This window comes from Lissotriton vulgaris, chromosome 3_1 (genome assembly GCF_964263255.1).
Source record: "Lissotriton vulgaris chromosome 3_1, aLisVul1.2, whole genome shotgun sequence".
NCBI classification, from domain to species: domain Eukaryota; kingdom Metazoa; phylum Chordata; class Amphibia; order Caudata; family Salamandridae; genus Lissotriton; species Lissotriton vulgaris.
In genome coordinates, this window is record NC_141689.1 from 133,779,451 (window position 1) to 133,851,539 (window position 72,089).

General features: G+C 44.7%; 1 protein-coding gene across 1 annotated transcript; it reads left to right on the forward strand.

The window, feature by feature from the left end:
- The first annotated feature begins 21,543 nt into the window (after positions 1–21,543).
- On the forward strand, positions 21,544–50,148 carry LOC147726084 (uncharacterized). Its single transcript, XM_086960200.1, has 2 exons — positions 21,544–21,663; positions 47,340–50,148. The coding sequence occupies exons 1-2, from the start codon at positions 21,579–21,581 to the stop codon at positions 49,400–49,402; spliced, it is 2,148 nt and encodes a 715-aa protein (XP_086816326.1). The 5' UTR covers positions 21,544–21,578; the 3' UTR covers positions 49,403–50,148.
- The last annotated feature ends 21,941 nt before the right edge of the window (positions 50,149–72,089 follow it).

A 72,089-nucleotide genomic window follows, 5' to 3' on the forward strand; every position in this document is an offset into this window, starting at 1 on the left:
TGACTCGAAGTCTATCGCCTGCTAAGCAAGCACGAGTCAAAGCCACAATTTCAGCTACCTGTGCGGAGTGTACTCCTTCCAGGCAAGCGGCTTCTATAACTCTGGTAATCGTGCATACTGCATAAGCTGCTCTCAGCTGACCGACATCGTTTCTTACACATGAACCATCAACGAAGAAAATTTCGTCTGGGTCTGTCAATGGCTCATCTACGATATCAGGTCTCGGTTTGGTACATAGTTCAGTCACATCGAGGCAGTCATGTTCTGTACAATTTTCGTCGTCCACTTCATTCGGAAGTGGCATCAAGGTTGCAGGATTCAAGACAGAGCATCTCTTTAGGGTCACATTCTCGGCAGCCAGTATGACCTGCTCGTAGCGTGTGAGCCTGCTATTCGTCAGATGCTGAGTCTTCGTCCTAGTCATTAACAGTTCTACAGAATGTGGTACATACACTTCTAACTGATGACCCATAACTACGCTTTCAGATCTTTCAATGCTGACACCCGTTGCAGCTACGGATTTGAGACATCCGGGCAACGCTGCGGCTACTGGATCTAATGTAGCCGAGAAATACGCCACTGGCCTGCGCGCATCTCCATGGACCTGTGCTAATACCGCTAAAGCGCATCCCTCTCTCTCGCAGCAGTAAAGCAAAAAAGGTTTCTTATAATCTGGCATTCCTAAGGCCGGGGCGCGACATAAGTCCTCCCTCAGCTGCAAAAACGCCATCAAACAATCTTTGTCCCATGGTACCGGATCACTTACTCCTTTGTGCGTCAGTTGTAATAACGGTTTTGCCTTCAGCGAAAAGTTTGCTATCCACTGTCGACAATAACCAACCATGCCTAGAAACATCCTGACTTCTCTTTGTGTTGTAGGCGCGTTCATTTTCATAATCGCCTCTATTCTATCTGGAGACACCTTCCGCTTTCCTTTTTCAATCCTATGGCCCAAGTATTGCACCTCAGTCTTACAATATTGCAATTTACTTGGAGACACCTTGTGTCCGTTCTCGGCCAAGTGATTTAACAAGGTGATGGTGTCTTCTTTGCAAGCTTCCTCAGTTTCTGACGCAACAAGGAGGTCGTCTATGTACTGGACCAAAACTGAATTCTTGGGCAGTACTAGACTCTCGAGATTTCGTTTCAATAACTGGTTAAAGATCGATGGGCTTTCTGTATACCCCTGAGGGATACGACACCATGTTAAGACGCGATCTTCCAGCTTGAAAGCGAAAAGATATTGGCTCTCCTCATCTAACGGTATCGAAAAGAACGCCTGGCACAAATCTATCACGGTAAACCATTCAGCTTGGAACGGTATCTGAAACAATATGACTGATGGATTCGGTACCACTGGACAACATGAGACAACAATGTTATTAATCTTTCGAAGATCTTGCACTATTCTGTATTTTCCACTAGGTTTCTGCAAACCCATGATCGGGGAGTTACATGGACTGCCCACGATCTCCTTCAATATTCCCTGCTTAATCATAGATTCGATCACAGGCTTGATCCCTGCAATCGTCTCTGGCGTTAGCTTATACTGTGGTGTTCTTGGATACTCAGCATGGGGTCTTACCAAGATTTTTACCGGTTCCACTCCTTTGATCAATCCTATTTCTTCCCCAGTAAAATCCCATACCTCAGCTGAGACTTTCTCTCTCAAGTCTTGCGGAAGTTCCTCCACTGTTAAGGTAGGATAAAGTTCCACACATTCCCTTGAATTTACAACCTTGAAATCAGCGTCCTCATCATTGGTCTGCACTTCTACTCCCTCAGGTGTGCAATGTATCGTGCAATTCAGTTTGCACAGCAAATCTCTCCCTAATAAGCACACAGGACTCGAATCACAGATCACAAACTGATGTTCGTCACTGTAATTCCCTATCCTTACCGACACTGGTTCGGTCAAGGGATTCGTCATCCTTTTGTTCGCAACTCCTACCACCTGAACCGTTTCTCCTGACATTGGCAGACCCGGGACTACCGCCGATCTCAACGTGGATCGAGTGGCCCCTGTATCCACCAAAAAGGTTGTAGGACATCCCGCTATTTCAGCCTCTACGTATGGTCCTCTCTGATCTACCTCCAAGGCGGCTCCTAGAGTACAATCTTCCTCCCTACTCGTCCGCTGCCCTGTAAGAGGATCGACGTAGTAGCATTCCTCTCCTCCTACAAACAATGGCATCTGTCTGTAGGTCTTCCCTCCGTTTGAGATGCGAGGTGGTTGAGGAAACGGGGCTCGAGGAGTTTGAGTCCCCCCTTTGACAAACCTGCCCTTCGGGACTGTGGCTCCCTTAACCACGTTGTTCTGAACCTCTTCCTCCTCCTGCTCTAATTCCCCTGACTCAACATTGTAAGGACACTCGCGTCGCCAGTGTCCCACCTCATTACACTGATGGCATCTCGTCGTCTTTTTCAGTGTCGCAATATCCATTCTCGGTCTCGGTCTTTCTTCCTCATCTCTGCTCTGATTATTCTGTTTCTTTGCCTGCGTTCCTGTTCCCTGCTGCCGCGGTTTATCCTTTCCAGCAGCTTGCATTTGCACTAGCATTAACTTTTCTTTAAGCTTCTTTGCCTTCGAGTCTATCTCGTCACTACAATACCTTGCGTATCTCAGAATCTCGTCTAAAGGTTTGCTCTGCCAACAGATCAGATGCTGTTGGATCATTAGGCATATTTCTGGTCTTAATCCGAGGACAAACTTCGAAACAAACTGTCCTATGTCCTTGGGATCCATTACATCTAACCCGCTGTATTGCTTGAATGCTTTCAGCAATCTTTCGTAAAACTCATGCACTGTCTCTTTCGGCTCTTGGGTAGTCCGATCTATCTTTACCCAGTCTATGTCTTGTACCGGCACTTTCTCTTTTAGCCATGTTATTACTCTCTCGTACTTTTCCATGACTCTATCAGATGGACCATTCGTCCGGGTATCTCTTGATGGCTCAGAGGTGGGCCATTCAACACTACGCTTGCACGCCGTCCACAAGTCTCCGGGTACTACGATATCGAACAGTGTGTTCAGATCGATCCACAGTACCTTCGAGATCTTCACGAATCTCTCTACCTGCTTATACCACTCGACAGGATTATCCCTAAGCTTTGGGAAGGAATTGGTGAATGCCGCCAAATCCCCCCTACTCCAGGGCACATGAACGTAGCTTCCATTCGCGATTTCTCGCAAAGGGAAAGCTTCCATTCGCATCAAGCCTGTGTCCTGGGAGCCCTCCAGTACACTCCGTCTAACGGAGCCCTTCCTGGACCATCTTTCCTCCCATCTATCTAGATCTCTCCATATTCTGATACTTACGATCAATTCCCTTATGTGTACTTTCAGCGCGATCGTTCTGCGATCATCCAAATCCTGATCCGTGCAAGTTAGCCTGTGGTTACTCTGTAAAGCCTTAGTTCGTGACAGGTCTACCATGTACCTGTTTGCTAAATTAGATAAGTTCTCATGAACTGACCTCGCTCTTCGAGTAATATCTTTGGATAGAAACAGTATCTCATCTGGTGTATATGAGTTTAATCTCTCTAGTTGCACTGTACCATCAATCAATTCATCCAGATCTGCCTTCAAACTCATCACGTCAAGCCGTTTTGCTTTTATTTCAGCTTTCAGCATTTCAGTTCTGTGTTCCTCTCTCATATCCCTCTCACCTCCACTATGCGCCCTACGCCTGAGCACAGGTGAGTTATGAGGAGTCTTCCTTCCATCTTTTCGTTCCCACCCTTCTAGATCCCAAGCCTTTCCATCGTCCCGTGGGGTGTGGTGGAATAAGGCTCCTTCCCCCAACCCTACGTTCCGATTTTTCGGTTCGGTTTCTCCAGATGTGAGATAGGATCCACCGCTCAGTTCTAACCCATTATAACTTGCTTGTTTTCTGGTGTCACTTAACAAAATGAAAGGCCCTCGCCGATCTTCCGTGTTCCCGTGATCTCTTTCATGATCACCGGATGCATGGCGAGATGTTTCGCGACTCCCTGAATTCTCATGACTCCTTCCACTGTCCCCGGATGTATGTCGAGACGCTTCGCGACTCTCCATATTTCCGTGACTCCAATGTCTCGCATTCTCACCTGGGGCATGGTGTGTGCACCTGAAGGTATTCCGGTACTCCTGTGTCATATGTTCCCCTTCACTGAAGGTGACACGAGGCACTTCGCCACACCCTGCACTTCTGTCTTCGCACATTAGCCTATTGCTGTTCTCAGTAGGATAAGTATCTCTTCTGCCCTCTTGGCTTCCTCCCTCCCACTCGGGGCTGCTTTCGCCAGCTCCACAATGAGAGAGAATCCTGCTATCCTGCTCTCTCCACTCGGATCCCGTTTCTAAACTTTTGTTCCGAGCCTCTTCGGCCGCATCCCATTCTCTCAGGTATTCTCTTAATTCCTTATGGGTTTTCGGTTTTGGTCCCCTTAAGTCCATTGGTCCTCTTCGACCTCCCTGTTCTACCCTGGGACCTGTTGCGGAATCAAATGGGGTACTCCGACTTATTGGTGCCCGTATCTGCCTGTGGGGATTCATTGTGGCATTCCTATTCTCCTCTTCTGCTCTTTCATTGTCCCATCGTGCCTGTTCCTCCTGCTGGACCCCTTCCGGGTTGTAGATTGACACAATAGGGCCTATGGTGACCGGGACCTGCAAAGCGTCCGGCATTTGGTATGACCTAGCGCATTGCGTCTCCGGCACCTTCTGGACCACAAATCTTCCCACTACTCTCTGTTCAGGACTAGCTTGGGGTATTTCTACGGTCTTAGTAGCGTCCCACTCTGATACCGGGATCGACTTATACTCTCCCCACCTAGTTCCGTCTACTTGCGGTAATATGGGACTCGCAAGTTCACCGCTATATGGAGGTGGTCTATCTGTTAACAACCTTTCTATTAGATCCTCCTCCGACTCACTTTCCTCATCTTCCTGTTCTAGAGGTTTCCTTTCTCCCGTAGCCTCTATCATGGTGAACAGTTTGTCCGCTTCTATCTTTTGTACCCTCCATTTCTTAGCTTCATCGTCCCATTTAGCATCCTGCACTGCTTTTACCGATCTTCTCACTCTTTCTTGTCGCCTCTTTACGCCCCTTTCGTGTGCTGTTCTAAACCACACACCAAGAGCTTCAAACTGTGTTGGCCTCGGTAGAGGTCTCATTGAAAGCATTGTCGCCTTCAGTTGGTTCAACACTTCTAATTTAAACGTTCCAAATCTTGGAAACGCTAGTTCTTTTTGCCCTTCTGTTAGCCTATGCCACTCGGAAATCCACAGTATTGAATGTAAGCCTACATTTACTGCCATGTGATATGCTGGTGTGCCTTCTGGTGGAGCTTCTTCTCCGGCATATAAATTTCTCCTTTTCTTTTTAAAGATTTTCCCTAAACCCTTAAAACACTTCATTTTGTTAACGTACGATATTTCTTACTTATTTGCGTCTAGATAACAACCGCCAATCCCTGTGCGACTCTCGCTAATCAGCCTATCCCAGCACGGTTCTACACCAACCGACCAATCTCAGCGCGGCTCTACGCTGACGTCACTTCTCTCTTCAGCAGCTTCTCTCGTTTCTTAACTCGTCTCACGATTACACATGCGTTTTCATTCATACATTGAAAAATGACTACTTCCGTCCAAGCGATCACTTTTCTCTGACTGTACGACCACAGTCTACTGTAATTGCTACCTCAACTGGCACAGTGTCTTTCCTCTTACGGTCGGACACTTGCCTTAACTGATAGGTTACTTACACGCAGTAAACGTACGACCAGCGTCCGCTACTCATGCACTCACACATACGCTCCCCCTATCATCGGTCTGTCGGGAAATCAATGGTACCTCATGACCCCCTTTCAATGGTAGTCAAATTACTCTGGGTGTTCGATACACCCGAACCACTTAAGTCCTCTGGACATAAGATTTCATCCAGTTGCGCGCGCTCACAACTTTCCCTCAATCACACTACAGGCATTCAACTCCGCTTGACATTATAACACAGGAACAACATAAAACACTGCAATCTTACAACGCATGACCCTTATACTCACTCTCGACCGACTCTGCTGCTTTTCTCTCGACGCACCATCAGCACCGTCTTCGGCTGCAATTCTTCTTCTGGTCGACGATGACTAGGGACCTTGGGGTAAACTAACCTGGCCTAGGTCGTCTTCCTCAAGAAGATAACCATCAAATTCTGCTACCAACTGCGGGGAACGGGATTGTGATATCAATTTATGATTATGATAAATTCAATAAAGAATCCCATTCATCTGTTTGGATCGTTGCTATCTGTCATTGAGGAAAAGACAACCCCCGCATTTGTTAGACAAACCCCATTAACTGACGCCACTCTGAAGAACCACTTACAACTGATGAAGTTTCAAAAGTTTATATAAAGATTAATTTGAATACGATATAATCCACTCAGGATAAAATCTCAAAAGAATACAAAATACAAATCAATTAATATATCAGTCGCTTTAAGCCTCTGTATGAAGTGATTCCTTCTGCGTCATCTGCAGTAAGATAAAAACAATAATCAAGTTAATCTGTCCCTACTCTATACTATGTGACAATCCTACTTCGCAAGTTTCTTCCCTAAAAAGGTGTCAGCAGTTTGACTTCCAAAGAAGTTCAAACTCTCTTAGCCTCTAAAGGAAATCTTTAGTTTCAGAAGCAGTACCCTATCTGCCTACCCATCCGCTCTCTAAGGGTCCTCGGCCTACTGCTCCCTTGCGCTCTGATGTCTCAGCGCATCTGCTCAAGGCATCTACCCTTGCCTTTGCTCTGAGCAATTCGCCCTTCTCTGATTGCCCTCTCCTGCTTGCCAATTGCTACCTCCTCCCCGGGGTGCTGTCCCTAAAATACACAATCACCGTGTGGGTGGAACGCCCCTTGACGCCCACCACGGACTTTCCCCGATGATGTCAACTTCCTGCTTCTTCCATTGGTCCACTCCTCGCGTCGTCCGTTAAGTCGACCCTTTTCCTTTGGATGTCATCTTCATCATTTCATCGTCGACATTTATCGATTCTTTCAGATCATGTAACATATGAATTTAGACAAGGCCTTAACTCTATGTCTCTTAACTTGACCCTGCTAGGTCCTGTGAATGGTCTTGTCAAAACATAGTCCACATTCAAAGTGTCTCTCCTCACGTTCGAGCAATAAGCTCCGTCCGGCATTGTCACCTTAAATCTAACAAGTGCTAGACTTCTCGGCTCTCACGTCCACATCAAGCTATCTACGACCTTTACAAGCCCTCTAAATTACATTCATGTGGCTATGCTCCTTCGAACTCTTGACCAGTTAGGTTATAAACACAAATGACCTAAACTCTTCCAGCATTTCTACAAAAGCCCTCTACACAGTATAACCTTTGGCATACATTTATATATTCGTACTTTAGCAAAAGCCCTAGTTATACCTAAATACATTCTACATCAAATACATATACTACATAGAATACAACTGTATAGAATATAACCTATACATTTTCCTTGGTTACATCTTTATGTGAATTCTCTTATACATTTATCCACGTTTCTCCACGTTTACGTCTTTCCACTTTATATTTCCTCGCCGCTTCTCCCAATGTAAAGTTACACATGTTAAAGTTACACACGTACACGAATTCTACTGTGCACGCTCTACATTTCATAAGCATTTCTACACATTTCTATACATTTACCCTTCATGTATACGGGTCTTCTAAATCTAATGCATTTTAATGTATGAATACATTTACATTTCCTATACCATGTTATCACATTCCTTGGCCTTTATGCTATAGTCGCCAACTTTACATTACGATATGCGTTTCATTCCTACGTTTATAACATATACGTCTAGATATGGCTACTATATACTTGGCATTCAAATTGCGCTCTCTCAAACGTCATCTCTCTTGTGACAACTCAAGATACCAAGGACTGTCACAGAGTCAGCGCTCCTGACCAAATAGTGGAATCAATGCAATGTTTTAAATATTTCTTGCAGTTTTAAATAATGCAAACTCACAATTATGGTAATGGTGACCTTAACACAAGCACCAGATACACTGCACTTTATTTGTTTTATATTTTACCTGCAAAAAACAAAGCTTTTTTTTGTATTTAATATAAGAGCTGTGAGAGTGAACTGCTGGAATTATAACTCAAGTCAATGATATTCATTTAGTGCTCCAGCTTATCACTGGTGTCACCAGAACGCTCTGTGTAGTCTGGGGGCGGGGTTCACCCAGCTAGGAACACCTACCAGTCCATAGTTGTGACTCGTCCAAATCGGTCTTCTTTGCCATCAACTCCTCAGTCAAAGGTTAATGTTTGCAAATGATTCTTGGTAAAAAAAGACCTATTGAGAGCCACACAAGTTACCCGAACCTGGAAGACTTGAGTTGTCTCGTTTTACAAAATGTTTAAACGTGTTAGGTTTACCTGGGCGCCTGCTTAATTAATCCACTGCTACCCAAAAATGACACAAAAGTCTCTAAAATGCTATGTGAAGTGATCCGCAATAGGGAACGCTTTGATATTAGGGGCTATGCTCAGCTGAGCTAGGCCCCAAAATCCACAGCTATCCACTTTGCAGAGAAAGGGTGAGTTTTGACTTGAAAAATATGATGTATGTATTTTGCATTATGGGCCATATTTTAATGCCCACCCCCACAAGTGAGGTGCTATTTTTATATAGATACTTGGGGTAATATTAGTGGCATGAGGTGTGTAACTACAGTCAGATTCCAGAACTTTCCATCACAGAGGAAAATTATTTTTATTAGTCAAAGTTTGAAGTTTGTAATGAATTCTGGGTTAAACAACACAGTATTAGCCATGCAAGTCATCCAGCTTTGGATTCTTTAAGGTGTTTAGTTGTAAAGAATGTGCAGTGTTTACGTAGATGCCAGCTGATGTAAGAGGCCAAAATCCACAGCACACATATTGTGAAAAAGGGTTTGTTTTTAGTGGAATCATTAGGGATCCACATAGTGGTTTGCCCTGTTTCCTGTCGGGGGCTCTAGGCTTACCCACACAAGTAAGGTAGCATTTTTATTTGAAGCATAGAATAGTAGAACATTTGTCATTACCAGTTGGATTTCATTGCATTTGTTTCTAGCAGTTGTAAGTATATAAAAAAAGAAGACATTTTGAAAAATACCCTCTAAATCATATGGTACTATTTGTACTCACTAGCGGATGTAATGGTATATTGCTCATTTTCAATATTTATTTGTATAAATAGTTAGTTTATTTGGGAAAAACTTGAGGGTTAAACATGTATTTGCCCTTGTTTAATTTGAAACACCATAACATGTTTTACCTCAGTAAAAAGTTCCCAGTAATGATTTGAATCTGCAGTCATCTACTTCTAATGTCCAGCCATTATTACCCAGCCAAACGGCTTCTTTCAACCATTACCCAAGAAGGCCAACTGATATTTACACCTGATGCTGAAAGATTGGCCCTGCTTCTGTGTGGTGAGCCAATACATTGTAGTACTTGGTCTGTTCACTGCCAGTCCTTCAGCAGTTGTGTGGCTGAATTGCAGTGGAGTGAGGCATCTAGCTTTGAATCACTCAGGTTACAATGCTTTGATCAAATACACAAGAGCATGTGCAGTGTATCTGTTTACAGCATACCTGATCCATGTGATACAACTTCACAGAATCATGAGTTGTGGGTCTCACGTCTCTGTGATGTGAGATAACATGCTCAGCAGCTTCAAGATTGACAGGCAGTCCCAGGGATTACAGGGTTGATGTCTTACATGCCCTGGGGCTTCTTTAAAATATGAAGCTATTTTTCACCTCAGTGTGTGGTCCCTGAGGACCACTGAGTAGTGCAGGCTAATAATAGTGCTGCACCAGACCTCAGTCTGCTAAATGTATCCACTGGGCAGCTCATACACAATAGCCTATATGCGTCCTAAAAACTTCCTGGCTTCCTGAATTTTTTGACTATAACATTCAGAAAGCCCTGGCACTGTGTTAAAAGAAATGTGGATGGTAATTCAGCTTTTCAATTACCATCCATGTGACTCAAAATATCAGGAGGGCAAAGCCTCAAAGCACAGCACCAGCAGACACAACTGAAGGTCACACTTCACCTCTAATTGACTGAGCTGATCAGCCACATATCAATGTAACAGAGGATACAAGCAGACAGGGTGTTGGCTGAGACAAGGCACTTCATGGCACTGTCAACGCCCAGACTAAAATGGTCAGCTCTGTGAGCCCTTAACTTGTGTGCCACTCATAGTCATGGCAGTAATGAGGGAATTTCACGGCACTTAGTCCTCAAGGAGTAAGAGGATGTGTTGTAGGTTCTCCATGTAGAAACTATGGGGGACATTCTGATGGCATTCAGACTGAATCTGGCAACTCATCGGATGCGGTCCAACCGCCATCTGCTGCTGCGGTCTTTCTGACTCATTACAATGTTGCAGACAAAAGTACAGTCCTACGCTGTCCAATGGGCTCAAAGGGCCCGTCGTACCATCAGAGGGTCAGTAATCCCTACAATAGGGGTAGTGCTTGCTCAGGCACTGCCTTAGGGATTACAATGTTTCTTCCCGCCTGCCCTTTCAAGGCGGTTTGCCAGCCATGAAAAAGCAGGTGGATAGTGACTTTGGGGACCATAAGTGGGCACCCCATACCCTCTGGCCCTCTGCTATGGACCTGGGGAGGCAGGTATGGGGCCTGCCGAATCATCCCTGCACCTTGTGGCCACACAAAACACATTGATTTGGCACATTTTCAGGTTTACCATATGTGGTAGACCTCGGAATGTCAAAACTGGCATGCATTCCCAGAGAAGACTCAGCAAGGAGAAATATGTGTTTTTCTCCTGGTATGTTCCTCATGAGATTGTTTTTGTTCAGGAAGTTGCCCTTCTTGAACAAAAAACAATCCTTTCTCCAACACAGGCACCCTGGGGTCATGCGTAGGCACTAAGGAGTACATTGGGCACCAGCACTATGAAAAGACAGGTTTACGGCAAATTCCTGCCCTTTACCTGTTGTCTTACTGGGCTGCGCTACTTGTAATTTTAATATATATGCTCTAAATCGGTTGTGAATCTTCCTTTATGAAGTGTTCCACGGTCAGTGACTAGGACTGTGCTATACTAATACCACTAATCGATGCATTTGAATACATTGCACTTATTTCCATCACTTTTCTTCAAAGAAACCTAAAGAATAGAGCCATGCTAGTTCTGCAATTGTATTGTGAACTGCAACACCATTCACATCATTTATATGATAACTTGCCCCTGTGCACTGAAATACATTGGAATGACGTGTCGCAAAGCAAAAATAAGAATGGGCGAACACCGCAGCAACATCAACTGCAAAAAGATGACGACTAAAATGTCAACCCACTATATTGAATCCGGACACACAGCATCTGACCTCAACTGGGTTATCCTTGAAACTTTAGAGACAGTGGACACCAATGCTGCCACTATCCTCTTTGAAAAAGAACAGCGTTGGGTACATAGATTAAAAACAGATACCCAAGGTCTGAACGATAACGTCCCTTGGCTGAGTTTCAGCAAATAAATGGGCATTCTACTATCCTCTCTACCTCCTCTACCGTGCCTAGTACATAAGTGGCCTAAAACATACCAGCATGAGTAATACTGAATGCAGATATTTAAAGATGACTTTTGATTTATTGATAATACCGACATCTATTCAGACTAGCTGTCACTTAGCCTACCTCACAATACAGTCTGTATTCCACCCACGAAGTCGCAATGTAGGATTACTGTGCTCATAATGCTAATATCCCTTTAATTCATTTTTACAGGACAATTCACAATTGACAAGTCACTCGGTGTATTATTTTTTTAAACATATTTTTTTAAACATAATTAATTGCACTCCGAGAAACCACGCCAAGTCTGTTTTCATACACCGAAAAAACTACAAGAACATAGTCTTTCTTCGTCTTTATCGAATACGGATCACTGAAATAATATCGAGCCCATTAATATCGACTTGCAAAAATATCGATGAGAAAATATCGAGGGACAAAATATCGAGTTTCTATCTTTATACAGGTAAGTACAAAAATATTGACTCTAAAATATCGACTGTAAATAATATAGACTGTCACAATATGGTTTTTTTATATGTCTTTAAATTAAGTTAAAACTAATATAATAATAAATATATTTAATATAAACTTAGTTAAAATGATTAAATAAATGTAATATTAATAAATAATTAATGTAAATTACAAAAAAATATAACAAAAATAATAAATATATATATATAAATACATATTATTAACTAAACATATATAATATTTTTACCGTAGCATAGCAAAATGGTTAAAAAAATTTGTAACAACTATAGTGAATTCAACAGTAGAAAAACGCTGGATAGCGTAGGGGTAAAAATTACTATTCCCACTCCAGTGGGTGCAACAGTAGGGAAAACGTTGGATAGCATAGGGGTAAAAATTACTATTCATACTCCAGTGGGTGCAACAGTAGGGAAATCAATGGATAGCGTAGGGGTAAAAATTACTATTCCCACTCCAGTGAGTGTAACAGTAGGGAAAGCACTGGATAGCGTAGAGGTAAAAATTACTATTCCCACTCCAAAGAGTGTAACAGTAGGGAAAACATTGGATAGCGGAGGGGTTAAAATTACTATTCCCACTCCAGTGAGTGTAACAGTAGGGAAAGTGCTGGATAGCGTAGAGGTAAAAATTACTATTCCCACTCCAAAGAGTGCAACAGTAGGGAAAACATTGGATAGCGTAAGGGTTAAAATTACTATTCCCACTCCAGTGGGTGCAACAGTAGGGAAAGCGTTGGATAGCGTAGGGGTAAAAATTAATATTCCCACTTTAGTGGGTGCAACAGTAGGAAAAGCGTTGGATAGCGTAGGGGTTAAAATTACTATTCCCACTCCAGTGGGTGCAACAGTAGAGAAAGCGCTGGATAGTGTAGGGGTTAAAATGACTATTAATTAACAATTAACTATTTTAATTAATTTACATAATTAATTAATTTTTATTAAATTACTTCCCACTCTATCCCCCTATAAACTCACAACCCACTACAGAAAATAATTTACTAAATATTAATTATTTATCAATTAAATATTTATAATTAATTACCAATTAAATTTTAATTAATTACCAATTAATAATTACTTAACATTTATTATTAATTAACATAATTAAATAATTATTATTAAATTACTTCCCACCCTATCCCCCTATAAACCCACAACTCACTACAGAAAATAATTTACTAAATATTAATTATTTATCATTAAAATATTTAGAATTAATTACCAATTATGTTTGAATTAATTACCTATTAATAATGATTTAACAATTATTATAAATTTACATAATTAATTAATTATAATAAAATTACTTCCCACCCTATTCCTCTATAAACCCACAACGCGCTACAGTAAATAATGTACTAAAAATGATTTATTAATTAATTATTATTTTTTACCAAGTATATTCTAATTATTTAACAACTAATAATTAATTAACAATTATTATTAATTTACATAATTAATTAATTATAATTAAATTACTTCCCACCCTATTCCCCTATAAACCCACAACCCGCTACAGATTTATATTACACAATTATTAATAACTATTAATAACTACCTTATTTTCGATTTTTTTTTGTCTATTTTCAATCTAGTCGATATTATGTCTAGTCTATATTTTTGAATCGATATTTTGGCTATTAATATCGATATTACTCGATATTTTTGTAGTCTATATTATGTCTGGTCGATATTTTGGCTAGTCTATATTTTTTACTCGATATTTTGTCCAAACGATATTTTTGAATCGATATTATGTCTGTTTACCATCGAATGCACGGCACAAGATCCTCTTAAAAAAAAACCCGGAAGCCAACCAGAATGACTTCCGGTTGGCTGAAGGCAGCGAAAGCACAAGCTGTTAGCTACGGTAGCGAGGCAAATTGGTATGGAATCATTCCGAATTCGAAGCCGGCAAACAGCAAGTATTTTCTGACTTGGTATTTAAACCTGCCTATTTTCTAACAACCATCCGCACCCTAGCGCCTCCCAACTGATGCCGCAATGCGCTATTTAACATGAGGTATGCTCCTATACGAAGTGAGCTTCTTTAGCTCGAATCACCAAAGCTAAAGCCCTAACCATGTAAACACCACGAGCGCCAGTTAATCCGCCTCCCAAACCCCCCCCCAACCACCCCACCATTTTAGAGCTCCAAATGCAATACAAGTGGCCATCATTATTCCACATATGACACCGGACCATAGCTTAATCAATATAGGTTATAAGAGAGGTGGCTTCACGCATGCTCACCTTGCATGTCTATATTAAAACACTTATAATCATTTTGTCCCAACTTTGAAGTGAGAATTTAGAACCACAAACATTATCAATGAATTAAATATGAGAAATGACACCATGCACGCTCACCCTGCATGTCTATGTTTAAACACCATCATATAGATAAACAATCTCATATCCACTTATAAAGTGCGAGAAACGCCTGGCACGTTGAGAGAGAGATACCACACGGTAGTGAATTAAGTACACAGTTTGACTAGTCCATTTTGACACACCCAAGAATGTAGAGGCATGAGGATGAAAGGTGCGTAGCCTCAGCAACAGTGTATATAAAAAAGTATTGCCATTTTTTAGTTGTTTTACCAGAAAAAGTATTTCTGGCTTAGTAAAATTGTACATATCTGTTTCCCTTTCATGTTCCCCCTTCCCCCTTGTCAATATGTCAGGTTTTTTTGCGTATTTTTATCTTTACAGGTACCAAGTGACCCCGCACCAAGGAACAGGTTAATAATATTCCTTTCCTTACACACTTCCACTCACCGGTCCTGATGAATGCCCACAGACCGCCTCGCGGCTACTAGGGCAGAAACATGTCGACCTCTCCCCCCATTTTTTTGCACTGAATAATTGCGTTTGGACTTCCTAAAATCAATCCAATAAACGCACTTACCTTTTATATTAGAGCTCATTGAAGCTACCCGAATCCAGACCAATTAAAATAAGCAATCTGGCTGTACGGGTATTTTAACTATATACCTCACCTTTCTCACTCACCACCACTTCCACAATCACTATTGTCACAACCCAAGAAAGAACCTCCTGGTGGAGGGTGCATTTTACAAAAAAATAACCCAATGATTATGCACTTACGTGTACTTTAAAAAGCTGGTACCCAGTATATACCGCCACGAGATCAGAACAATAGAACAACGAAAAGACACGTGCATGAGGGTTGACATTTGGGAGACACCCTGTACATCCTGCACCCTTGGGTTCTGCAGGACTAGTGATCCTTTCCATTTTTGATTGTTAGTAGAAAAAACATGTGTACCATGCATGTCCCAAAGTGGGTAACTGCTTTTGTCAGAGAAATCCTTTTAGTCCTTGCAGTGTATAGATTAAAGTCCTATTATTGAACAATGAGCTATTTATTGTCATCAAAGTACTGCATGGAATATGTGAGAGAGTTATGATTTCTTTCTCCAGTCTTTCATTATTCAAATGCTAGAAAAAAGTGTTAATTTTTGGTAGAAATAAATTCTTATAGTAAAGAGAACGGCCAACCATAAAGATAAGTTTCAAAAGCTTAGTTTGTGCTTCTCCAGTCCAAGCACCATTAAACTATACTTCCTACCAGTATGGGTGGCATGTGACTCCTGCACCTTCTAGTCCTCTGTCTTATGCAACATTTCCTATACCCTGATTTAGGCACACATGATAAACTGTCTCTGTGTATTGTGTGTGTGATGTAAAGTGCTCTGACACCCTACTCCGTATGAGAGGGGCAATAAAACAAATGAAACGCATGCTAGAGATAGTGGTCATGGAGACTCAAGGAACACTGTTAAAGGGTGGTACTGAGGAAATCCGTGGCAGAGGTGGTCATTGGGGGCTCCAAAAACCATGGTCCCACCGGGCATCACCTGCGCAAAAGAAATATAGAAATACATTATTATGCTCTTTTTTTAGGTGTTCTGTAGTAGTAGCTGTCAACTCTCTAATTACTTCCTAATCTCTTACTTTTTTGGCAATTAATGTAAATGTTGAGAGGACTTTATTTTATAATACCTATTTATAAAGTAAATGTGTTGCTGTTTTTTCCTTTGTTAAGAATCTTGTTATTTGTTATGTGACCCTCAGCTGGAGTTCCTCATAATAATAAAATGTTTGTTCCTTGTATGAAATGCAATATATATTAATGGTGTTAGACAAATCAGAGTATGTTTTAGAGCTGTAATGTCACAAATCATAATCATGCTTAAACATATTAAAACTTTCAATGTCACTTCCGGTCTTCCAGATGTTTATGTTTGTCCTGGGCACCTGAACCTTCAGTGACAAATTTACTGCATGAGCCCGGGTACCTGCATCGGCAGCATTGAGTGCTTCGTTTAGAAAGTGCAATTTTATTGAGGTGGTCAAATATGATTTAATGCACAGACAGGGCTCTGCTATGCTTAATTCAATGTGTGAGACCCATTTTGGATTTGTTCATATTTGAATCGCCTCTTACTCCCACAGTTAGGTCTGAGTTGCACATGACAGGACTAACCTTATTAAAACCAACAATTCTACTCACAAATATTTGCCAAGATACCTCACTGTCTGCTGGCGTGTTGCAGGTGATCGATGGCTTTGGTTCTGTGGGAACAGTTTTCCCTGCCAGACCTTCCCCCTAATCTGCATTGCAGGTTCTATATCTACAGAGAGCTCTAGTGCTCCAGCATCACTCACTGAGTGTGAGAGATCCCTCCTGAGCTGACAGAAGATAGCAGCAGGCATAGGGGAGACCTGACCCCATCACTCACTGAGTGTGGGAAATCCCTCTTCAGCTCAAGGAAGAGAGTAGCAGGCAGAGGTGAGTAATCCAACAAAAGGTGAGCAGAATGATGTAGAAAGGGTCATTCCCTTTGCAACTTTGTGAATCTCTGCAAAATGTTTGTTTGTATTAGAAATCTACAGCAACAGGAGAAATGTGTTTGCAACACATGTTCTGAAAGAAACGTACATTGCAAAATTTTCTTTGATGTAGAAAACAACTCCTGCAAGAACTGTTTAAGGAACTTGTAGACATATACACCTAGAGGAGGAATTCCTCCATCATTAGTGGTCCCATTAGCTTACCATCATAACCTCCCCTGATATTTCCACCATGGGCCACTAGGAGATCTGACTGGTCTTCCTCAGGAGGGTTCCACCTTCAGCCCATTCATCTCTTAGTGAGCTGCTCAGATTCTGGCATCCAACACACCTATCTACATGGACCATGGAACCCTCTCCAACTTCATCGTCCCACAGCCCCACAAAGGGCTACAGGATACTTCCCTCCATGATTGTCAATATGAGTTGATTGGTACTGTGGCGCCTGCACACTATTGTCTTCTAGGCACCCTGCCACTCTGAACGGAGACACTCTGCTAATATCTCGAGTACCGCTCTTCTGAGAAAGGCCTTGCACTGTACCGATGTCTACATGGCATTCAAATGTTACTGTCTAAATGTCACTCACATTTTAGTGTCTGCATGGTATGGTAAGGGTCAGCGGTCCATTGCACTTCAGTTTCACTATGGCTCATTAGTGCTGCCCTCTTCTGACATGTCAGTGTGCTCCTCCAATCCTCAGTCGTTCCACTAAGGCGCATTAGTATTGCCCTCTTCTAACATGTCACTGCACTCCTCCATTGCACTGTGGTTCCACTAAGGAACATTAGTACTGCCCTCTTCTAACATGTCACTGCACTATTCCTTTGCACTGTGGTTCCACTAAGGCGCATTAGCATTGCCCTCTTCTAACATGTCAGTGCACTCCTCCATTGCACTGCGGTTCCACTAAGGAGCATTAGTGCTGCCCTCTTCAAACATGTCAGTGCACTCCTGCAATGCAGTGCAGTTTCACTGAGGTGCATTAGTAATATCTTCTTCTAATATGTCAGTGCACTCCTGCAATGCACTGCGGTTCCCTTGAAACACATTAGTACTGCCCTCTTCTAACATGTCAGTGCACTCCTGCAATGCACTGCAGTTCCACTAAGGCGCTTTAGTACTGCCCTCATTTGACTTGTCAATGCACTCTTCTATTGCATTGCGGTTCCACTAAGGCACAGTAATACTGCCCACTTCTAACATGTCAGTGCACTCCTCCATTGCAATGAGGCTCCACTGAGGCACATTAGTACTGCCCTTTTCTAATATGTCAGTGCACTCCTGCAATGCAATGCAGTTCCACTAAGGTGCATTAGTACAGCACTCTGCTGACATGTCAGTGCACTCCTCCATTGCACGGCGGTTTCACTAAGGCACATTAGTACTGCCCTCTTTTAACATGTCAGTACACTCCTGCATTGCACTGTGGTTCTACTAAGGCGAATAGTACTACCCTGTTCTATATATCAGTGCACGCCTCCATTGCAATGAGGTTCCACTAAGGTGCATTAGTACAACCCTGTTCCCTAATATGTTAGTGCACTCCTGCAATGCACGAGGTTCCACTAAGGTGCATTAGTACTGCACTCTGCTGAAATGTCAGTGCAATTCTCCACTGCACTGCGGTTTCACAAAGGCACATTAGTACTGCTCTCTTCTAACATGTCAGTGCACTCCTGTATTGCACTGTGGTTCTACTAAGGCGCATTAGTACGGGAAACATCCTTTACGACTCAACTTTTACAATGCTGTGCCTTTACAACGCGGTATTTACAACGAATACCATTACAACGCATTGAGCTGGGGGGCGCTCTAGGATAGGGAATAAGTTTAATTTACTATCCAACACCTTCCCTAGTGTCCACGGGGACTGGAGTTGGAATAGTAAATTAAACTATTCACTATCCAGCACCCCAAAGCACTATGCGTTGTAAAGGTTTTCGTTGTAAATACCGCTTTGTAAAGGCATGCGTGGTAAAAGTATGCGTTGTAACGTGATACATCCATTAGTACTACCTTGTCCTATATATCAGTGCACGCCTCCATTGCAATGAGGTTCCACTAAGGTGTATTAGTACGACCCCATTCTAATATGTCAGTGCTCTCCTGCAATGTACTGCGGTTCCACTAAGGTGCATTAGTACTGCACTCTGCTGACATGTCAGTGCATTTCTCCATTGCTCTGTGGTTTCACTAAGGCCCATTAGTACTGCTCTCTTCCAACATGTCAGAGCATTCCTGCATTGCACCCCGGTTCCACTAAGGCACATTAGTACTACCCTGTTCTAATATGCCAGTGCACTCCTGCAGTGCACTGCTGTTCCAGTAAGGTGCATTAGTACTGCCCTCTTCTGACATGTCAGCGCACTCCTCAATTTCACTCTGGTTCCACTAAGGTGCATTTGTACTGCCCTCTTCTAACATGTCAATGTAGTCCTCAATTGCATGTCTGATCTGTTGAGAAATAAATTCTAAGATGGGTCTCTTGTGGGTCTTGCAATGCTACTGAGATCAACCTATACTGACCTACAGCACATGATATCATTCTGGTGAAAGCTGGCACCGCCCTATCACAAAGTGTCATTTTAGACCTACGCTGCAACATATTTTACATAACTCAATCCTGGGAAACTATGCCTAAGAACAGGTGGTGTGAAAACTGCAGGCATTACCCTGTTTTAAAACAAATGCATTGTCAGCATCTGGCTACACACATCTGTTCATGTCTGGTGGCAGCACTAGTGAGTTCTACACTATCAGAGAAACAACATATCACTCATTATCACGTCTCAGATGAGGTGGCCACAGTTACTTTCTGCTTCACAATTGTAAAGCAAGGATCAATAGCAATGAGTGTACTGCAGGCAAGCCAGATGTGTAAAAAGCTTATTTTGGGAAATTATTTGTATAGCAGATGTTTGCAGTTCTAAGTATTATAAAGAATAAATACTACCACTACCCACTTTTTTTTTGGTACTCAATTGATTAGTCTTAGCATATTGAAAGGATGAGCTAGTCTAGCCAAAAATACATCTTGTGACACTTATGCCACACAGATATCAGCAGCGAGCACCAAATCTGTGCTTCATACCATTAGTGCAACAAAGCTCCCCCTTAAACTAAATAAACTAAATATACTACATGCTCTAATGCAATAAAGCACCCTTTTATACTAGTGTCTCACTGTTATTACACACCTGTCCTGACAAAATGGTTGAAATGTGATGGGGCAGAAGAAGTCTTTTCTTGGGTGATGCTTGTCTTCATCTGTCCAAAGAAATAATGTCACAGCTGAAGTACTCACTAACAATGCAAACAATATGTGTTCAATATCAAATACTAACAATAATTTTAGTACGGTTATCTGCAGTTCACTTGTTTGCATTGTAAGCCAAATCTGACTATCCTTCATGAAGAGGTGGCCTGATGGTGCTATGTACTGGTCCTAATAAACTATTAATTTGCTACCAGTATTATTGCAACCACTAAAGAAATGTAATAATACACATATGAACTGAAAGGATGGTTCTTAAAATTCCGAATAGTAATCAGTCAGAATGAGACTGGATTGAGGTTAGTTGCAAATCGCAACTCACTATTATTGGAGACCATCACAGGGATAGTGTTCTGCTGGGATCAGAGGAACACCATATCCTTGATTTCTTTCATTGCATTTAAAAAAATCAACCTGTTATTTTTTAAAGCTACCCAAATGAAACTTTGTTTAGTTGAAGAGTTGGAAGTGGTCACTACTAGTCTTCAGAAAAGATATGTTTACACTCACAATGTCAAGGGGTGCCAGGGGGCCCTTCCCCTTTGTGGCTGCATTACCACCTCCTTTGAGGTGATGGTAAAATATCAATGTTTTTCCACCAGCTTGTAGTCGGAAAATATTGATACATAGGATGCAATGGCAGTATTTGGAAGAGACGCCTACAATCATGTTATGTTATGTTATTTTTGTAGAGTGCTCAAATGCCTATGGGCGTCTAGGTACTAGCATTAAAGCCATTGCAAGATCTTGCTAAGCTGACAAGAGGCATTTTGCAACCAGATAGATTGCCTTGTCTGGTCTATTCAACTATAGTAGTTATTTATCAGACAGACAGCTGGTTCAAGTGGGTTTTGTTTGTTAAAAAAGTGGGTAATTTGCTTCGAGCCATCTATTCAATTTTTAGGATCTGGACCTCATGGCAGTTTTTCACAGGTGCCTTTTGTCTGTGAACATGGTGATAGTAAATTTCTGAATCACAAAACATGGCCACAGCTCATCATGCTATGTGGGCTACGCATTTTATCAAAACTCTAGTGTCAACGTGCAAACTAATGTAGACACCATTGAACACTCTGTCCTGTTAAAAAGGTTCACACTGCATCTCTATACCTCTTCACACTAACATAAGGTCCAGGGCAGACTTAGGCAGTGGAGGTAATTGGTTATTGTAAACCAAGCTTGCTTTAGACATACTGCTGTTGTTTATTGTTGTAGCTTCAGATATTCAGGGTTTTAAGTTGTCTGTATTTACTACATAAATGATAAAACATATTTCTCTGCCATCCTATGCAGGAAGAAAACCTAGGTAGCAGATCGGTCAGACCCGGCACCATGGTACCCCGAATACTAATTTACTCTCTGGTCATCGTGCTGTCAATCCTGCAAATGTCCCTTTCTGGCCCAGTTGCCATTTACAGTAAGTTATCTGACATGGGAGCCTGGCGTTACCTCATGATATTCTGTGATTTCATGCAGTGACAATGATGATCATGACTCTATTGGGCATCTTCTCTTCCCACATTAAAAGGGCAGAGGCCACCTCAAACCGTACTATAAACAAGGCATCATGGGCTGGGTGGTCGAGTAATTCTTTTGAAGAACCCTAGATTTTGTCAAATCAATGCCACACTCCACATATGTTACAGCTCTCAGGATGTCTCCTTACTATAGTGCAATCAATTGTGTAATGGCTTTGTTTCCTTAAACACAAACCCCCACAGCAATAGCAGTGACCGACACTTCTTTTTTACAAGGGAGGGTGTTTTATTTCAGGAGAACATATTTCAGTGCAGGCTAACACAATAACATATCACTTTACAGTCTGCACACTGTGCACATATTAAGATGGACATCAGCCTTGACACTTGAATGTAGATTTTATTTTCTATTTACATCCCCTTTGGGGCAAGAAGAGTACAGGGGCCAGGGCAACATGGATTACTTCAAACAAAGATAAACATTGTTAAGTATCATCTCAATGTTCACCGGAATGACCCAATTTAGTCGCAGCCAAGTGACCATCAAGGGCATCAGAGGTGTGGCTAGAAGGCCAGGACCACCAGCAGGTTGGTCCCATTGATAACTCAAATACGACTCCCTGTGCCAGCTGCCAGTGTGATGACATGCATGTGGCACCTCTCCTGCTGGAGTAACCTACAATTAGAAGGGTGCTCCAAACATCCCCAACTCCATCCACCCCTGCCTGGGGCCCTATCTGCATGGGTGTGTGGGTGCAGTACTGACTTTGCACTGGTTCACATCCTTTTCCTCTTCCTGATTCGGAGAAACATTACCTATCTGAGTTTGTAAGAGATATATTCTTCCTTAAATTGGGAATGGTGGGTTGTCTTAATTATCAGGTCATATGGTAATACTGATTTTCTCTATATACTCATACAATTTGGGCGTGTTTGCTCCCAACAATGAACAGTAACCACCACCACCACCAGCAACAGGTTGCACGCAGAAGCTGGAACAAGGTCACAGCCGACCAGCTCGGGACCTCCCTGAGCAGCAACCCTCCCACCAGCGCAACAAACCCAAGCCAGGCGGCCACCAACCTCGTGAAGTGGATCAGCAACATCGCAGACAACCTCGCCCCTCTGAAGACCCCGCCTAGCAGACCCGGTAGCAAGAAAGCCCCATGGTTCACTGACAAACTCAAGAGCTCCAAGAAGAACTGCCGAGCCCTCGAGAGAACATGGCGCAGAGATCCAACACCGGACAACATGACTGCCCTCAAGCTCGCCACCCGAAAACACCACCAACTCATCCACGCCACCAAGAACACCGCATTCAAGGAATGACTGGACAACAACGCACACAACAGCAAGGAACTCTTCAACATCGTTAAAGAGCTCTCCAACCCCAACGCCGGAAACAACGACATCACCCCTTCGCAAGACCTCTGCAACTCCCTCGCCTCCTACTTCCACAACAAGATCGCGGACATACACAACAGCTTCAGCACTCAACCGACGCACGCCACGACCGAACCACCGCCCCCCACCACCACCCTCCGCGCCTGGACCCCGATCAGCACCGAAGACACCGTCCGCACGATAAACTCCATCCACTCCGGATCTCCTACCGACCCCTACCCTCACCACGTCTTCAACAAGGCAGACGCTGTCATCGCACCCCACCTGCGGGACATCATCAACACCTCCTTCGACACCGCTACCTTCCCGGAGAGCTGGAAGCACGCCGAACTCAGCGCTCTACTAAAGAAGCAATCAGCCGACCCCACCGACCTCAAGAACTACTGCCCCATCTCGCTGCTCCCGTTTCCTGCAAAAGTCATCGAGAAGACCATCAACAAGCAGCTGGCCGCCTTCCTCGAGACGAACGGATCCCTCGACCTCTCGCAGTCTGGCTTCCGGGCCAACCACAGCACCGAGACTGCCCTGATCGCAGCCACCGATGACATCCGAGCACTGCTTAACAACGGAGAAACAGCAGCCCTCATCCTCCTAGACCTCTCGGCGGCCTTCGACACTGTCTGCTACCGTACACTAGTGCAGCAACTCAGCAACGTCGGAATCCAGGAGAAGGCACTGGAGTGGATCATCTCCTTCCTCGCCGGAAGGACACAGAGAGTCCACCTCCCCCGTTCAGATCTGAAGCCACCGAAGTCATCTGCGGCGTTCCTCAAGGCTCCTCGCTCAGTCCAACCCTCTTCAACGTCTACATGAGCCCCCTCGCAGACATCGCACGCCAGCACAACCTCAACATCATCTCCTACGCTGACGACACCCAGCTGATTCTCTCCCTCACCAACGACTCCGCCACCGCCAGAGCCAACCTTCACGAAGGGATGAAAGAGGTAGCCGAATGGATGAAGAACAGCCGCCTGAAACTTAACTCAGACAAGACGGAAGTCCTCATCCTGGGATCCTCACCCTCCGCCTGGGACGACTCCTGGTGGCCACCCGCCCTAGGCAGCGCACCCAAACCAACAGACCACGCACGCAACCTGGGCTTCATCCTGGACTCCTCCCTCTCCATGACCAGACAAGTCAACGCCGTCTCCTCGTCGTGCTTCAACATCCTGCGCATGCTACGTAAGATCTTCCGGTGGATCCCCACCGAGACCAGATAGACGGTCACCCAGGCCCTCGTCACCAGCCGTCTGGACTACGGCAACTCCCTCTACGCCAGAACCACCGCCAAACTCCAGAAGAGACTCCAGCGGATCCAGAACGCCTCAGCACGACTCATCCTGGACATCCCCCGTCGCAGCCACATCTCCGGACACCTGAGAGACCTGCACTGGCTCCCGGTCAACAAGAGAATCACCTTCCGACTCCTCACCCACGCACACAAAGCCCTACACAACCAAGGCCCAGGACACCTCAACAGCCGCCTCAACTTCTACGCTCCCAAACGCCAGCTTCGATCGACCGGCCACGCCCTCGCCGCCGTCCCCCGCATCGGAAGAGCCACCACAGGGGGACGATCCTTCTCCTACCTCGCCACCAAGACATGGAACTCCCTCCTGACCCACCTCCGCCTGACCCAGGACCACCTCGCCTTCAGGAAGCAACTCAAGACCTGGCTGTTCGAGGGGTAGCGGACCCCCCTCCCCCAGCGCCTTGAGACCCTCTGGGTGAGTAGTGCGCTATATAAATACTTTGATTGATTGATTGATTGATTGAGTAATACTGCTCTGTGTGCTCTCTCATTCCTCTTGAATAATTAAGAGGGTCTGGTCACCATCCCAAAGGATAAATGCACAAACTTTATGTCAAATGATAATTCTACTGCTGGTACTGGACAGGGGCCAATCACTCAAATCACGTATTCACAGGAAGAACTTTTATCATTCAAAACACTTTCCTCATGGAAAGATATAATACATAAAATAAGATATGCAAAATGACCAGTTGCTTCAAATTTCTCTAGGTGGAACAATAGGATTTTTTTTGCAGACATCTGGACTGGTGTAGACTTTTATGAACCCTCCTATGATCCTTTGAGAATCCCAGAAATGTGGAATATTCACTCAAAATATAGGAATCATCTCAGAAGAGAAAATCTTCCCCTTTCAAAACCAAGACTTTGCAAATGTGACCTCTGCAGTCGTATCCCATAATGTTAATTTAAGGAGCCAATGATATTCAATCTGATTACCTCTCATGATGCTAAACTCAATGTTACTGGCTTGTTCACAATCAGGGATGTCTTCTTGGAGCCGTGGGACAGGAGTATTCTTGTCAGAATGTTGAGTGACATAAATAGTGTGTCCCAAATATTCTCTCCATGCATATATCCTCATTGGAGTTAATAATATACCATTTACTTTTCAGTGGGACACTATTTAGAGCGCAAAATATGTTTGAAATAATATTTGTGTGTACAACATTGTCAGATACAATCATTCAACAAGTTTTTAAGAGGCAATACAGATGCTACTAATACAACACATTCAATGAGTTTGTCACACAAAAATAATACTTGAGATTCTTTTTTGTTAGTCCAATTCAATCTTGAGCTTTATTTTGTTCCACCTCATATAAGTGTTGTCTCCCAAAAACTTGTTGAATGAAGCATTGCATTTTATGGTCAATGGGAAGCAGATCATTAATGTGGGCAGCATTTTTTTCTAATTTATTGTGGTGACGTTATCAGGCAGTACAGCTTTGAATTCCCTGGCTGTTCTTTTGACCTTTTAGAGGAACATTGTGAGATGCCCCTTTTTGCTTACTGCCCTGCATCTTCTTCATAAGGAAGCATGTTTTTCCATTATTGGGTATTAATTATAATGTATTAATTAGATAATTGAAAATGCAATTTGAATGATTACACTCCTGACAGAACATGTAGCTTGTAATATATACATCATATCGGCGTTACTGGCCTGTGGTACAGATTGTAAATATGGGACTCTTTCACTTTCAGAGGTGGCTCCTCCGCTGAGGTGGACGAGTATCGCCCCACTGCTCTCAGTGAAGGAAAAAGGAAAAAGGAAATTATAATAAATAGTTATTATCATTTTATTTTTCGTATGATTGAGGCAGGGTTAGTGCCGGCGGGGCTGGTGCTTCAGGCGAGGAGTGGTTTGTGCATACTAAGGGGTATATTTGCAAGAATTGACGCTAACTAGCGTTAGCTTTAGTTAGCGGCAATTTTCATAACACTGCATATCACTGAAAACTATTACCCGGTTACCGACATATGTTGCTACAGGGCGATAGTATCAGCTACTGAAGGACTGGGTTCTTTAAGACCCAGCGGTGCCAGGGCACAACACCTGAAACCTTCGTGGGTAACCTGCTCCGGCGTACGAATCACAGAGACACGGGACACTTCCTTCGACGTCAAAGATTCAAGGTTTATTTGCTGCAGGGAACACAGAAGTCACGACAAGTACACAACGTGCAACTTGGGGAGACTGCTTCAAATTGGTTCTGTGGATCGCTCCTTTTATACAGTTTTTACCCATAGGATAACAGGGCACACAAAAGTTTACAACCCGGTTCCCACCATTATCCCCCAGAGGGGTCGCTTTGGTCACTTTGAAACACATGAGGTCCGGAACATAAGTGCGGAAACATTTGGCGGTTCCCAACTGTAAAAACCCATCTTCCCACCATTAGCAAATTCCAATCAGCAGTAAAATAGATCGAAATAGGAACAAAGACAGGTGCAGAGGAAGACGGAGACAGTGGGGAGATCGGAAAGGGTGTAAAAGGGGAGGTATCGGGAAACACGAGATACAGGCATCAAAGAGACGTGCCTAATGAGGTGCACGGCTGAGACAATAAGTCCGTGCGGCAAGATGAGCCTCGAGCGGCGCCATCTGCCTTACAGTAGCATCCCCCTCGTCATAAAGACACTCACAAAGAACATGTGTCTTCCACAAATATCTTGGGAGTCCCAGGGTCGCGAAGCGGACAACGTCCGTTCGCTGGCTACTTGAGGGCAAGAGACAAAATGGATGCCGTATCTAAGATGGAACCCGTGGGTACAGATGAAAAACCCATATAACAAACGAACGGTTTAAGTTAGCACAGCGAAACTGCGCACACTTACTAAACTCGTCATTTGCGGTTCATAGATACCAGACTCGACTATATTCGTGCGAGTCGAAAACATCACTCACAATTGTCACGGAACCTCAGACGCTCCTTTTGCCCTCATGTAGGCAAGCACTAGTCGGAATCATATTCGATATTCATCAAACCATCGAGATGTTGCTGTAGCATAGCTCTGTCCAACCGAGTCCCCTTGGTAACAGGTGGTTGTCTTATACACGTTGTAGCACAGAGGCCACATAAGGCAGGACCACACTGCACACAAAGGCAACACGTGAACAGGAACACCACAACGACTCCGATGATCATCAGAATCTTCCAACCCCAAGTCGACATCAAGCCCCAAAACCATCCAAGTAGCGTCCAATCCCCTACATCCACGTGTATGGATTCGGAGATCTTATGCAACCTCGAGATGGCTTGATAGACAGTAGGAGCATTATCGGGAATGAAAATGCAGCAGCTCGAATGGATCACCTTACATACCCCACCTCGATCTGCTAAGATGACATCTAAAACCATACGGTTCTGTAATGTCATAAGTCTCTCCGCCTGAAGTTCTGTGGTGATATTACCAAGGGCACTGGCAGTAATATTAGCTGTCGATTCTACCACTCGAGTCAACTGTCTCAGGTTCCTACTATTAACCATAGGTCCCCAAAACGGGAGGAAACCCTTGAAAAAGTCTCCTGCCTCTTGACCGGCAGTATCCTCTTCGCTAATTACGCCTCGTACAACTCTAGTCTTATGATAATTGGCATCTACGGTAAACGTCGGAGGCAACAGATTTGCAATGAAACATGAGCCCATGAAGTCAGCGGGCAACCATGTGTATGAGCGATCATAACAGATAAAGTATGTACCCTTGGCAGCCAGAAACACAGGGGACGAGAACATCGGCAAAATGTAATTTTCAGTGCAAGCACTTGCTCCAAGTCGGGCTTGCGATCTTCGGCCACGACCCATGAGACAAAAATTACCAGTGTGGGGTACGACCCATATCGGAGGCGAGCTTTTAAGCTGCTTTTTACTAGTGAACGCACTATATTCACCTCTACTTAGGACCCTATAGGCCCGTATCTCTTCTTCGGGAATAAGCGAAGGATCATAGATATCACTATCTAAATCCGCTATTGCTATCGACAAAGGTTTTTGATACGAGGTAGGACCAGAGTAGGGGGAACGTGGTTCTCGAATGGGGTGGAAACCCAGTGCGCTTCGAAACATTGTTTGGAATGCTCGAGCTGACCCTTGGGAACTATACGGTAACACCAGATATGGAATTCCCTTATCCGTAGTATGTGGCATCAACCCACACACCCAACAATTAGTAGTGTTAACTACTAACTGATGCTGATGAAGGAGCTGAATAAAGGAATTGTTGCGGAATTCTACACGTCTAGCCTGCTCGTGTTCGGGTAACATATGAAAGGAATGAGGAGAAACAGTAGAGGTAAGATTAGGGTCAGGAGTAGGAGTAGGTGTAGCAGGTAAGAAGTAAGACATCGTGTAATACACCCCACCCGCCAATAATGCAGAAGCAGTCAGGAACAATACAAACAGTTGGAATATAAAACATTTGGTACGACTGAGTTGCTGCAGCTTGAATCGATGAACCTGAGCTCCCTCCAAATCATTCAGCTTCGAGAATGCCATTCCCTATGACCGTCCGCAACGTTTCTTGACGCACTTCGTTCTGTGTAGCAATAGTCAATCCCTAGGAGTTCCCAGGAACCGACGGCCTTTAACCTAGCGTCAAGACCTACTATCCAGAAGGAAGTACGCGCGCGGCCCTACGGCCTTCAATGCACAATATATATGTATGCAAAAACAAAGTCTCTCAGCTGTGGAAGCAAAAAGTACAAGGAATGAAGCTCAATATATATGTACGAAAATAATTACAGTAATACGAAAGTTCAAAACTGATCACGGAAAACGGGGTAATGCAATCGTCAATACAGCAAAGCAGGATCTTTTATTTGTCCTTAGTGCGAGATCGCAAAGAGTATCGGGTATTCCCAGGGCGTGTCTGCTCGTCAAACAAAGGATCCGTTGAAGAGACAGCGTCCTGCTGATCAGTTGAGTGTTCTGGTCTTGAGTCTTTTGATGCTAATTGTTCAACAGTGTCTTTCTGCTGCGCTGAGGATTCTCCAACAAGCTGTGCGTCGCTAAAAGGCACAAACGCCGACAATGTTTCTGTTTCAGATGACGCAATGCCCCTCCTTACCCACGGGTCTGCCGGCAAAGGAATGGGGACTCTTTTGGTGTGCGTGGCATGCACCCAATTCTTACGTCCCTCGAGACGAACGGCAGTCCTCGTGGCCAGGAGCCTTTGGTAGGGTCCGGTAAACCTCGGGTCCAGGTTATTCTTGCGTGAAAAGTTTCTCGTCACCACCCAGTCTCCGGGCTGGAGCTGGTGGCCTGGACCCTCCGTCTGCGTCGGCAATGCGTCGTAAACCTGTTGGTGAATTAACCTCAGTTTAGCAGTCAAGTCATGTAGATAATCGATCAACATTGGATACTCAAGATCAGAAAACATTCCTGGCCTAGGAACCCCCCACACATTCGCAGGACGGCCGAACACTATTTCATAGGGACTAAGCCCTACTCGGGAGTGTACAGTCGCCCTAGTTGACAGTAATGCTAAAGGTAAAGCGTCAGGCCACGAAAGGCCAGTCGTAGCCTGAATCTTCGCTAACTTTAGTTTAAGGGTGCCGTTGTACCCTTCAACCAATCCAGCTGACTGGGGATGATTGGCACTGTGGAATTTCTGATTAATTCCAAGGCCCTTACACACACTCTTCATCACACTTCCAACAAACTCACTTCCGTTATCTGACCACACGACTCTAGGCATTCCATACCGAGGAAAGTATTCCTTCAGTAGGATTTTCGCAGTAGACAAAGCAGTATTGTCTTTGAGGGGATAGGCCTCGATCCATCGGAAGAATGCGCAAACCACAACTAGAACGTATTTCAGGTTATTGCATCGCTCCATATGGATGAAGTCCAATTGAATCACCTCAAAGGGACATGAAGGAGGAGCAAAACTGCCAGGAGGAGTTGGGGTTCCTTTGCCGGGATTGTACATCATACACACCATACAATTCTTCACCAAACGTTCAGCACATTTCGTAATGCCATCATTCTTCCACACCGGAGACAGCAACTTGCAAATACCTTTCGCGCTAATATGTGCTAACCCATACGCCATTGTCACAACGGCCAGCACATACGCATCCGGCAACATCCATCTTTTCTGATCAGTCAAATCAATCCAACAACCATTCGCATCCAACTTTCCCGTACTTTCTTTCCACTTCATCTTTTCAGTCTCGGTGGCCTCATTCTGAATTGCTTTCACACTCTCGATAGTGTCAACACACATACTCGATTCTGTAGGCCACCTAACCGAACTCGTCACATACATTCGAGTGCTAAGGTTCCGGGCAGTCTCCTTAGCAGTCTCATCCGCAAACGCATTACCACGACCAACATCATCCATCACCTTACGATGCGCACTACATTTAACAATCGCAACTTGCGTAGGCAGCGTCAACGCATCCAAAACATCATTCACAAGCTGGCCATGCTGAATCTTCGTACCATGCGACGTCAAGAAACCTCTCTCTCTCCACAATCGTCCAAAACTGTGAGCGACGCCAAACGCGTATTGGCTGTCGGTAAACACATTCACACGTTTCCCTTTCGCTAACACACATGCTCTAGTAAGAGCAATCAGCTCCGCAGCTTGGGCAGAATTCTGATTCAACCTTGCAGTCTCAACAACAGTATTCAACGTTACAACAGCATAAGCAGTAGTCACATCGCCATTCGGCAACTTAAAACATGACCCATCCACATACAAAGTACCATCCAGATCTTCCAATGGGGTGTTTTTAAGGTCCACTCGACCTTTTGTTTCCTCTTCAGTCCTCAAGTAGCAATCATGTTCTGCTACTTCATCTGACTCTGTACTAATTGGTAACAAAGTTGCCAGGTTCAGAACGTTGCAACGTTTTATCTGAATGTGGCTTGCCAAGAGTGTCAACTCGTACCCAGACAACCTCGCACTCGTCAAGTGCTGAGTTTTCGTTCGATTCAAAAGAGTATCGACTGCATGCGGAACCATCACCGTAAGCATATTATCCATGACCAATCCTGCTGATTGTCGGATGGAGACCGCAGCTGCCACTGTTGCTCGTAAACAACTCGGCAATGCTCTAGCTACTGGGTCCAAGGTCGAGGAAAAGTATGCACATGGACGCTGCTTACCACCAAAAGGTTGCGTTAAGACGCTCAAAGCACAACCTTCCTTCTCGTGAACATATAACGTAAACGGCTTACTGTAGTCAGGGGTACCTAACACAGGAGCCGAACACAATAAATCACGCAGTTCAGAAAAACTTTTCTGACATTCTTCCGTCCATGGTAAAGGAGTTGAAACATCCTTGCACGTAAGAGCCACCAATGGTTTCGCTAGCAATGAAAAATTAGGAATCCATTGCCTGCAGTACGACGTGATACCTAGAAAGGCACGCACATCTCTTTGGGTTTTTGGCACAGCCATTCGCGCAATTGCTGCAATTCTCTCTGGGGTCAACCTCCTTCCCTCCTTTGACAATAAGTGACCTAAATAGGTTACTTCTTGACAACAATATTGGAGTTTAGAAGGGGACACCTTATGATTCAACTCACAGAGATGTCGCAGCAACGACACCGTAGCAGTTTTGCAAATGTCCCGAGTATCAGCAGCCACCAATAAGTCGTCGACGTATTGGATCAAGGCCGCACCGACCGGCAACCTAAACGCATCCAGTTGACCCTTCAAGGCTTGACTGTAAATAGATGGGCTTTCACAGTAGCCCTGAGGAGCGCGTTTGAACCGGAAGCTACGTCCACCGAGAGAGAAACCGAAAAGGTCCCTGCTCTCCTCGGCAATCGGGATGCTGAAAAACGCATTTTTCAAGTCAATCACCGAAAACCACGATGCAGAAGCTGGAATCAGAGTCAGTAGCGCCGTGATGTCAGGCACAACAGGAAATTGTGGAACCACAATTTTATTCACCTCCCAGAAATCGATAACAAAACGATAAACAGGCGGTTTTGAGGGATCAGTACGTTTAAGAATGGGCAGCACAGGGCTGTTGCACACGTTTCCCCGAGTCTCTTCGATAACATCTTTCTCGATCAGATCATAGATGATCGCTAACAATGCTCATTCACCATCAAGGGAGATACGATATTGGGGAATACGTGGCAGTCGAACATTAGATTTCAACTGAACAACATAGGCCCACGTCATTTGGACCCGTTGCCCACAAAGACGCAGGAAGAGAACTCAATTCCGGTGGAAGCTTATCGAGAGACAAATACATAGGAGAGACAACCCTCTCTCCTAACGTAAGCTTTACACCAGCAGGAGAACAATACAAAGTTGCGTACAAACGTTTAAGCAAATCCAGGCCCAAAAGATTTTCACCACAACCCGTAGTCAAAATCAACGGAGCTTCTAGCTCACGTGGCCCAATTTTAAGGGGCAAAGGGCGAGAAACTGGATTGCTAACAGGGGCGCCAGAGAATCCAACGGAAACATTTGTTAAGCCAGACAAAGGTGCGCCAGGGAGTTTCGAATGCATGATAGAACTTTTCGCCGCACCAGTGTCCAACAGAAAAGGCTCAACGACGCCCGATGTAGCAACTGCGACGTAAGGCCCTCTCTGATCAACCGGAACTGATACCACTCCCTCTCCTTGTCTTTGGCTGTCCTAGTAATTACTGTCGTCAGTTCCCTGATCGACGTAATAATCGTCTACATTGTACTGCGCAGATCGTCCTTGCGACGATCCACGTTGATCGAAACAATTATTAGAATTAGACGAGTTATCTGAGCGATCATTTTGAGCACCACGACCTCTACCACGTGATGCCTGCTGCGAACCACCACGACCTCCTCTAGACGAGTTACCATTGTTACGTTCATGCAAAACAGGGCAATTGAATTTAATGTGTCCTTCCTGTCTACAATAAGCACATTGATTGTACCCTAACGAGGATCTTGGGGAGGAGGAGTCATTACGATTTTGGGATCTATTCGATTGTGTCTGTGATCTATTCTGTTGCGAATTATTCTGGTTCGACCGTGGAGGATACGCTTGCTGAAGCAACACTTTAGTTTTGAGCTCTTTCGTCTTTTTATCAGCACGGTCGTTCTCTTCTTTCTCCCTATTCTCATAGTATTGTGCCGTAGCCAATATCTGAGCCGAAGTAGAAACGGCCCATGCACTTTCCGAATTCTTTAATTTATTGCTCAAATCGGGCAATAGGTTTGAAACAAATTTATCCACAAACAATCTCTGACCACCCTCGGTACCCATATCCTGTCCACTATGGTCAATGAATGCTTCCTCGAACCTCGTAAAGAAATCGGAAACACTCTCGTCCTTCTTTTGCTTACAAGCTGACAATTTGTCCCAATTTACCCTCATAGCTGGCATAAGCGTCTTCATTAATGTTATGATTCGTTGAGGAAGAGCAGTAATCAACTGGTCGGGTTTAGTAGCAACCACTTGTCCAGCATCTGCCGCTACAATGGCAGCCCAATCACTGCCTAATTCAGTCGGATGATTTTCCTGCCGAATTTTAGCCCATACCGGTTGCGGCACGACATTGCCGAACAACATATCGATATCGGCAAGATTCATTACCGTAGCATCCACGAGCTGCGATAATTCCTTATAATACCCTGTAGGATTTTTGCGTGGATCAGGCAAAGATTGCTTCACCTGCAGCACTTCCGAGCGTTTCCATGGAAGATGTATCCACACTTTCTGGAAATGCGCCAATACCGGGGGTTGAGCATTAGGATCAGCTGGTATCCAAACCGGCGGAACTTCACGCATAGGATATTGGCCAGACTCGTCTGGTTGTTTTTCAATATCCTCAACGAACAATGCATGAGGGATTGGAGCGGGACGAAAAGATAGCAACCGCTCAACAGCACGTCGAACGTTGGTATCCACTATCAGCCCATTTGCGAACTGAAGCTGAAGATCAGACAGAGCGGTGAGCACCTCGTCAGGCGCATCGGCCGCTATTTGATCATAAAGGAACTTGCACATTTCATTAAACACATATCTCTGGGTTGGTATATTGAATTGACAAAATGTATCGAGGACAACACGGGGTGGACACCTAAGAGGATTTACCATCCAACCCATCGCCATATTATATAGCGCAACGCGTTCTCTGTTTCCAGGAAGCTGACTACGTCTCTGAGGACCATCAGAACCAGCGGACCCATGAACAGGTCCGAGCGAATGAAAGAAGCTAGCCGCAAGAGGAGTAGTACGAGAACGAGTAGAGGGAGAAGCATACGATACAGGACTAACAAGAGAAGGAGTAGAAACAGTAGCAACAGCAGGGGTTAACAAAACAGGAGCAGTAGCAGGAGCAGTAGCGGGAGCAGGAGTATGTGGAAGCGGAGGAGCAGTAGGGATAGAAACAGGCAAAGGAGCAGGAACAGTCAGAAGAACGGGTGCAGGTTGAGGAACAGGCGGAGGAGGAATAGGTGGAAGAATAGGTACGGCAGGGACCACAGGAGCTGCGGTACCCTGTACGTACGGAGGTGGCGACTTCATAAGGTAAGACATTAAAGGATCCTCAACTGACTCATCCTTCGTTTCCGACTCCGTAGGCAAAGCGGGGTAACATTTATCTATGGTCATACGCTGTAATCTGTCAAACACTTCCTTATCCTTAACCTCCTTATCACGCTGAAATTGCTCTGCTTTCTTCACTATGGTAGCAACATTATCTCGCTGATTACGTTTAGTCTGTCTGATTTCTTTCTGTCGGGCTTCTTTGCGCCACAACCGAAAGGCATCAAACATGGCCGGCCTTGACTTTCTTTCGAACAATTTAATCTCTAGATTATCTAAGATCGGGGCCTCGAAGCTACCATGAGGTGGCCAACGAAGGTCGCCGTCCTTCTTCGTATATTTAATCCAGTAATCGTTAAAGGTAATTGGGCCTAGCCCATGCTTACTATAGAGCTCATAAGTGGGAGTTCCAACCGGAGGTATCGGACACGAGTTCTCCAGTCGGGAATCCGTACCACAAGGTCTAAAACAACTAAACAAAGTACTGCGACCAGGCATCTTGCACACTAGCCGAGTTTCACAAACTTCAAGGGTTACGGGATCTACCAAGTCCCAGCAAAGAACAAAACCCTCGGTTTTTGGCGGCTGCAGTCGTCAAACAACACAACAAAGTACGCGAGCAAAGTGTCACCGACAAAAACACTCACACAGCGCTAACAACAAAAACACTCGCTAAAGTGTCAACAACCAAGAACTCTGGGAGCGACCCACAAATACTTAACTCAAAGATCGATGGCGTCACCAGGAAGGCCCGTCAATCGTCTCGCTATACCAAGGTCTACACCAGGCGCCAAAACAGGTCTACAGTCAGGGCAGCAGTCCGTCGCAGCCGTCCGGAGGCGGGAATCTTCGCGGGAAAAGTCTTCGGGCCACTTATTTCGACAACAGGATCGATGAAGCGGAGTGCACCTTCCCTCGGAGATTTCACACGAAGTTCCTCACGATCGTCGGGCTTGGACCGGTACCACTGATGCAGCCCCACGTTGGGCGCCAACTGAAGGACTGGGTTCTTTAAGACCCAGCGGTGCCAGGGCACAACACCTGAAACCTTCGTGGGTAACCTGCTCCGGCGTACGAATCACAGAGACACGGGACACTTCCTTCGACGTCAAAGATTCAAGGTTTATTTGCTGCAGGGAACACAGAAGTCACGACAAGTACACAACGTGCAACTTGGGGAGACTGCTTCAAATTGGTTCTGTGGATCGCTCCTTTTATACAGTTTTTACCCATAGGATAACAGGGCACACAAAAGTTTACAACCCGGTTCCCACCATTATCCCCCAGAGGGGTCGCTTTGGTCACTTTGAAACACATGAGGTCCGGAACATAAGTGCGGAAACATTTGGCGGTTCCCAACTGTAAAAACCCATCTTCCCACCATTAGCAAATTCCAATCAGCAGTAAAATAGATCAAAATAGGAACAAAGACAGGTGCAGAGGAAGACGGAGACAGTGGGGAGATCGGAAAGGGTGTAAAAGGGGAGGTATCGGGAAACACGAGATACAGGCATCAAAGAGACGTGCCTAATGAGGTGCACGGCTGAGACAATAAGTCAGTGCGGCCTCGAGCGGCGCCATCTGCCTTACAGTAGCATCCCCCTCGTCATAAAGACACTCACAAAGAACATGTGTCTTCCACAAATATCTTGGGAGTCCCAGGGTCGCGAAGCGGACAACGTCCGTTCGCTGGCTACTTGAGGGCAAGAGACAAAATGGATGCCGTATCTAAGATGGAACCCGTGGGTACAGATGAAAAACCCATATAACAAACGAACGGTTTAAGTTAGCACAGCGAAACTGCGCACACTTACTAAACTCGTCATTTGCGGTTCATAGATACCAGACTCGACTATATTCGTGCGAGTCGAAAACATCACTCACAATTGTCACGGAACCTCACTACCCACAGCTAAAACTCCCACTAACACTAGCAGCAAGGCAATAACATTTTTGCTGCTAGCAAGAGAAAGTGACAAAAGGTCAATTAGATGCGAAAATAATCACGTTAGTCAGCCCAACGTCCCTTTTCTGCCTCTAGGGGCAAACCTAGCCTATAAGTCCACCATCAATGATAAAAATAAAATAAAAACAATTGAATGCAGAATGTAGCAGCAAGGGCCAATTTCATTACAGATAAACAACCCCCCCCCCCCCCCAATCCCTCTAACAGACAGGAATTCCAGCCAGAGTCCCAGGTAAAGACAAAATGCAGATTCAGGGCTCCATTTATGTTGCTGGGGGAAGCCAATAATGCGTCACTCTACATAGCTCTTTTCTTGTGCAGCTTTCACTTCCAGATCCGGACCAGGCCCAATAGTACCCTCAGCAAGTACCCTCATCTACAGGGCCCCTTGCCTGACCCCCATTCACTGATGCTACTGTAGACCTCATCATGCCCCAGGTTCTCAGATCCACTGACTACATCCTAATTAGAGACTTCAACTTTCACCTGGACAACCCGAGTGACCAGAACACAAACACCCTCCCGGAGAACCTCTCCAACATCAGACTCAAGCAGCTAGTCACCACACCAGCCCACATAGCCAGACACACGCTAGACCCTGTCTCCTCTGCCAGCGGGAACATTCAACTAGACCAACACCACAAAACTCTCCTGGACCGTCCATCATTGTATACATCATGCCTTCACAATGCCCACCGTACACCACCACCATTGATTCCCCTCCCTTTCGCAGCTAGATCAAGGCCAAAGAAGAACTTCTTGTCAACTATCTCAGCACCACCACTCTGCCAATGCTTACAGACACCAACACCACAGTGCACAACCTCCACCAATGGATGTCTCGCTGCATCAACACCCTGGCACCCATCACGGAGAAACCGGGTAAACAACACTTCAAGAAGGCCAACTAGTTCACTCTTCCCCTACTCTAGTCCAGACACACCTGCATTCATCTCGAGACGAGCTGGAGCCACAACATCAATCATCTCCGCAACACAGTCATCTGTGCATCATAGCGCAAGCGTGCCTGTGTTTCAGCCCATGGCAGCCATTGTGCGCCATCATACGTGAAAAGACAGGGAGTGTATTACTGAGCTCCTTATGACAGTGTAATTTTCTTGACGTAATTGTAACGGGAATCTTGAACCACGTTGCGCCGTATTTACAAAGTGACGCATCTTAAAACATATATGTATTTATTTCCTACCCTATAACACCACACCAATAACAAAACACTTCAACAGGTTTCTTACATTTTTTTACATAATTAACAGGGTCTTGCCCTTTGGGAAAATAATAAATATCTAGCATCTTAAGCAGATTTCTTACCTGGCTATGATTATCAAATACAGTAGTAGGCCTTAATCCAACTGAGAGAGCACCTCAGCGGTGAAGTCGTTCTTACCAAATATGACCAGGTTAATGTCCATTTCTAGATCTATGCTAAAAATTGCAACCAATATTTCCCTCACATTTTCCCAAAATAAAATTTATTCTGGACAGTCAAAAAACTAGTGTAGGCCGTCAGCCTTGTCGATGTTGCATCAAGGGCATTTGGGAGTAGGAATTGGGGCAAACTTAGCAATTTTGGCCGGTATAAAATAAAGCCTATTTAACACAAAGAAGTGGTTCCTTTTTAGACTTGCTGGTTTTATATGTTTATATAAGATTTTAAAGGACGATTCAAACCTTTCCTGTATCGGGCAAGCCTGAGGAAGGGAATTCCACAAGGCGGATTGGGGCTGGATCACTCTATTCTCCGCCTCGAGCAGCTTTGCATACCAATAAGCTATTTCTTTTTTCCTTGGATGCAGGTATAAAAAAAGCTGTTCCAGCCCCCAAACTCCTTTGATCTCACCCTCTTCCGCTTCATACCATGATCTCAATTGTATGTATTTGAATCTCGAGTGTGGGACCAATCTTGGCCGATAGGTATTCCCAGGGAATTAAACCGTCCAAATCTACCAATTCCGACCATGTCTGCAATCCCGCCCTCTTTAATGGAGCCGCTAAGCTGTCCTTCAAGCACGCTGGGGTACCGGGAGAGTCCCATATTGGGGCTAAGTTCAAAAAATATCCTAGCCCCCAGACTCGCCTCATTCTATACCATGTTGACAAGGAAGCTTTCAAGACCTTTAAACGTACTCGTTTAAAAAACCTGGGCACCCCAAATTTAAACAGGAATCAACCTTGCCCATTGTCTCCGTCTGCAATGGTCATTTCCCTCAAAAGGCTACCCCACTTAGATTCAGACGGTGTTGTAAGCAACATCCTGACATTTTTAAACTGAAATGCCATTAAGTACCAGTTAATATCTGGTAAAGCCAAGACGCCTTTTAGTAGCTTCTTTCTCAGTTTCTTCCATGACAGTCTTGCGCTTATTTGTCCCCATATAAAACTTCCAATCTTCCCCTGGATTTTGTTAATAGCATTGTATGGAAAGGTGAGGGGGATGGTATTAAACAGATAAGTCAATTTGGGGAGGACAGTCATCTTTACCAAATTGACCCGGCCATAAAAAGACAGGGGGAGGTTTTTCCATCTTGCAAAGAGGTACTCTATATCTTTTTCAACCTTGGCCAGATTTAACATGGGGATTTTCTTTAGATCTTTTACAATTTTGATCCCCAAATACCTAAACTCCCCGCTTTTTGGGCCACCCCTGTACACTGTGTTCCAACACATGATCTCTGTTTTAGCCGAATTAGCAAGGTAACCTGACAGTGTTCCAAACTTTTGCATCAATATGTGGATCGTTTGTATATATAATGACATCATCTGCGTATAGAGCTATTTTGCACAGGTACTCTTGTGATTTAAATGGACTGATGGTATCGTCCAGCCTGATCATTTGTGCCAGGGGTTCAAGGTAGATATTGAATAAAAGAGGGGACAGGGGGCACCCCTGCCTTGTTCCCCTCTTTATTTCAAAACTCGGGATCAGGAAACCATTTACCAAGATTTTCGCTGACGCCCCAGAGTAGCATTTTATTAAAGTTTGTATAAATATGGGGCCCAGTCCCACAGTTTCTAATACCCCCCAAAGATATCTCCAGCACAAGCGGTCAAATTCCTTAGTGGCATCTAAGGCCACTACTGGTAAAGGGTTGTTCTTCCTCTCAGCTAAATCATTGTTGCCAATCAAGGTTTGTGTTTGCTCCTGAATAAACCTTCCGACCATAAAACCTTTCTGGTCAGGATTAATTAGTTTTGATACAAGCTTTGCCAACCTCCCTGCTAAAATACCCATAAGGATTTTATAATCGGCATTCAGCAGGGAGATTGGTTGGTAGGAATCAGCCAACAATGGATTCTTCCCTGGCTTCAATATCAAAACTATTGTAGCCTCTTTCCACGCTATTGGAACGACCCCGGCAGTGGAATAAACTGAGTTGAAAATAATCTGGAGGATAGGTAAAAGCTCACAACTTAACAATTTATAGATTTCGTTAGGGAGGGAATCAGGTCCAGCAGCTTTCTTGTTTTTTGCTCTCTTAATTTGAGTCTTTATCTCCTCCGCCAAGATGGGTGTTTCTAGCGATTCTTTATCTGTTTTAGTTAAGACAGGCATGGACTTGTCCCTAAGCCATGAGCTAATTGCTTCTGGGGAAGGTGTTATTTAATCACTATATAAGGTTGTAAATAAAGACCAAAGACAATTCTGGATATCTTCTGTGCTGCTAGATTTTGTCCTACATTGTCTACAATAAGTTCATTTATATCATTTCTTGCTCGGTCTACTCTTGCTTTCCACGCAAGCAATGCTCCAGCTGTCTCCCCATACTCAAAGTTTTCAATATTACGTGTTTGCCATTGGGCCTTACATTTCCCATCCAGAAAGATCCTTACTTTTTGTCTTGCATTCTCGAGATCGTCTTCTAGTTGCACCAAGCACCTAGGGCTGTCCTGGATTACTTGATTTCTTTCTCTCTCGAAGTCCGATATTCTTGCCTCAAGAGACTGCAGTTCTTGTGCATTTTTCTTATTTTTTATTCTTATTTGGGTACCTAACACCCCTCTCAAATTAGCTTTATAAGCGTCCCAGATTTGATCCATTGAACTAGAACCCATATTAAATGCAAAAAAATCAGTTGAGGCCGCTTTAACTCCCTGGATAATATTTGTATAAGTCAAGTAGGCTCTGTTGAGAGTCCGCCTTGACTGTCGACATGCTCTACTTATGGTGAAAGTTAAGAGCAAAGGGGCATGGTCCGAAAGATGACTGAGTGCTACAGAAATGTTTTGGATCTTATCAAGGTCTTCTTTGTTAATTAAGACATAGTCTATCCTTGCCAGATGGTGGTATTTTTTACTATGGAAAATAAAGCCCTGTGAGCCTCCCATCTTTGCTCTCCAAACATCCACCATATTGATATTAAGCAGAAGATTCTTCAGAACCCTTCTCGATCTAGGAGATCCAATCACCCAACTCCATTTGGACCTATCCATTCCTGGTTAAAGGCGAATGTTAAAGTCTCCAACAATCATTGGAGGCAACGCTAAAATAAGGTTATCTTGCAATTTAATCAAAGAAGAGGGGTCATCCACATTGGCACCATAAAAAGAACTACATGTAATTCTTTCACCTTCCACTTCTAACTGGGCAATGATCTTCCTGATTGGTCTGTTAGGACCGATTTTATCTCACATTTGAGACCCCTCTTAACCATTATTGCCACCCCTCAGCAATGCACCATTTGCTGAGAGTGGCAGAAACACTGTAACCACGATATTTTAGCAAAGATGTTCTCAGACTCTGGTTGGGTTAAATGCGTTTCTTGTAGTAGGCAAACCTGTACTGGCAGCATCTCTATATATTTAAAGATTAATCTTTGTCGTCTTGGGCATTTTAAACCGTTTACATTCCAGGAAATGAATTTGTATACTAAGACCCTTCATCTTGTTTTTTCATCTTGTCTCCCTACTTAGCAAACAACCTTTACCTCACTGTATAAATAGCCTGTGAGATGAGAATTTTTTTTCTATTTTTTTCTGCCACCCTGATTTTCTTCCCTAGCTGACCTTCCCACCCCACCACCCCGTGCCTCCCTAACCCATTAATCCCTTGAGGAACCCTACCTACCAAAAAAAAAGGCTAAGTGCCTATTCGGGCATTTCCCCCCTCCGGGCTTTCAGTAGAAAACACATTTTAATGTAAACTTAAACTGGAGGCTTGGCTTGAGGCTTTGTTTAAACTTCTATTTCACCTGGTTTTCAAGCTTTATTTCTGCTATTAGGGTATCGGCTTCTTGTGGAGAGCGGATCATGTGCACGTGGTTGTTCCCCATTACACCCAATGTCGCTGGAAATCTCAGTTGAGACCTTGCCCCAAGTCCATTCAACTCTGGCAACCTCTTTCCCAATTCCCACTGCCTCTCTGCTGTTATATGGGAAATGTCTGATCTGATAAAAAATTAAAATGGAGATTGCTCTGCAAATAGAGAGGAGATGGCACCTTCCTTCAGAGTTGCGGACAGAATTTGTTCTTTTACTGATTAAGACAAAAAATTAACTAAGTTCTTCCGGGGTTTTGACCGACCAGGGTTCCTTTTGAATGGGTCTCTATGGACTCTCTGTATTTCATAACTTAGATAAATTCCTGAGTGGTCCTTAAGCACTGTATATTTCAAGAGTGAGATTAAAAAGCCCTTAATATGATCTCCTTCTATTGCCTCAGGTACATTCATAACCTTCAGGTTATTCTTACTCGCGTGGTTCTCCAACCTCTCAAGATCTTCTTTAAGCTCCTTATTTTGCACAGACAGTTTCCTCAGCTGTGATGCCGTAGCCTCTATAGCCTTTTTGATCTTGGGAATCTCTTCCTCAATTGCGTCCGTACGTACAGTAACTATTTCCAATTTCTGAGCCAATAACACACAAGAGAACCGAATTGCCGCTTGATTGACTTCAGAAACCAGGAATCTATTAGCCAAATCGGCTTGGTTTGCCTCGGAGACTGTAAACTTATTGGTCATCTCCTCTTTCAGGGCCAGTAGAATATCTGCCAGTGAGTGAGAGATTGAGGTAATGTGACCTTATAATGCTGCTTTTACCTAAACTCAGCCTCTGCCTCTGCCCAGACCGCCTCAGTTCTATCGCCGCTCTCCCCCACCTCTAGCCCGCTGTCACCGTCAATGTCTCTCACTCTTGTACTATTATCGGATCGCTTTCGATCCTCTCGCCTGGCGCCTCCAGCCGCGCCTCCTTCACGCAGGCAGCGCAGCTCACACCGGAAGACCAGCAGTGGTCTCCTCCCGCACACTCCCTCGTCCTCTCCACAAACGCCAAATCCGCAATTGCCGACAGGGACACACAGGAGAGCGCCAAGGCGGACACCAGTGGAGACGTAGACGCCGACACCGCCGACACTGCCGACATCGAATCCCCTGACCAAAGGAAGGTCCAGACACCTATCAGGAGGTTTCCAGAGGGGGGTATTCAATCTTTCTGCCTCAAATCATACCACCATTAGAGCCCAGAGGGGGAGCGCCCATGGCCATTTCAGTCAGTGGCCACCATGTTCCTCGCAGTTATGAATCAAGGGGCCCAGAAATGTTTCTTGATGCAGGAAAGGGGTCCACAGCACCAGCCAAGGGTTCAGAGGCTCTGGTTTTCCTCTTGGGGTCTGGGACTGCAACTACACAATGCACCTATTCAGCTTATTGAGCATTTTACAAAGTTTGCTCCATACTTCCTAACCTTCTTCCAGAGGGTCTCCTTGATGGTTCAAAGTATCCAAAATACCAATCTAAGGATCTGGAATCTCCTAGGTGGTCCTTTGGACGTGTGAACTGCAATTCCCACAATGCACCTGGTCAAATCCGTTAAAGTCCACTGGTCGCACTACTGGATGGGAACTCTTGGTGGAGATGATGCAGGTGTGTTCTGCTAACCTGTTGCTTGCAGTGAGTTCACTGATTTATCCGTCTTGATGCAGGGCAAAGGCTTAGTACCAGATTGTGCAGCAGGTGCTATCTTCAGAGTTCAAACACTTGTGGTGCCGTTACAGGATCTAGAAGGGCCGTCCTTCTTCTCCTAGCAGCTGATTTTAGGTGCTATGGAACTATTCTATATTTATCCAGTTTTCCTGCGCAACAAACAGTGAGGGGCTGACCAATGGGTCAAAGGGTACCACTCAGGTATATGACCACTTCCTCCATAGTGTGGCAAATTCTTGTCCCAGAAAGCACTATTCTCTCAAAATCCAAAATGGGGAAAGCCTGTCATCAGAGAAGCTGGATCGGGCTTACCCAACCTACTGGCGTGGTTAGTTTTTCTAAACACTCTACTTCCACACCTCACCCTAATCAAATTACAGGGTTCCTGTGTGGGTGGGTTCGCATTATGTGGGGGTCATTCTTATTTTGAAGGCCTGTCTGGCTAGCCCTCACCCCCTGCCTGCCATCATTAGAGCAGCCTGGTTAGCCTGGGCAGAGGCTGGCTAACCAGGAGAGAGCAGCTGAAAAGCTGGATTTTGGCACACAGAAAAGAAAGTTTAATAATATTTTCTCTCACAGCTATTAGAAGTCTAATAATGGCAAATTGCTGGATATATCTTAACTATTAATGTGATACCGTGAACTTAAATTTTTCAATATTTGTACTTAGGTAAAATATTAAAATGTTAGCCTGTGGAACCATTCACTACAATGAGGAAAAACAAAATTGGCAGTTGTTTTCCGTCACCAGGGCATATAAAACATTTTTTATAATGTCCCTGTAAAGTTACAAGGCACCCTATCCCTGGGGCACCTAGGAGAGACCTTCGGGGTGACACATATGTAACAGTAAGGTAGATTAATACTTTGGAAGTACCATGAAATCCAAAGCCGTATTTGCATATAAATTCAAATTAAATTCAGCCTGCAAGACAGGGTTGGCTTTTAAAATGCCAGCTGGCCCCACAGTAGTGCACACTCCAGTGCAGGAATTCTAGTGGTCCTCTAAACCCCCATGCCCTATTATTTACTCCATACTTCCTAACCTTCTTCCAGAGGGTCTCCTTGATGGGACTTACTGATAGATTAAATCCCCCTTGTCTTATTTTATACTAGAGACTTACCGGGGTCTGTAATTGGTAATTGTAATTATTCCAAATTACCATGTACTATTTTCACAGAGTACATGCCCTGGGTCAGCTTAGTGGAGCCCAGGGCTCAATCAGAGTCAGAAAAAAAGCACCTAGTAGACAAAATGGGGGCAAAACGTGGGGGAACATTGTAAACAGTTCCAGATTTCTTATAATTACGGACTGCATTTTTATCACCATCTGAGTTACTGTCACACATTTATCAGTTACTTTGGGTGTGAGGAAATACCAGCCCGTTTTCTGGACATTTCTTTATGAGAGCCTATAATGCATTGTTTGTGATACAACATTAAGTTTCAATCCCTACATTTGGGGTGCTGCTGAAGCTGATGTATTTCAGACAATCCTTATTAATGTGTGTCAGATCTAGTGTTATCCTCTAATGCTCTGGAATATATTGTGTGAGGAGTATCCTGCACTATGTCTAGTATATCCTTGTCTGGTATCACTGGGTAAATGTGTAGTATGTCCAATAGGTACATATGTAGTATTTCCATGTATGATACCAGCAGGTGCATGTGTCTTATGTCCATGTCTGGCATCACCAGTTACATGTGCAGTATGTCCATGTCTGGTTTCACTAGGTACATATGTAGCATGTCTATTTCTGGTAACACTAGGTACATATGTAGTATTCCCATGTCTGATATCACCAGGTACATGCGTATTATGCCCAGGTCTGGTATTACCATGTTAATTTGTAGTATGTCCATGTCTGATACCACCAGGTGCATGTGTACTATGTCCATGTCTGGTACCACCAGGTACATGTGAAGTATATCCATGTCTGGTATCACTAGGTAATGTGTAGTATGTCCATGTATGATTTAACCAGATACATGTGTAGTATGTCCATGGCTCATATCACCAGGTAAGTGGGCAGCATGTCCATGTGTGCTGTTACTTGGTACATATGTAGCATGTCTATTTCTAGTATCACTAGGTACATATGTACTATGTCCATGTCTGATGTCACTAGGTGCTGTTTTAACATATATTTTGATATAATCCGAATATATAGTCGATTTGCTTCATGAAAAGACTTGTAAATCTACACCATGGAACATGGACATCATTTCTTCCTTCTAAGCTCACAAATCTTTTAACTAGATGACCTGGGCCCCTTTGCTGGTTCCAGGTATGATTGAGGTGAACATGTTTGCATTTCTATTTGCTCCTGTAAGTTGTCATTTTCAATGGAGTATTTGTAAACAGTGTACAATTAGCCCAGGACAAAAGTCAACTCCTTTACGCAATGGCATAGTTTTCTTTATGTTTTTGCCTTAGGAAATCACTTACCTGACACCCCACAAATTATTGGGGTGTTTCTATATCCTTCTCATCATGGAAGGACATTTATTCTCACCTCTGAAAAGAGAAATTCTCCAAACAATGTTAGGATTGAAAAGGGTCATTGATCAAGCCTTGAACCTCTCACTCCCCACTCCTGCAAAATATTGAACCATCATGGGGAAATATCACAAGATATTAACAAGATGTATGCAACATCAAATTGTGTGAATTCAGTGACCTGCAAATCATGACAGTATGCTCATAAATCTTTTTTACGATTTGTAAATGGATTTGGAAATTGGGATTAGTATGTCTACACTTTCTATGCATGTTTATTATATGTGGTATTTCTATATCTAGTATGCCTGTATGGACTGGTAGTTTTTCCTATTCTACTTTGTATCTGTTTACTTTTAGTATGGCCATGTCTACACGTACATTTAACTCTTTATGACACTGTAATGACTTCATAGTTTACAATTCCCTAAAAGCAGCATCTCCCCTTCACTGCTAGAATAAGGTGTGACTGGTTTACTCTTACTTTTTCCAGTAGTCCTGTGTTTTAGTCATGTCATGCACAATCATGTAATAAGGAGTCAAAGAGAGAGCAGCCACTGGACAGGATGGGCCCTTGTGTCACCCGAAAAAGATTGCACACTCTGCCATCTCCATTATTACATGTAAGACTAATGGATCACTCTAGATAGTTATGTTATATTAAAGACTTATGTGTATCTCCCAAATGCCAGTGGTTTCTTGCTACCACAGAATTGACAGAAATGGTTAGATTCATCCCAAATGAGGATCTTTTGAAATCAGAAGCTGGGCCTTGCTCTAGCTGCTCTAATGTCAAGTCTGGCTTTGTGAGAGAGAATACCTGAGCAGCAGGAGATAAATGTTGCATATATTGGGGTTAGATGTCAGAATGAATGTGTTCACCCCACCAACTGAGCATATATTCCCTCCAGATTGTTATTGTTAGCACTTAAAATCTCTCATTCCCATACCTTTATTCATATCACTTTATTCTGTAACTGTTCTCTCCAGGGCGTAAGAGGGAAGCTGACTGTAAATCATCAGCTGCTAATCTCAAAGAAGCAGTGAAGAGTGTCTGCAACGCCCGGGACGTGAGGGCAGAAGCTGAGCTGATGATGAAACCATACGCTAACTGGGAAGAGTTTATAATACCCGGCCCCCTCTCCATTGCTATCCTAGGAGAGCTGGCAGCCATTTCATCAGCCAGTGGGGACTTCTCTATCAACCTGAATCCACCAGCAAGTGGTTTCAAGTACATGCAATATCCAGAGTCCTTTTCGGCCTCCCTAATGCAGATTTCCAACAAAGCCTGGAATTCCTTCAACACAGCAAACAAAAACATGGATCAGATCAGGCTCCTCACAGGTGGCTTGCCACGTGACATTAAAGAATTAGTCACAATTCTGTTCCAGCCCACTGCCACTGTTGATGCCATGCTCCCACAGCGCCTAAGCTCTATTCTAAGGACTTCCAGGGATTGCACATCCTTGGCTCAGGCTGTAGAGACAAGTTTCAATAACACCATTCTCTTAATCCACGAGGTGCTTGAAGCTTGTGTGAACTCCAAGAGGGGCTACAAGAAGAACTTGGACGATGTGAAGGTCGCCCTGGAACAGCTCACCATTAGAGAAGCATCTGCAAAGGATGCTGTGAAAATGGCAGAAGAGTACAGGAAGATGACTGAGACACAACTTAAGGATGCTGCAGATGCCTACAAGGATGCTCTGAAGAAGGTGCCCTCTGTCTGGGAAACCATGGCTGCTAATTTTGTGGGTGGCATTCTTGACACACTGACTTCCTCTGCAAACACAATGATAAGCAGGCAGCTTGGCACAGATATTCCTGCTGGTGGGAAGGTGGGTTCTGTTTACAGAAGTGATGTCAAGTCCAATCAGGCAACTAAGACAATCTGCACCATGTCCAATCAGATGACAGCTATCACCGACGGCCTTCAGAAAGTCATAGACAGTAATGGAAAAACCATTAACATGAAGATGGTTTATAATGAGAAAGATAATACAGTGACAACAAACTATCCAAAAGATCTGTCAATGAAATTGAAAAAGGAGATAGCGGAAGAAGCTGAGTGTAAAGCACAAACACAAATGGATAATGTTCTGCAATCTGTTATTGAAATATGTGAAGACTTGGGAAGAGTTGCACTGGCTAAGACACCAGATGAGAGTTTCCAGCAAGCAATTGTTCAAAGGATAAACTCATTAAGTAGCAAGGCAATAAAAGTTGATTCATATTGTAAAATAGAGACTAATGCTCAACCCTTGAAGCCAAATCCTCCGAATGCAGACCAAACTGAAGGCCCTGTCAGCATAGGCACTCACTCTGCACAAATGGCGCAGACACGAGTAGAACAAGCCACAATTCAATTGAAAAAAACTCAGGAAATGTACAAGGAATCATTCGAGAAGGTACAAAAAGAAAATAAGGACCTAACAATGATCCTGGTTGAAATGAAAAGCTATTCACTGAAGGAGATTGATTTTGAGACAGCCAAAAAGATGCTCATTAAAGGCCTAGATTGCCTTGGGAGAGTGAAAAAGCAGTGGGAGAAAATGATCCTCTTCTTCCAGATGATCTCCAACCTCATCCAATCATGCTTAGATAAAAATGTCAATGAGTTAGTGCAGTCTGCCAGATCAGTGCAGAGCATTCCCAACTATTCCACTGATGCCTTTGTGAAGGACCTGATGTACAACCGAGCATTTGCATGCAGCAGTGTCTCCCAGTTAGTCAACATGATCTCTTCTACCTACTGCGAGGTTTCTCAACGCTACCTGATGGACCGTGTGAGCTCTTTAGGAAGACTGATCACCATGTCTCCCACAGACCCACAGTTCAAGATTGAGCGCGAGAAGCTGCAAAGTGGTTGTGAAGAGGCTCAAAATTCAATCCAAGCCTTGGTGATTGCCAAAAAAGAAGAGTTTGACATGAGTATTGAGGCAAGAGTTAATGAAATCAATTGCCAGCTGGGACAAGCCATCCCATTCCTCACAGAAGCCGAAAAGAAACGCATCAAGGAGGATGTAAATGCAGGGGCAAACGCAATTGATTTCTAGAAATATCTATCTTTTCCTGAGAGGTCCAGCATATTCTGTTTAACTCAAGTTTACCTCCTTAAGCTTTGCTTAGACAACAATCAATTGCAGTCAGTGGGTGAAAGATGTTTCCATTCCAATGGGTGTGGGTGATGGGCACTTTACATTTAATATATCACATGTTTTGCTCTAGATATATGCTGCCCATTGATTCGAAATGTTGCCTCATGTGCCATTCTTTAGAAATGTATCAATCATGAGATGTCAGGCAATGGTAGTTCACTTATGTGCACTGCAATGTCAGGTAACTTAGTGTGTGAACTCATGGTCATGACAAATACCTCTGCCTTGAAATCAAAGCACTGTTCAATATCCCATGAACTATAGTGTGTGGAAAATACATTACTTGAGAATTAAACTGCTGTTAGATCCACCTGTGCTTTAAATTGTATGCATGCACATCGTTTGCTGTTTTTCTTTGACTCATTGGAGACTCCCATATTCTGACCTTTGAACTCAAAGTACCTCTGAATTCCAAGCATTGCTTTCTCCAAGAATTCATGATTTAAAACACCCCTGCTTGAGAACATGTCCCTGCATAGTAGATGGGTCCCGGATCAAGAGCTCTGCAGATCTAATGTGTTAGTTAGGAGTTACACATTGTACTTTGGGTGTGAGCTAAACATGACATAGACTTCCCATAGGCTGTCCATGGACAAGAATGTTATTATTGTTGTTCAGAAATTAGCTAACACATGCACACCATTTTTTTTGCTTTGTATCCTAAATCATGCATTGGCTTTGTTTCTCGCCATTGTAATCTGTAACACAATAAAGTTTACTGCTTAAGATATATATACAGTTTACAGTTCCATTTATTTGGTCGTACGTTTTCTTATTTGCACAGTTGTAGCCACATAGTTATTCAGACTAAACATTTAGCGCTTGTTTATTTTGAGGCACCAAGGATTGGATGATAAACAAATTCCAAGAGAACCAAACTCACACTAATAATGCAAAACAAGGCTACAATATATCCATCCACACTTAAGTATGTCATCAGTAACAATAAGTTAAACTGCTGGTTATAGTGAAACTCAAAAGTTGGGGTTGACAAAACTGACATAATTCCATGTAGTGTAATCATGCTGCATTACCCAAATATTCAGCAAGAATATGTGGAATTATGCCACGAATGCCCCCTCGCTAATAGGTACCTCACAGTATATCTCTGTGTCTCATCTATGGATCATTGCACCTATGGAACACCAGCCCACTGTAAGCCATTGCCCTAAAGTTTACACTCATCCAGTTACCAAGAACCTGGAACAGGACGAAGGAAAGCATATTTTAATCAGCATCAAGGGGCATTCCAAAAGTGGATGTTGCCAGTCAACCACCTATGGTTTTTGATGTCTATCTACTAACAATAGCATGCAAGGCTTTGGGCCAAAATAATAACCCATATTTTGCTGCTGGTGTTAAAAAAGAGCAATGCTTTTATTTCACTTGGCATGTGTGCATCAATATAGAGCACATTTCCAAAGTATGAAACTTTTTAAAGTTAGACTAAGCATAGTGGTTTCTACTGGAAGAGCACTACTTTAGTTCAAAAGGTATCCAAGAAATGATGCTGACACCCTTGCACAATGATGCTGAAGTGTGTCAGTGGTGTAGGGCTGTCTGACCTTGTGCCAGCACTAGGGAGAGAGCTGGCCAGAGACATATATCAGGAGATATGGCGCTATCCTGCTCTCTCCCTCACAGACAATGCAGCACAGCACATTTGGATGCGGTTCTGTGTAGTGTGACATTTGTAAATTAGCACCTTGCCAATAAATATCTCCCTTGGAACCCTATCTCTATTAGTTCAGCTCTTGATATGTTAGAAAATGGGTAGGAGGTATTCTGCATTGTCCCGCTGTCTACTCCATCCCTACTATTGTGGGAGGTACAATCATCCTTATTTCCTCCTTCTACACATTCCTTATCTTGTTAGTTTCATGAGAGCTTACTTTGCCACAACAACAGCGCTGGTTAATGTGCACTAATGAGACAAAATGCCACATGCAGAGAGGGATGGTATGTAGGGTTATTCTAAATAAGATATGAACAACGGATATATGAAGTGGAACACACAGAGTGAAGTCAGCTGAATGCACACAATGGAAGGTACTTTCGGGAGCATTACAATGCAATTAAATAGAAATGTAGTATAAAACCCTCTGGCATTCAAACCATGGCATGTGTGTCCAATACTTATGAATCCCCTGAGATGCATGTGGGAAAATCCTTTCATTAGTGTGAACACCCGATTTTTGTGGACTGGTGCTGATGGCATTTTGAGCTGGGGAACTGATAACCAGGCCCAGTGCATTTGCTCTTACTCCTGAAACATATCAAATTTGGCTTACTCCGAACTGGAATATTCAACTTTCCAAGGCATGGCAGGTTACAAGTCACCTATTTAGTATAGCTCTACTGTGCCATCTACTAGTGTGACAAGACAAACATAACCCCACTGTTGCCTGGCTGCTGCAGTTTTGAAACTGCCGCTTCGCCAAGAGGAAATCCCCATAGGTTGCTGCTGCACTCTTTCCTATGCAGCCCTGTATTCTATGAGGACAACGAGGATTGAATACCGGGCAAAGTGAGGGAGACTTCCACATTCTTCCACGCCTGCCAGACCGCTGTGAGGACTGCTTGTCCCAGCAGCCCTGCGCCTGGGACACCTGAGGCACATAAGCACTGCAGGCTCTTAACCTCTCGCCGCACCCACTTGTGGGTGCAGCTTCGCGGGTGACGCTTCGCCAAGAGGAAATTACTGTGGGTTGCAGCTGCGCTCTTTCCTATGCAGCCCTGCATTCTATGAGGACAATGTGGACAAATCGAGGGAGACTGTCAAATTCTTCCTGGCCTGCCGGACCACCCCGAGGACTATGCGTCCCAGCATCCCTGGGCCTGGGACACCAAAGGCACATTAGGCCACTCCCACAGTTTTTTTATGACTGACCCTAACACCTGCTTCGCAGAACGCACATGTGCACACGCCGGGCGATGCCCGGGCCAAGGGCGGGCCCGTTTTAGCCCGTTAGAGAACGTTTGAGGATGGGACTGGCCCCCCCCTTTCATCAGAAAATAAAGGTTAGTACACATGTTGTAGACCGGGCAGTTGTCACATATTTAGTACCTATACACAATAACTACTGTAAATGAGTACTGCAATGGCCGCTTCCCAGACCACTATTGCAATGACTACCTCCAAGGCGGGGAAGGGTAGGAAGTCTATCAATGGCGGGTTAATAGTTGGTACCTTAGACCAATTTCTCACAAGGGCATCATCTGTGTTGGCCTACGAAATTGAACTGACCAAAAGGAGGCTATCCATGGACCCTGCCTTCGACAAACGGTCATCTATGGGTATGCTGGTACATGTACTGTCCCAAATTATTAACAAGGGTCAGATTTGGCTATGCCTGGTGCTACTGGAGAGGTGAGCAATTTATCACAAGTTGTTGAAGGTCCACCTACCGCCCCTGCTTTCATGGACGCTGCTTTAGCCACCCAAAGTACATCTAATCAAAATCATGAGCAGCCAGGATCATCGACTCCAAGACCAACAAGCAATTACAATGCAATGGTCTCGGCATTCTTAAAGTTAGAGCTATTGGCATTGCTCATGACATTATTTTTATTTATGTTTTTTTTATAAACATAAATAAATGGCATTGTCATTTACAATGCCAATAGCAGGGCAGGAGAGCAAGCACAAGCAACGAGGGATCAGGACAGCAAGCACAAGCAACGAGGGGGGAGGACAACAAGCACCAGCTACATGGGGGGGCAGGACAGCAAGCACAAGCAAAGAGGGGGCACGGGAGCAAGCAGAAACGCCCCTGCATGTAGCAGCAGAAGGTGTTCGTGCCCTCCACCGGCGAGCAGCACATTCGACATGGAAGTGAACCTGGGAGAGAGCACGCTTCCGGGTCACCACGCCCTCAGCAGGTCGGCGGTGAAAAAGAAAACAGTTTAAACAAAAACGCTACACGGAAGCTTGAGGGATCAAAAAACCTTGGTGGGTTACTATCTTATAGCATTTTAAAAACAGGAAGAGGGTGATTTTCTGCAATAAAATTGGGGGACGGTGGCATTGTCAGTATGAAGAGAGGGAGGCAATGACACCACCATCTTTCTCCTAGGTGAGGCAGAAATGCCTCGGAGAAAGAAGCGTAATTTTCTGATTCGGGCGTGGTTTTCTTTCTCTCCTCTTCCTACTGGGTAAAATTCCAGCCAATGGGAAGAGGAGAGAAATAAAACAAGAAAGAAGCGAAAAAAGACGCCCCCGAATCGGAAAAAGACGGGGCTTGAACGGAGTGACGCCCCTCTCCTCCAATGGCTGGCCTACCTTTAGGAAGCCAGCCAATGGAGAAGAAGGGCGGGTTCAGTCCCCATTCTAAGAAACATTAAATCTCCAGACCGAACTGCGCAAGCGCAGCCTACAGTCCTCGACCTAAAAACAAGATTAAATTGGTTCTCTTTAGCCTTACAAGGGTTGAATTACAAAGGCTTCTGGACAAACTGCTCAGCTATACAAAAATGAACCAGTTAGAGGTAAATTTAAAGAAAACGCAAGTTGTCCCCTTTGGTAAAAAACATTACACCGGCGGTGGGTGGTCATTTACCAACGTACCCCTCGTCACTGGCCAATCGTACAAATATCTAGGTGTCCACCTGGACTCTAGACGCAACCTCTCAAAACAGCTTCGAGAGATCTTAGTCAAAGCCACGTCCTCAGCAGTGTCACTAGGCAAGCTCTCTAAAAAACTCTCAGGTCCAACTCTAATGCCTTTTTTATAAGTAATGAGAGCTAAAATTGGCCCCACTTTATCATACGGCATGGAAACATTCAGGGGTAAATTGAACACCGCTTTGAATAGGCACACAACCAAAATCTATAAAAAGGTCCTCCAGTCACCAAGGTCCACATCTGCTGCTCAGATAAGACTAGTGCTGGGGCTACTAAACTACGATGCCTCAGACATTGGGGTATACACCTACCTCTGCCATAAACTGAGGCAGGCGGACCCAGGCACACTCGAATCCTTAGTCTGGTTAGAAATCTCCCAGAATAACTCAGGTGTAACCTTTGGTTGCCTCTTCAAGGACGCAATTCAGCAATTTTCAGCGAGTGAACTGTGGGCGCTCAACCCCGGTCAGACAGCTTTTAAAATGGGTATTAAAAAATGTGTAAAAACGAAATCTCTTACTATTGACAAAGCACACTTTTAAAAATGCAGCCACACTTGGGTCCTGTTAAACTCATTCAGCCGGTTAGTCCCTGCCTCTTACTTGGCCTGCACATACACGTTGTATCTTAAACACAGTTTTACCGCTATCAGAATGAGGAACTGGCGATTTCTGCAAGATCTACTCACATGGCGACGCACGGCAGAGGACGTAACTTGCAGAGGATGTGGCAAAGTAGCTGAAACCCCAATGCACGTGGTATGCCTCTGCCAAGCCTTTAACTCCGAACGCAGGTCCAAACTTAAAGCTGATTGGAACAACCTGGGCGTCCGATCCTGCAGGCAAGCGATTATAGTGGCCTTGAACCCCGAAAATACCTCTTTAAAGTAAACATAAAACTCACAAAATTCATTCAGCTGGCATACCGCAACCTTAACTGAACTGGGTCCTGCTAACGCTCCCCCTCCTATATTTTTTAATCCTGATGTTCTTAACAATAGGTTTTAACTTTGAGGGGGGACAAAATGAAATCCTATCATTGAATTAGGACTGTTGGTGGTTCTGCACATGTATGGCAGCATGGGCAACGGGTATTTTATAAAAGGGTTGATGGGAAAAGTATCTTGCACAATACGTCTTAATCTACTCTTTTTTTCATCATTTTTGCCCTGTGTATTTATTTATTTATTTATGTATTTATTTATTTATTTTTTAAACTGTTCTGGATTAAGGAGTCCCAAGAGCGGATAACCTCTTCTTTTACACTGCTGCATATTAACTGTTACATGTTTTCTTCTTGTTTTAACAGTCCCTGTACATTGTGAACTTTGTAACTAGTTTTAAAGATATATGTTTATATCTAAATAAAGATTTTTTGATTTGATTTGATTTGAAGATCCAAATATAGCTCTAAAGTGAGGGTTTTAAATTCGGCAGCCGATTAGATCTCAAAAAGGAAGCGAGGGGGTGCCCCTCTGAAAAACAGCAAAGTGAAAATACCGAAACGCAACATTGCAGGGGAGAGTCAAATTAAAAGATCACCAAACAGCCCTGTCGCAGGCCTGCTCATTGTACAAGCGATTACGCCTACAACGAGCTTCAGTGATGTGGGCCCTACTGAGATGGCAGCAGAATTTTGGACTAAATTAGAACTTATTTTCACAAAGACGTGTCTCCCTATTTACGATAGACTCACTATGATAGAAACCAGACTTACATATCTTGAATCATTGGTTGATCCTGCCCAGGCCGTATTAAGGGACACAGGGGTGAATGGAAACCAAGATAGGTTGCAACCTAACAGTGATGGTCATCACCCCGTCCTGTCAACTGTGACTGATTTATCTGATCCATCTCTCTCTGCTGCAGTAGCAAATGACCCATTACCCCAAACAAGCAACCCTGCAAATTAATAACATTGTATTGATCAGTAGCGGGGAGACTGGGGTTGGGAGCGGAACTAAGAACCGACAAGCCAGACCAAATAGTAATATGCCCCATGATGTGCCAACTAAAGCTTCAACATGCATAGATCTCCCCCCTGAGTCCTTACCGTATGTGGTGGTGCTTGCAGGGGTCCCAGTTTTGAGCCAGGGAAAAAAGGAGGTTTATAGCGAACTTAAAAACAAATGTATCAAGTGGCTTAATCATAATAGGCCACTTCCTTTGCAGGTATCTGGCAAAATATGGTTCGCCAGACGAGTGGATTGGGTGGGGTATTTGGGCGATTACGTTATAATTAATTGTAGGAATTGACGCGCTGTGGAACATATGCTCAACTGGGTCCCAGCTCGCTCAGCAACGCAAATTCAACCCTTACATCTATCTTACTTTTATCCCATTTCTCACAATAATACGAGTGGTTACAGAGGAGGACAGCTCTGCAGGGCCCAGGATACTCTGCGCCGTAGTGCTCAAGTGGGGGAGGCAAACTGGAAGGGAGGCAATACCTATATCCCCATTTTGGATAGCTTTCCCCAATTTAATAGATTCAGCACCCTGGATCAAATAGATTGAAGGCGTACTAGCCGACCGTCTATACTTACACCGATTGACGGGCAGGGCTCACCAGTATTTAGAGAAGGATTTGGTGTAAATGATTGTAATATTTCTACAACTATTCAACAGGAGAGGGTACGTGCATGGGAGGAAACCGTGGTTAATGAGGGACGTGTTATGGGGAGTAACCATGAGGCTACTTTATGTGGAGCTTTATCTCTAGCAACACAGGCGGGTGTTGGCTGTGTCTAAACTTTGTTGTCAAAGGGAAGGGTCCAGGAAAGAGACCAAGGGGCAAGTGGCCATCTTGTGATAGTGGGGGAGAATTTTGTGAAGTACCACTCGTTGGGGAAACCAGTTGTCCGAGGGTGCAAGGTGAATCAATGGTTGGTGTGAGTAGTGGGAACCTTAAAATTCTCTCCGGGAATTTGGCTGGGATTAAAAACAAATTAGCTTCCCCTCATTGGGGTCTGTTCGTTGGAAAGTGTGATATATGCCTATTACAAGAGACGTGTGCGCTGGAAGAGATCTCGATGGGCGGTTTTGGCCAACTTTAGTATACCGGTTGTAACAAAGGGAAGGGGTAGACCATCGGGTGGTTTATTCATGTGGGTTGGCACAAATTTAGGTGCTAATGCAGTCCATACACCAACTAATTCACCCGATGTTCAATGTGTCCTCCTAACGCTCCCAGATTCCACAAAAATTGTTCTACTTAATATTTACTCAAGGTCTATGCCGAGTGGGCAAGAATCTGGAACTATCGATGAACTGAGGCAGTTCATCACGACCATTGATCCAGCAATTATCCTAATAGTAGGTGGTGACTTTAACTGCCAATTTGAGCCCCTTACCAACGCAGGCTTAGATGGATTAGATGGATTAGCTGATGAGGACCAGTATTGGTGCATCCCTGAACCACAGATTGCACCAGTCAGAGCATGGGCGCCGCTAGTTCTTCAAATAAACTCTCTTACCCTTTCAGCGTCTTTGAGGGCTTGTAATGGGAGGACAAACTCAGATAGACCTGGTTCCTCAACGTTTAATAGAGAGGGGCAAAATTCCTTCATTGATTATATTTTGGTCGAACTTAGAACCTGGGATAGGGTTCTGGATTTCCAGGTTTATCCGAGGAAAGACAGTGACCACAATGCCCTGGTTATGACATTGAAACAAGGAAGTCTGGGCTTGTCAAACCCCATACCACAGCTCAACCCTGTCCAACAGCCTATCTTACTAACTAACATCAGGCGGAGAGTTAAATGCCCACAAATACAGGGCTCCCCAAATAAACTCGCAGGAATATACAAACACGACTTGCCTCAGTTGACAGAAATGGGTGAGATTGTGGACACGGACATGCATCCAGGTTTAGTGGACAGGCCCCTGGAAATCCACAAACAGCTGGCTGCCAAATTATTCGATGTGTTCTACCCAGAAGGAAACAAAAAGGCAAGGCCGCCTACCACCCATCCCTGGTATATTGCCAACTTTCGGAAAGCAAAGACAGCTCTGCTAATCGCTGTTAAAGCAAAGGACAAGCTTAGCATTAAGCAATGTCGCCTCAAATACAATCAGGTTACTAAAAGAGAAAAGAAAGAATGGAAAGCCAATAGATGGGACGATCTTAGAGTAGCACTTAAGTGCAAGGACTCTAAATCTTTTTGGGCAATTGTCAGCTCGGGGGTGAGAGAGGGTAGATCAGTGATCGAATATAGCTGCTGCTGTCTGGGAATCACATTTTGGAGCCCTGTAATCACATTTTGGCGAAGAGGGTTCCTCCATCCTAACCCCAGACCTCCTCCATGAGTATCGATTGGAGGAGGCCTGGGTCATCTCGCCCGTGAGGTTGAAGCTGCAATACTTAAACTTTTACCTAATAATGCCCCAGGCCTGGATAAGCTTCCGGGGGATCTATTTCGGTCAGAACCGAAAATATGGGCACCTTATCTGGGTGTTCTTTTTACTGCCATATTAAAGGGAATGGATCCTCCTGACACCTGGCACAGTGCAGAGATTGTCCCTATCCACAAAAAAGGTTGTCCCCTCCTGCCGTCAAACTATAGGCCTATCAGTTTGATAGACATCACACAAAAACTGATGGGAAGGATCATCTTAGATAGAGTCCAGGGCTGGATAGAGGAAAATTAGATCTTGAGCACCCTGTAGGCCGGCTTTAGAATGAGTATTTCGACCCTCAACCAGATATTTAGACTCCAGGTATTGTTCTGGAAAACGGTGAGTGTGGAGGGTGGCAGCCTCTATCTCATCTTTGTTGACCTGCGGTCAGCATTCGATCTGGTGCCGAGGGATAAGTTGTGGAGTGTATTGTTTGATCTGGGCCTACCAACTTACTTATTGGATGTGCTAATTAGACTCCATACGGATAACTACGCTCAAGTTAGGTGCGGGAAGCATGGTGCACTTACATCCCACTTCCCAGTGAAAAGGGAGGTGCGCCAAGGGTGTGTCCTGACCCCCACCTTGTTCTGTCTTTATATAAATGGGCTTATAGACCACCTTATTGGAGTTAAGGATAATGATGCCCCCAGGCTGGTCTCAGGTCGGGTGTCTGCGTTGATGTTTGCAGGCGACACTCTGTTGTCATCCAAAACATCAACGGGCATCCAACGCACCTTGGATTGGTTTGCTGCTTTTTGTATGAAATTCCACTGGAACGAGTAAAGACCTTCGAGTACCTAGGCATCATTCTGACAGAATATTTTGACTGGGGTACTCAGTCAGCCAAGGCTGCTCTTAGGTTAACCCAAGTGGCGGGGGTGATCTCAAAAGTGCATAGAATGTCAGAATTTAAGCCAGCCTCCCCGGTTATAGAAATTTACAAACTACAGGCTAGAGCGGCCTCTTTGTAATGGTCGGAACTTTGGGGACATCAAAGTTCATCTAATCTCATAAAGGTAGAACACACCTTCATGAGGAACTTATTGGGTCTTCCCGTTAGCACACCGCTTGTGCCAGTCCGTATGGACTTGGGAGTAGTCCCTATAGAGGAGGAAGTCGCTTTACGGCCAATGACGTTTTGGAGAAGACTATGGTCAGTGCCCGAACTAGCCTCCTGTGAAAATTAATTTTTGGAGGTCTAAGCAACATTGATGAATAAAGAAAACCCCATGGCTCTCTCATATTAAGGCAATTCGCACTAAGATTGGCTTACCCGAGCTCTGGGATACTCCTGAAGTAACTTGCCCAGTGCTATCCAGGGCAGAGTTGGTTCATACTTATAGGCACTATAACTTACTGTCTCTTCACAGGTGCCCCACAGTGGGAAGACTAATGGCAGAGTTCCTCCAAGTAAAAATGGAAACAAAAAGGAGGATTTCTTAGATTTGATTTATCCTCCAATGGCTAGGAAACTCTATATGCAATTTAGGATTGGTAGTCTCCTGCTTAGGGCACTTACTAATAAATGCATTACTAGAGAACACAGTGTGCCCAGCATGTAAATATAATCTTGAAGATGAACTCCACGTCCTTTTTTTCTGCCCGGACTATCAGGCCACATGGAAATGCTGGTTGATACCAATTTGTTGAAATCGGTGGTATGTCAATACAACACTACCATTACAACGCTGGTTTTACAACGCAAGTCGTTACCACGACTTGCGCTGTAGGGTGCAGAACTTAGGAATGGTAAGATTTACTATTCCAACACCAGCCTACGTACAGTAGGGAAGGTGTTAGAATAGTAAATCTACTATTCCTTAGCCTAGAGCGCCCTCCATCAGAAGTCGTGGTAAAAACTTGCGTTGTAAAACCATCGTTGTAATGGTAGTGCAGTGTACACGCTGCGTCGTAATGGATGTTCCCCGTAGAAATCTATGGTTCAGATTGTGTGCTCAAGCCTTTAGAGTCTTAAAGCATGATACCCATCCCCCTATTGTCTTCGCTGTTTCACGTTTTTTAATTGGCATGTGGCATAGTTGTAGAAAATGTATCTATAGTCTCATTGTCAAATAGGATTCTGTATTAATTGTAATTCCTCAACAACTATCATTGTTTAATTCGTTTTTAGATAATTGATTCTCTGTTGCATATATGATATTTATTTTTTAACCCCTTGCGTTGTATTTATTTTATCTGCACTTTTATGGTCCTTTGTGTCCGAAATAAACTTATTGAATGAATGAAACTGCAGCCTGGCCTTGCAAAATGACCTTTTTGCTAAAAGAAGGCCTCCCATTTTTTTTTATAAAAATGCCCACTTCTAGCCCCCAAAGCAGGTAGCTTGAGGTTTAAAATGGAGCATTTAAATTTAAAGTGACTAGCATCCAAAAGCTATTTTCAATCAATCATTCAATCAATCAATCAATCATTCAGGGGTTTCTAAAGCACACTACTCAGCCGTGAGGGCCTCAAGGCGAGGAGGGGAGGGGCAGGTGCAGCTCTGGCTCAGCCGAAAAGCCAGGTCTTGGAGCTCTTCCTGAAGGTATACAGGGTAGGGAAGCTCATTACAGGCCTTTCCCATGACTTAGGAGAAGGCTCTTCAGCCTGCAGTGGTTCTGCGGATGTGCAGGATCTCTTCTGGAGTGAGGTCGGCGGAGCTAAGGTTACTTTTGGGTACGTTGAATGAGACTCTTTTGTTAAGGTATTTAGGTCCGATGTTGTGGAGGGATTTGTATGCATGAGTGAGTAGCTCTCTTCTAGACGGGAAGCCAGTGGAGGTCTCACAGGTGCTGGGTCATGTGCTCATTTTGTGGGGTTCCAAGGACATGTCTGGCTGTGGTGTTCTGGATGGTCTAGAGTTTTTGTAGCAGGGATTTGTTGATACAGGCATAGAAGGTGTTTCCATAGTCTAATCAGCTGGTAAGGAGTGCATTGGTCTTGTGGAGGATGCAGAGGGTGTTGAAGCAGGTGGAGGCAACGACTTTGATATGGCGTGTCATGGTGAGGGAGGAGTGTAGAATGATGCTGAGGTTCCTGGAGTGGTCTATAAGGGTGGGTGGGTTTCCAAGGGCCTCCAGGTGTCTCAGCCAGAGGGGGAGGGTCTGAGGACAAGGACCTCTGATCCCATGCTGTCTCACAATGGCGATGAGGGGGGCCTTGTAGATGTTGGAGAGTGTGGGGCTGAGTGAAGATCCTTGGGGTACTCAGTAGTTGATCTCTGTGGAATCAGAGAGGAAGGGTGAGTTCTACCGGTGGGGAAGGAGCACCAGAAGATCCTTCAACATCCTACGCATGCTACGAAAGATCTTCTGGTGGATCCCCTCCGAGACCAGGAAGACCGTCACCCAGGCCCTCGTCACCAGCCGACTGGACTACGGCAACGCCCTCTACGCCGGTACCACCGCCAAGCTCCAGAAGAGACTCCAGCGGATCCAGAACGCCTCAGCCAGACTCATCCTCGACATCCCACGAACCAGCCACATCACCGGACATCTGAGAGACCTCCACTGGCTCCCCGTCAACAAAAGAATCACCTTCCGCCTCCTCACCCACGCACACAAAGCCCTACACGACCAGGGTCCGAGCTACCTCAACAGCCGAATCAACTTCTACGCTCCCAATCGCCACCTCCGATCAGCCAACCACGCCCTCGCCGCCGTCCCCCGCATCCGAAGAGCGACTACGGGAGGAAGGTCCTTCTCCTACCTGGCCGCCAAGACCTGGAACTCCCTCCCGACCGACCTGCGCCTGACCCAAGACCACCTCGCCTTCAGGAAGAAGCTGAAGACCTGGCTGTTCGAGCAGTAGCGGCCCCCCCCCGCCCCCCCCCCCCTCAGCGCCTTGAGACCCTACGGGTAGTTAGCGCGCTATATAAGTGTCACTGATTGATTGATTGAGCAAAGCCAATCGAGGGTGGTTCCCTGTGTGCTGGCGTTGTGTAGTCTTGCTGCAGGAGTACAATGGGAGAAGGTTTCAAAGGCTGCGGGGAGATCCAGCTGGAAGAGGGCCATGGTGTGGCCCTGGTCGAGTAGGAGTCAGATGTTGTCTGTGGCAGTGAGGAGGGTGGTTTTGGTGCTGTAATTACAGCGGTACCTGGACTGGGGGAAGTCGCAAATGATGTTCTATTTGTTGAAGGTAGTCAGCTGGATGTTGACAAATTTTTCAGTGACTTTGGCTTCAAAGGGAAGCAGAGAGATGGGTTGGTAGTTTTTCAGGTCTGTCGGGTCAGTCAAGGGTTTCTTGAGGAGGGGCTTTAACTCTGCCCACTTCCAATCATCGGGGAAGGTGCCGGATTCAAAGGAGGTTTTGATGGTGCAGCGTAATTCAGGTGCTATGGTGTTGGCGGCTCTTTGGAAAATGTGTGGCAGGCAGGAGTCCATGGGGACTCCTGAGTGTGTGCTCTTTATGGTTGTGGTGGTATCTTTGTTGGTGACCAGTGTCTAGGTGGTGATGGTGGGCTGACTGTCATGAAGTTGTCGTAGAGGGCCTTGAGTTTCAGGTGGGAGTAGGAGCCAAGCGTGTTGCAGAGGTCCTGGGAAAGCGTGATGTCTGTGGCCTCACTGGGGGGTTTGGTGAGCTGCTGGATTATGTTGAGGAGTTCTTTTGAGTTGCTGGCATTAGTGAGAATTCTGTTTTGTTTGAAGGTTCTCTTGGTGGCTCTGATGGTATCCTGTTTTGGCTTTCTTATAGGTGTTTTGGTCAACAGTGGTTTTGCTGTTTCTCCAGAATTTTTCAAGACGTCTACAGGAGTGGCTGTTTTCTTGGAGTTTGGTGGTGAACAAGGTGGCCTTCAGTATGCGTTGTCTGTCACTGTGGCAGAGGGGTGTGAGCTGTCTGCGCAGCTAAAGAACCAGCAGTTTAGTTCCTTGGCTGTGGAGTTGGCATCTGTTGTGGCGGAGGGTGGAGTTGAGGTACTTCTCTTTGACGTTGATCCAGTTCCTTCATGGTGGGCATGGGCAGGATTGTGCATGGGGGTGGTATTGAATGAGAAACTAACCTAATGGTGGTCTGTCTGGAGGGACTGCAAGGTGTGGCTGTGAAGATGGGGTCAAGGATGTGTCTGGCTTTGTGGGTGGGGTGGTGAAGAGCTGCTTCAATCTGAGATTGACAAGGTTGTCCAGCAGGGGTCGCTGCTGTAGTTGAGGTGAAAGGTCAGGTCTATGATGAGTATGTAGTCAGTTGAAGGAATGGAGTGGGGTGCGATGAGGTCAGCAATGGTGATAGCGAACGTGGCTCCAGGCCCAGGGTGTCTGTACCTGAAGGTGCTATGAATTGCTGTTCTGGAGCTGGTCTGGATCTGGAAGTGGAGGTGTTCGGTGTTGGAGATGGAATCGCTCGAGGTGCAGCTGGGAAGGAATATTCTATTGTGTCAGGCCAGGAACCATCTAGAACAATGATTCTAAGAATATTTGTAATACTTATTTAAATCACAAACTAAAATGTAAAGTAATATAAGGAAAACAGACATACTAAACATTTCCCTTTTGCTTCCTGAAGCTCTTTGAGGATAATTTGCATGTCTCCCAACTGATCACTAGCACTAATAAGTAATGAAAAGTGCTCTCTGAGCTGGGACAATGGTGTGGGTGTACAGAGATGTTTCTTTTTTTTTGTTATTCTGACAGGAGGACCAGTTGGAGTATACCCAAGTACTTAATTTACTTCAAGGCACCCTCCCATGTTATAAGCAGATATAAGTTATATCATATAACATAGCACCTAAATAGGCTCTTTTCTTTCTGCTCCATGTCCGGCAACAACCAAAGTTCCTGTCACTTTTCCCACTGGGATGAAAGCTACCGCCTGAACTGGTTTGGAGTTACCACAGAGGAAAGAATGTGTATTGCTGTGGCCACACCTCAAAGTATGCACACAGTCTCTTTGTAAAGGGAAATTGGGTTCTTCATCTTGGGTTCAGTAAGTGAGGGGCAGTTTAGGATTATTTGCACATGGGGGGCTCACAGGAAATTCTGCAAGAGTTGGTAGGGCTAGCAGTGGCAAACGTTATCTTATTGGCATTAAGCCTTTGATACTTTTTGATTTTTTTTTCAAAAAAATTGTTTCTTCCAATTTGTGGACCACACGTCTCAGGGAACATGGAGTTGCATCTGGCTGCTATCACCATTGTGGAGATGAAGGCCCTATGCAAGAAAAGGACACTGCAGATGGGCCTGAATGCCAGGAAGGCAGACTACGAAAAGGCCCTCAGGGAATAGGAAAACATTTTACAACCTCAAATCTCCTCTTAGGTTAAAGAGAGTGATGAAACACCAGAAGAAGAAGTGGCAGGAGAAAGTCTGTTCCATAATGTATTTTCTGGTGCCCTCCCTGGAGCTGGAAGTGATGCAGGCTTCTCCAGCATAAGTCCTCACAGCTGCTTATCTGCCAGATGAATATCAGTAAAAAACAATCAGCAAGGATGTACAGGGCAAACTGTCACCCATAGCACAAGAGGAAAATAAACTTGCACGTGAAGAACATAAATTGGCTTTGGAGGAGAAGAATCCCAGCCTAGGACTCCAGAGGTCCAAGGAAGATTGTTGGTGGTAATGGTGAGGTATCTTCAAGGCAATTAAACACCTGGTTCTTTGCCAATATTATCATGTATAGCTTTGTGGTGGTAGACACCATTGACTAGTGGTTTTAACCCGATGAAAGGGCATAAAGAATGGGCAGGGTAGGTGAACATCACCAGGGTGTCCTATTGTGGACAGTAGTGTATATACCAGTGGAGTTTATACACCTGATTCTAGAGGAGGAGTAGATGACTCTTACACTCACATGAAGGTTGATCTATTGCAGCAGTTTGGGATTATACCTGATTAGTATTGGAAGATGTTTTTGGACACAAACAATGATTCACAAGAATCCAAGGATAATTTGTAGATGTCTCATTGACAAGCACTGGAGGGCTGGTTGAAAGTCAGTCAGCACACATGATCAGTCAAAGTTACACTAGAATTCAATGGATTCAAAGCTGTCTGACCAGAGACAGCTTCAGAAGGCAGGTGACATGTGGGTGCCTACTAGGGTGCTTAAGAAGTGCCAGGGGTTGATCCCAAGAAAGCAGGTCTATTCCTCTGAAGGAAGAAAATGTACCTAGACTGTCAGAAGCTGGGACAAAACAATGGTCATTCTGTTGGTTCCAAGAAGCCATCCATTGTTGCGTAGACTCAAAGGATTGCAAGGGTAGGGATTTGAATCAAGGTTTGCCCAAGATTATGCGGGGGATCGACTAAAGTCACCCTCAGAGCCTGGTTTGCGGCACTTGTACTTTCTCGATGATCCCTGATGCTGAAGTAGAGAGGCGGGGCTATGCTGGACCACGAGAGCAGGATAGCTACAAAACCCCCAGAGGAATCCTGCAGTGCGAGACCCTCAGAGCCTGGTTTGCTGTACTTGCACATGCATCCTGATCCCAGGCCCTGGTAGAGAGGGGGGGTGTGCTAAAAAAACACCAGAGGCGTCCCGCAGCATGAGCCTGGTGTGCCTCACTTGCACTTACTCCCTGATCCCAGACCCCTGACCCCTGTCCCCGGTGGATAGAGGCGGAGCTACGCCAGACCAAGAGCGCAGGATAGCTACACAAATACCAGAGGCATCCCTAACAGCTGTATGCACAATGTTTCAGATCACGTATGGGCTAGTGACCATAACACCTGCGATGTCCAACCCCTGTCAAAGTGTCCTAGAAATCCAGGGGAAGATATAAAGGCTGTGGATGACTGCCATATAGGATCAAACATTTTAAGCAAAAAAGAGTATACAAATCCAACTAAGTGGGGAAAAATATCAGTGCCATATGACAGGTGGGAGACTACCAGAACATACTCAGTCTTACAACACAAAGGATGACATGAGAAAACTATCCACAAAGTTAGATGGGTTAGAGAACCTTTTAAAAGAAGGTTTGGCTAAACCGACAGAGAGATTGACATCAATTGAAGTGTCCCTAAATAGACATCTAGGAAATACTACACGTTGTAGTGATAATAACGCAAAAGATTATGTTGACTTACAGAGAAACAGGGATAAGAGAGCACAATATATGTCAGTTCCAGAACCACAACCTATATTGGAAAAGAAGGGAATCAAGCAGGGACAAACCCTGAGAATCATACAGAAATACTCAGGCTGGAAATTCTCCCTGGCCCAGTAAGGCTCCCTCACAATCATGGCTTTAGAGACACAGATAACATAATTCTGGAGTGGGGTTCAAATACTCAGTTTCCTCTATTGAGCCAACCTGACCACGATCACACTACAATGACCCAATTACAATGTAGATGCCAGTCGGAGCAGCTCTCCCTAGATTTGCTTGAGACCACTCCCTATATGATAGTCATGTATAACATGACTTCACTTTCCACCACATATATGAACCCTGGCCTGTCCTGAGGAACAACTCATTACACTGGATAAATGCCAGAACTGGATTAACTGAAGTACTTTTTTCCAAATTTAAAATGGTCAGAAGTGTAGGATGCGTAGGTAAAGCTTGTATAACCCTTGCAGGTGATTGTGTGGTCCTAACATTTAGATCCCCTCACTTGGTGCAGACTATACTTGAAAGAGCAGGGAACCACTTTATTTTGTCCCAGGGAGTTAATATCATACATTTAGGATATTGTTATCATCCATCAAAGGTACAGCAGAGCAGATCTACGAGAAGGAACTTCTCAGACATGATGCACCATAGATATAGTGTCCCAGTTAGTAATCACTTTGATAGCCTTAAGACTCTGGAAGAAATAGACTAACTAAATAAATAACTAGAATCAGAGCCCACAAAAAAGGAAGACCCTGACATAAATTAGCCTAGTAAACTTAGTATATACACAATCCCTGCAGCTCCTTCTGGGAGATCTGCCCGTTGTTCAGTGGCATGACATGCCGGTGGAGCTAAACTAGCGTCATGATACCAGAAAAGCTACAATGATTCACACTCTCTGGTTCTGTTTTGAAAGGAAAGATTTATTGCTCTTTCATTTCAAAACAGAACCCAAGAGCGCAAATTATTGTGGTTTTTGTAGTAAACTAAGTATGTGCAGAACTGTCCCTGTTCACAAAAAACTCAACTCTCAGAGAGGGAGAGAGAGGGGGTCACAGGGAGAATGTTTAAAGACCCAACCAGTTTTAATCCCCAATTCTAATCATGAAAAACAGATCGAAACTGGTGGTCTGGTAAAGAAATATGTAAAATAGTCACAGAACAAGGGTAGAAGTGAGACCCAAAGACAAATCACTAGCCTATATGACAGCTAGTAGTGGTAGAAAATTCTGACACAAGTGCAACCCAATGAAAGAAGAAACCATGAGGAGGGGAGAGAAATGGTAAGGATTTCCATCAACTGCCCTTCGTGGCCAGTGTCATCATTTGGAACTCCAAAGGTACCCCTGTCACCTCAGCTCTTCTGGCAGCAAGTCAAAAGCCGGTGGACTAGGCATTTTATGAGACCAATGATATAAGAAGGAAAAGTGACAGGCTGAGTATCTCCAAGGTATACTGACCAAGCGAGTCAAAAATGCAGTGCAGAGACAGAAATGTGAGTGTAGGTGAATTAAAAAAGATAGAGCAGTGGTCCAAGACACATTTATTGGTGATCACTGATGAACTTGTTCAAAAACAGTGTTGCCTTTGAATTAATCTACCGAAGAAAAATGGTCAACTAGTTTCAGCCGTAGTGGGCACAAGGACCTCGGCTTTCTTCAGGACCTAGTTGTGATGGCTACTGCATTAGGTGCAATTTTTGAAAACAGTGAGAACAAAAAAAGCCAAATGACATCAATTTAAGAATCATCACAATATCATTATATGTGACCAATCACAGTACCTCTATGCAGGATGGATGGTTATTCATACCTATCCTGTGTGAGGTAACAAGCCTCACCTCACCTGGCTCTGACTCAGGTTAAGGGAGGCACCGCCCTCTCCGTCGATACCTCTGGTGTTGTCCTGAGGCACCTCCCCCTGCCTCAGGACACCACCAGTATAGTTCCTATTTTTAAAAAAGGGGATCATCAGGATCCCAGCTGCTATTGGCCGATATCATTATTAGATTCCTTGGTAAAGGTTGTGGAGCAAATTACCCTTAAAAAATTACAGGACTGGGCTGACGACAGCAAGGTTATCTGCAGTTTGACTTCTCTGAGGGCCTAGGAACAGTTGAACAAATCCTACATTTGAACATCATTATACGGAAGTACACCCTTGCAAAGAAGGCAAGGGTGTTCTTAGCATTTGTAGACATCACAGCAGCCTTTGACTGTGTTTGGCATGATAAGCTCTGGAGGATTCTTGAGGACTTAGAGTAGAACTCACAATTATTCACTTTTTAAGACAACTCTATAGTGAAGCAATGGTGAGGGTATGTTACGGTGTCAGTGGATAATGCACATACCTGTTCCAAATAAAGAGAGGGGTAAGGCAAGGACGCATGTTGCCCCCCTTTTTATTCAATCTTTATATAAATGGACAAGGTCAAGTGCGGGTAAATGAGTGCCAAGACCTCCCACAAATTGGTGGACGGCCCATACCCGCCCTATTGTATGCAGATGACTCTGTTTTGATGTCACGCACTCATGTGGGATTACACAGGGTAATGAATAGATTTTCATCTTTCATGCAGAATTTGGGTCTTAGGGTAAATACATCAAAAACATTTGTTGTGAGATGTGGTACTGACAGTCATAAGTTCAGAGACATGATAAGCAGAAGGTTAAGTTAATAAAACGATTCTCATATCCGGGCCTTCTCTTTGACCAAAATGGCACCTGGACCCAGGCTGTACAAGCCAGAAAATGTATATTTATTATTTATGAGAGCCACCGCTGCCCTAGCTACCTTTGTGACAAACGTGGGTAGCAGACTGCTGACTGAGCTTTTACAGAACTATAAGAACAAGTGTGCATCTATGGCTATGCATGGCGCTGAGGTTTGGGGCCATGTTGATGCGCATGCACTACAAATAGTGAAACATGTGTTTTTAAAATATTTTCTGGCAGTCCCGAGCAGCACATCCTCATACATTTGTCGTTCTCAATTGGGGTTACCATATGTTGTAGATCCTATAAAAAATGGAACCCATTCTATTATGGCATGGGATATGGTCATCATCTAAAAGCACGCTTAACCATGATATTTTAAACAATAGTATTATATTGGAAAGGGAATCAACTATCTCATTGATAAGGTACGTTTAGGATGGACCAAGCCTAGCACTGATTGTTATCTTCTTTGGTGCTTGCCTCCCCCTTGTTGTTTTCCTGTTTTTGCAATGCCCTGCTTCCCCCACCACCCCCACCCTCCTTTTTTCCACCACTCTTTCCTGCTGCTGCGTCCCGGAAGCCCTGCCCCCATGCTGCCCATTTGCCACCCTGCTCCCACCTCCCAGCTGCTCCTCCCTCCCACTTACGCCTATATGGAGGCCGCAAGGAGGCTGCAGAGTGGACACGCGCAGCGGGTGCACCACTGGCGCGACAAAGGACTGCCTACGGCAAGAACCCCTGGCCCAGCGAACGCCACAACGCCCATCTCGGCTATGACCCCTGAACCCTCCATGCACTCAACACCGGACGATTGCACACTTGCTGCCTGGCCACCCTGAAGCACACCCAATGACCCTTCTACTACCGGAACTGCAACTTCACCAGCATCCAGCCTGCCAACCCACCTACCAAAGAATCCAACCACCTCAAATGCACCCTCCTCAAAACCCTCTCCGTACGCAAACAAGCTGTAGAACTCTGGGACCTTCTGGACTTCAACACCCCAGATGTCACCTTCCTGATGGAGACCTGGCTGAACACCCCCTCGGCACCTGAAATCGCCATAGCCTTCCCAGAAGGCAATAAGATCACCTGCAGACACAGCACCAATTGAGTAGGAAGAGGAATCACCATTGTCTACAGGAACACTCTCAACGTCTCAACCAACACCAACAACACCTTCAGCACCACAAAACCTGCACTTCCAGATCCACATCGACCCTAACACCACCCTCAGAGGAACCCTCATCTACAGAACCCTGGACCCCAAACACAGTTCAGCGACTCCATCACCGACCTCATCAGCTCACACAACCTCGCCTCCATGGACTCCTCGGGGACCTGAACTTCCACCTCGAGAACAACAACAACACCAACTCCACCACCCTGATCGACGACCTAGCAAACCTCGGACTCAGACATCTCGTCAGCACACCCACCCACTCTGCCGGCCACACGCTTGACACCATTTTCTCCAAAAGCTCCATGTCTCCTTTAACCAAACCAATGGACCGATCACTGCTGCATTCACTTCACCTTCCGGAAACCCACCACACACCACCGCACCCACAGATGCCTCTCCACTGCTGGAGCAAAGTCACCAAAGACCAGCTTTCCACCACCCTTGTCCGCAGCCTGCCCATAAGCTCGATCGACCCCGACACCGCCGCACGAAACTTCAGACAGTGAATCAACGACTGTGCCAACACCCTCGCCACGCTCAAGAAGCCCTCCAAAACACACACCAGCAAGAAAGCCAGCTGGTACACCGAAGACCTCCAGACCTCTAAGCGAACGTGCCGGAAAAAAAAAAACTGGATACGTGAACGAATTCGAGAAAGCTACACAGCTCACAAGAACGCCACCCGGAAACACCACCACCTCATCAGATCCCCCAAAAGGACCTCCTTCAAAGACTGCCTAGACAACAACGCACACAACAGCAAACAGCTCTTCAACATCGTGAAGGAAATCTCCAACCCCAGCTCCAACACCAACGACATCCCACCCTCACAGGACCTGTGCGACTCGCTTGCCACCTTCTTCCATCGCAAGATCGCAGACATCCATGACAGCTTCAACGCCACTCTGGCAACCACGGAGACCCCTTCTCCCATGACCACAATCGCACCAACCACCTGCTAGCGTGGAACAACATCAACAACGACAACACCATCAAGATCATGAACACCATCCAGTACGGTTCCTCGGAAGACCCCTGCCCACACCCCATCTTCAACAAAGCCAGCAGAACCAGTGCATCCCATCTCCGGAAATCCATCAACATCTCCTTCGAGACAGCGACCTTCCTGGACAGCTAGAAGCATGCAGAGATCAACGCCTTATTCAGGAAACCCAAGGTGGACCCCAAGGATCTCAAGAACTTACGACCCATCTCCCTGCTCCCATTCCAAGGCGAAGGTCATCGAAAAGGCTGTCAACAAAAAATTGATCAGCTTCCTCGAGTAGAACAGCATCCTGGACCCATCCCAGTCTGGGTTCCGCAGCAACCACAGCACCGAAACTGCCCTCATCGAAGCCACTAATGACATCATGACCCTCCTGGACAACGGAGAAACCGTGGCCCTCGACCTCCTGGACCTGTCAGCCGCCTTCGACATGGTCTGCCACTGCACACTACGAACACACCTCTTCGACGCCCGAAGCCAAGAGAAGGCCCTGGACTGGACCTCCTCCTTCCTCTCCGGCAGAACAAAGAGCATCCACCTTCCCCCCTTCTGCTCCGAAGCCACCGGGACAATCTGTGGCATACCCCAAGTCTCATCCCTCA

Excerpts from the sequence above, each read along its gene's own strand:
- LOC147726084 (XM_086960200.1), top strand. The coding sequence starts at position 21,579 with ATGGTACCCCGAATACTAATTTACTCTCTGGTCATCGTGCTGTCAATC. Across the intron at positions 21,664-47,339 it reads TGGCCCAGTTGCCATTTACA|GGCGTAAGAGGGAAGCTGAC; the intron begins GTAAGTTATCTG and ends TGTTCTCTCCAG.